A 61,577-nucleotide genomic window follows, 5' to 3' on the forward strand; every position below is an offset into this window, starting at 1 on the left:
AACAGGAGTGTTGTGTGATTTTTTGTGATTTTTCGGGGTTCGTTTGGACATTTTTATGCATTAACTGAGTTTTCAATGCATTTTATGTGCATAATTCAAATTTGAACTACATGCACATGCTCCAGTGCATATAAATTGGTTGAAAAATCAAATCTGTGTCCTTGGGTGCATGCTTAGGTCCCATGCAAGAAATGGGAATGAATTTCAAACACCGGGGCACCGTTGATTGCCGGCAAAACATTGAGATGCCTGGTTTTTAAATTCTAGTAAATCCAAAACTCGTCTGAAATTCATGAAACTTGGCATGCTATCATGGAGCGGCATCAACATGCCGTGGTACAAATTTTGTCCCATTTGGGGCAGGTTTGGGTATATGCTTCTCACAAACCGGAGCTTCTCACAACAAGCATGATGGTTTTCGGTAGGGAACGTCCCACCTTTGTGGACGAAACGATATCCATTGCCTCTTATTGCTTTCAAATTTTTTCTCGTGTCAACATAGAACAACAGGAGTGTTGTGTGATTTTTTGTGATTTTTCGGGGTTCGTTTGGACATTTTTATGCATTAACTGAGTTTTCAATGCATTTTATGTGCATAATTCAAATTTGAACTACATGCACATGCTCCAGTGCATATAAATTGGTTGAAAAATCAAATCTGTGTCCTTGGGTGCATGCTTAGGTCCCATGCAAGAAATGGGAATGAATTTCAAACACCGGGGCACCGTTGATTGCCGGCAAAACATTGAGATGCCTGGTTTTTAAATTCTAGTAAATCCAAAACTCGTCTGAAATTCATGAAACTTGGCATGCTATCATGGAGCGGCATCAACATGCCGTGGTACAAATTTTGTCCCATTTGGGGCAGGTTTGGGTATATGCTTCTCACAAACCGGAGCTTCTCACAACAAGCATGATGGTTTTCGGTAGGGAACGTCCCACCTTTGTGGACGAAACGATATCCATTGCCTCTTATTGCTTTCAAATTTTTTCTCGTGTCAACATAGAACAACAGGAGTGTTGTGTGATTTTTGTGATTTTTCGGGGTTCGTTTGGACATTTTTATGCATTAACTGAGTTTTCAATGCATTTTATGTGCATAATTCAAATTTGAACTACATGCACATGCTCCAGTGCATATAAATTGGTTGAAAAATCAAATCTGTGTCCTTGGGTGCATGCTTAGGTCCCATGCAAGAAATGGGAATGAATTTCAAACACCGGGGCACCGTTGATTGCCGGCAAAACATTGAGATGCCTGGTTTTTAAATTCTAGTAAATCCAAAACTCGTCTGAAATTCATGAAACTTGGCATGCTATCATGGAGCGGCATCAACATGCCGTGGTACAAATTTTGTCCCATTTGGGGCAGGTTTGGGTATATGCTTCTCACAAACCGGAGCTTCTCACAACAAGCATGATGGTTTTCGGTAGGGAACGTCCCACCTTTGTGGACGAAACGATATCCATTGCCTCTTATTGCTTTCAATTTTTTTCTCGTGTCAACATAGAACAACAGGAGTGTTGTGTGATTTTTGTGATTTTTCGGGGTTCGTTTGGACATTTTTATGCATTAACTGAGTTTTCAATGCATTTTATGTGCATAATTCAAATTTGAACTACATGCACATGCTCCAGTGCATATAAATTGGTTGAAAAATCAAATCTGTGTCCTTGGGTGCATGCTTAGGTCCCATGCAAGAAATGGGAATGAATTTCAAACACCGGGGCACCGTTGATTGCCGGCAAAACATTGAGATGCCTGGTTTTTAAATTCTAGTAAATCCAAAACTCGTCTGAAATTCATGAAACTTGGCATGCTATCATGGAGCGGCATCAACATGCCGTGGTACAAATTTTGTCCCATTTGGGGCAGGTTTGGGTATATGCTTCTCACAAACCGGAGCTTCTCACAACAAGCATGATGGTTTTCGGTAGGGAACGTCCCACCTTTGTGGACGAAACGATATCCATTGCCTCTTATTGCTTTCAATTTTTTTCTCGTGTCAACATAGAACAACAGGAGTGTTGTGTGATTTTTGTGATTTTTCGGGGTTCGTTTGGACATTTTTATGCATTAACTGAGTTTTCAATGCATTTTATGTGCATAATTCAAATTTGAACTACATGCACATGCTCCAGTGCATATAAATTGGTTGAAAAATCAAATCTGTGTCCTTGGGTGCATGCTTAGGTCCCATGCAAGAAATGGGAATGAATTTCAAACACCGGGGCACCGTTGATTGCCGGCAAAACATTGAGATGCCTGGTTTTTAAATTCTAGTAAATCCAAAACTCGTCTGAAATTCATGAAACTTGGCATGCTATCATGGAGCGGCATCAACATGCCGTGGTACAAATTTTGTCCCATTTGGGGCAGGTTTGGGTATATGCTTCTCACAAACCGGAGCTTCTCACAACAAGCATGATGGTTTTCGGTAGGGAACGTCCCACCTTTGGGACGAAACGATATCCATTGCCTCTTATTGCTTTCAAATTTTTTTCTCGTGTCAACATAGAACAACAGGAGTGTTGTGTGATTTTTGTGATTTTTCGGGGTTCGTTTGGACATTTTTATGCATTAACTGAGTTTTCAATGCATTTTATGTGCATAATTCAAATTTGAACTACATGCACATGCTCCAGTGCATATAAATTGGTTGAAAAATCAAATCTGTGTCCTTGGGTGCATGCTTAGGTCCCATGCAAGAAATGGGAATGAATTTCAAACACCGGGGCACCGTTGATTGCCGGCAAAACATTGAGATGCCTGGTTTTTAAATTCTAGTAAATCCAAAACTCGTCTGAAATTCATGAAACTTGGCATGCTATCATGGAGCGGCATCAACATGCCGTGGTACAAATTTTGTCCCATTTGGGGCAGGTTTGGGTATATGCTTCTCACAAACCGGAGCTTCTCACAACAAGCATGATGGTTTTCGGTAGGGAACGTCCCACCTTTGTGGACGAAACGATATCCATTGCCTCTTATTGCTTTCAATTTTTTTCTCGTGTCAACATAGAACAACAGGAGTGTTGTGTGATTTTTTGTGATTTTTCGGGGTTCGTTTGGACATTTTTATGCATTAACTGAGTTTTCAATGCATTTTATGTGCATAATTCAAATTTGAACTACATGCACATGCTCCAGTGCATATAAATTGGTTGAAAAATCAAATCTGTGTCCTTGGGTGCATGCTTAGGTCCCATGCAAGAAATGGGAATGAATTTCAAACACCGGGGCACCGTTGATTGCCGGCAAAACATTGAGATGCCTGGTTTTTAAATTCTAGTAAATCCAAAACTCGTCTGAAATTCATGAAACTTGGCATGCTATCATGGAGCGGCATCAACATGCCGTGGTACAAATTTTGTCCCATTTGGGGCAGGTTTGGGTATATGCTTCTCACAAACCGGAGCTTCTCACAACAAGCATGATGGTTTTCGGTAGGGAACGTCCCACCTTTGTGGACGAAACGATATCCATTGCCTCTTATTGCTTTCAAATTTTTTCTCGTGTCAACATAGAACAACAGGAGTGTTGTGTGATTTTTGTGATTTTTCGGGGTTCGTTTGGACATTTTTATGCATTAACTGAGTTTTCAATGCATTTTATGTGCATAATTCAAATTTGAACTACATGCACATGCTCCAGTGCATATAAATTGGTTGAAAAATCAAATCTGTGTCCTTGGGTGCATGCTTAGGTCCCATGCAAGAAATGGGAATGAATTTCAAACACCGGGGCACCGTTGATTGCCGGCAAAACATTGAGATGCCTGGTTTTTAAATTCTAGTAAATCCAAAACTCGTCTGAAATTCATGAAACTTGGCATGCTATCATGGAGCGGCATCAACATGCCGTGGTACAAATTTTGTCCCATTTGGGGCAGGTTTGGGTATATGCTTCTCACAAACCGGAGCTTCTCACAACAAGCATGATGGTTTTCGGTAGGGAACGTCCCACCTTTGGGACGAAACGATATCCATTGCCTCTTATTGCTTTCAAATTTTTTTCTCGTGTCAACATAGAACAACAGGAGTGTTGTGTGATTTTTGTGATTTTTCGGGGTTCGTTTGGACATTTTTATGCATTAACTGAGTTTTCAATGCATTTTATGTGCATAATTCAAATTTGAACTACATGCACATGCTCCAGTGCATATAAATTGGTTGAAAAATCAAATCTGTGTCCTTGGGTGCATGCTTAGGTCCCATGCAAGAAATGGGAATGAATTTCAAACACCGGGGCACCGTTGATTGCCGGCAAAACATTGAGATGCCTGGTTTTTAAATTCTAGTAAATCCAAAACTCGTCTGAAATTCATGAAACTTGGCATGCTATCATGGAGCGGCATCAACATGCCGTGGTACAAATTTTGTCCCATTTGGGGCAGGTTTGGGTATATGCTTCTCACAAACCGGAGCTTCTCACAACAAGCATGATGGTTTTCGGTAGGGAACGTCCCACCTTTGGGGACGAAACGATATCCATTGCCTCTTATTGCTTTCAAATTTTTTTCTCGTGTCAACATAGAACAACAGGAGTGTTGTGTGATTTTTGTGATTTTCGGGGTTCGTTTGGACATTTTTATGCATTAACTGAGTTTTCAATGCATTTTATGTGCATAATTCAAATTTGAACTACATGCACATGCTCCAGTGCATATAAATTGGTTGAAAAATCAAATATGTGTCCTTGGGTGCATGCTTAGGTCCCATGCAAGAAATGGGAATGAATTTCAAACACCGGGGCACCGTTGATTGCCGGCAAAACATTGAGATGCCTGGTTTTTAAATTCTAGTAAATCCAAAACTCGTCTGAAATTCATGAAACTTGGCATGCTATCATGGAGCGGCATCAACATGCCGTGGTACAAATTTTGTCCCATTTGGGGCAGGTTTGGGTATATGCTTCTCACAAACCGGAGCTTCTCACAACAAGCATGATGGTTTTCGGTAGGGAACGTCCCACCTTTGTGGACGAAACGATATCCATTGCCTCTTATTGCTTTCAAATTTTTTCTCGTGTCAACATAGAACAACAGGAGTGTTGTGTGATTTTTGTGATTTTTCGGGGTTCGTTTGGACATTTTTATGCATTAACTGAGTTTTCAATGCATTTTATGTGCATAATTCAAATTTGAACTACATGCACATGCTCCAGTGCATATAAATTGGTTGAAAAATCAAATCTGTGTCCTTGGGTGCATGCTTAGGTCCCATGCAAGAAATGGGAATGAATTTCAAACACCGGGGCACCGTTGATTGCCGGCAAAACATTGAGATGCCTGGTTTTTAAATTCTAGTAAATCCAAAACTCGTCTGAAATTCATGAAACTTGGCATGCTATCATGGAGCGGCATCAACATGCCGTGGTACAAATTTTGTCCCATTTGGGGCAGGTTTGGGTATATGCTTCTCACAAACCGGAGCTTCTCACAACAAGCATGATGGTTTTCGGTAGGGAACGTCCCACCTTTGTGGACGAAACGATATCCATTGCCTCTTATTGCTTTCAAATTTTTTTCTCGTGTCAACATAGAACAACAGGAGTGTTGTGTGATTTTTGTGATTTTTCGGGGTTCGTTTGGACATTTTTATGCATTAACTGAGTTTTCAATGCATTTTATGTGCATAATTCAAATTTGAACTACATGCACATGCTCCAGTGCATATAAATTGGTTGAAAAATCAAATATGTGTCCTTGGGTGCATGCTTAGGTCCCATGCAAGAAATGGGAATGAATTTCAAACACCGGGGCACCGTTGATTGCCGGCAAAACATTGAGATGCCTGGTTTTTAAATTCTAGTAAATCCAAAACTCGTCTGAAATTCATGAAACTTGGCATGCTATCATGGAGCGGCATCAACATGCCGTGGTACAAATTTTGTCCCATTTGGGGCAGGTTTGGGTATATGCTTCTCACAAACCGGAGCTTCTCACAACAAGCATGATGGTTTTCGGTAGGGAACGTCCCACCTTTGTGGACGAAACGATATCCATTGCCTCTTATTGCTTTCAATTTTTTTCTCGTGTCAACATAGAACAACAGGAGTGTTGTGTGATTTTTTGTGATTTTTCGGGGTTCGTTTGGACATTTTTATGCATTAACTGAGTTTTCAATGCATTTTATGTGCATAATTCAAATTTGAACTACATGCACATGCTCCAGTGCATATAAATTGGTTGAAAAATCAAATCTGTGTCCTTGGGTGCATGCTTAGGTCCCATGCAAGAAATGGGAATGAATTTCAAACACCGGGGCACCGTTGATTGCCGGCAAAACATTGAGATGCCTGGTTTTTAAATTCTAGTAAATCCAAAACTCGTCTGAAATTCATGAAACTTGGCATGCTATCATGGAGCGGCATCAACATGCCGTGGTACAAATTTTGTCCCATTTGGGGCAGGTTTGGGTATATGCTTCTCACAAACCGGAGCTTCTCACAACAAGCATGATGGTTTTCGGTAGGGAACGTCCCACCTTTGTGGACGAAACGATATCCATTGCCTCTTATTGCTTTCAATTTTTTTCTCGTGTCAACATAGAACAACAGGGGTATTATGTGATTTTTTGTGATTTTTCGGGGTCCGTTTGGACATTTTTATGCATTAACTGAGTTTTCAATGCATTTTATGTGCATAATTCAAATTTGAACTACATGCACATGCTCCAGTGCATATAAATTGGTTGAAAAATCAAATCTATGTCCTTGGGTGCATGCTTTGGTCCCATGCAAGAAATGGGAATGAATTTCAAACACCGGGGCACCGTTGATGGCCAGCAAAACATTGAGATGCCTGGTTTTTAAATTCTAGTAAATCCAAAACTCGTCTGTAATTCATGAAACTTGGCATGCTATCATGGAGCGGCATCAACATGCCATGGTACAAATTTTGTCCCATTTGGGGCAGGTTTGGGTATATGCTTCTCACAAACCGGAGCTTCTCACAACAAGCATGATGGTTTTCGGTAGGGAACGCGCCACCTTTGGGGACGAAACGATATCCATTGCCTCTTATTGCTTTCAATTTTTTTTCTCGTGTCAACATTGAACAACTGGACCGTTGTGTGATTTTTCGGGGGTTGTTTGGACATTTTTATGCATTAACTGAGTTTTCAATGCATTTTATGTGCATAATTCAAATTTGAACTACATGCACATGCTCCAGTGCATATAAATTGGTTGAAAAATCAAATATGTGTCCTTGGGTGCATGCTTAGGTCCCATGCAACAAATGGGAATGAATTTCAAACACCAGGGCATTGTTGATTGCCGGCAAAACATTGAGATGCCTGGTTTTTAAATTCTAGTAAATCCAAAACTCTGTTAACCATTCACGTGACGCCACGTGTCTTGGTTTTATTGGCTATTGGAGGTGCTGTGCGGATAGCTGCTTGACCTTGACTGAACGGGAGGCGTGCGAGCGCCGTCCGGTGCGCAGGCTGACCGAGAGGCGTGCAAGTTGTCCTTGAGTGCACAGGCTCACCGGGAAGCGTGCGAGCTGTATGCTGCGCAGGCTCACTGGGAAGCAAGCCCTTTGACTTCCATGGCCGCCCGTCTTGCTCGCATCCTCTCCATTAATGGCGCCCAAGCCGCAGTTTAATTTGCTTTTTAAATATAAAACACTCATCGCAAACGTTTTAGTTAGAACAACCGTATGCAAACCGACAGCTTCCCCAGGAAGCCGAGAGAAAATGTGCTGAGCAGGATTTCTGCAGCTCTTGATTGCAAACGTTTTAGATAGAACACCCGTATGCAAAGTGAGAGCAGCGCAGGATTTGTGCATCCCTTCAACCCAAACGGTTGTTTTAGATGACCCGTGTGGAACCACGTACAAACAATTTGGTAAGATTTGTCTATCCTTGTAACACTGCGATTTGTCAAAATATGAAGCTAAAAATCACTAGCAGTATCTAATTTTTGCAACTAAAATTCAGTAATTAAGCATAGATTTCATTCATAGATTAAGCAGCCGTTCTTAATTTAAACAAGCAGTTCAACTCGACAGCTGAACCGACCAAACTTTTTCCCAATTGTTGCCAACCACGTACTGAAATAGCTAGTTCAACTATATATACTAGCTAATTTTAAGTATGTTGTACAGTTCCACCACATCTATAGTCAGATGAACTTAACAAAATAGCCCCTAAATACTACTACTACTGCGGAGGGGCTTTGTACTACTTCGGTTGCCTCTCCTCTGCCGAGCGCGCTCAGTAAGAGGCGGAGGAGGAGGAGCCTACCGACGAGCTGGGCAACCGCAATGCAGTGCCTGCCACTAATGCAGCTTCAGCGACGCTTGCCTCGAACGCCCTTTGCCGCTCCAGACGACCCCTCTCGAAGTGGTGGTTCTCCTCGTAGATCTCCTGATTCCTCGCCTCTGAGGCGGCGTGTGCCACTGCCACTGCGGCGGTAAGGCTCTTTGCGTGCTCGACGAGGCGCTACTCCTCCTCCCGCAGGAACTCGGTGTAGCGCACAAGGTCGCTGTCGCACGTGCGGGCATCCACCTCCGCCTCCCACCTTCGGGCGGCGGTGGCGGAGCGGGTGATGACCCCGGCGGTTGACGGTGGGCTGGCGGCCACGGCGGCCGACGACGGGGTGGCGGCCACGACAAACACCTCCCGCCTTCGGGCCACGGTGGTGGCGTGGGTGATGGCCACAGTGGCCGGCAGTGGCCGGCAGTGGGGTGGCGGCCACGACGGCCATCTCCCGCCTTCAGGCCGCGACGGCGGAGCGGGCGATGGCCCTGGCTTTCGACGTTGGTGTGGCGGCAACGGCGGCCGGCAACAGCTGCCGACGGGCACCGGCGGCGGAGCGTGTGATGGGTGTTCCACGCACACCCAATAGGGACGCCACACGCACTACATTACGCCAGGGACTGCGCCGCCGCCGCGGTGTAGCCTCCCAGTTGGAGTTGTCCTCTGATGACGGCGGAGTGGCTGAGCGACGACGACAGACCGGTGCCATTGGCGAATGCGGGAGAAGCAGACGAGATAAGGTACAGGGATGGAGGGGAAAATGCGACGTGATACGTCCATTTTGCATCATGCTTTTATGTCAATATTTATTGCATTATGGGATGTTATTACACATTATGTCACAATACTTATGCCTATTCTCTCTTATTTTACAAGGTTTACATAAGGAGGGAGAATGCCGGCAGCTGGAATTCTGGGCTAGAAAAGGAGCAAATATTAGAGACCTAAAACTCCACGAAAGTTATTTTTGGAAATAATTAAAAATAATGAGCGGAAGAAATACGTCAGGGGGGCCTCCACCTGTCCACGAGGGTGGGGGCGCGCCCCCCTGCCTTGTGAGCCCCCTGTTGGCCCTCCGGTGCCCATCTTCTGCTATATGAAGTCTTTCGTCCTAAGAAAAATCATAAGCAAGCTTTCGGGACGAGACTCCACCGCCACGAGGCGGAACCTTGGCAGAACCAATCTAGGGCTCCGACAGAGTTGTTCTGTCGGGGACACTTCCCTTCGGGAGGGGGAAATCATCGCCATCGTCATCACCAACGCTCCTTTCACCGGGAGAGGGCAATCTCCATCAACATCTTCACCAGCACCATCTCCTCTCAAACCCTAGTTCATCTCTTGTATCCAATTCTTGTCTCATAGTCTGGGATTGGTACCTGTAGGTTGCTATTAGTGTTGATTACTCCTTGTAGTTGATGCTAGTTGGTTTATTTGGTGGAAGATCATATGTTCAGATCCTATATGCATATTAATACTCCTCTGATTATGAACATGAATATGCTTCGTGAGTAGTTACGCTTGTTCCTGAGGACATGGGAGAAGTCTTGCTATTAGTAGTCATGTGAATTTGCTATTCGTTCGATATTTTGATGAGATGTATGTTGTCTATCCTCTAGTGGTGTTATGTGAACGTCGACTACATAACACTTCACCATTATTTGGGCCTAGGGGAAGGCATTGGGAAGTAATAAGTAGATGATGGGTTGCTAGAGTGACAAAAGCTTAAACCCTAGTTTGTGCGTTGCTTCGTAAGGGGCTGATTTGGATCCATATGTTTCATGCTATGGTTAGGTTTACCTTAATACTTTTGTTGTAGTTGCGGATGCTTGCAATAGAGGTTAATCATAAGTGAGATGCTTGTCCAAGTAAGGGCAGCACCCAAGCACCGGTCCACCCACATAACAAATTATCAAAGTACCGAACGCGAATCATATGAACGTGATGAAAACTAGCTTGACGATAATTCCCATGTGTCCTCGGGAGCGCTTTTCTCTATATAAGAGTTTGTCCAGGCTTGTCCTTTGCTACAAAAAGGATTGGGCCACCTTGCTGCACTTTATTTACTTTTGTTACTTGTTGCTCGTTACAAATTATCCTATCACAAAACTATCTGTTACCTATAATTTCAGTGCTTGCAGAGAATACCTTGCTGAAAACCGCTTATCATTTCCTTCTGCTTCTCGTTGGGTTCGACACTCTTACTTATTGAAAGGACTACGATAGATCCCCTATACTTGTGGGTCATCACGACGCAGGACTCGTCGGCCGTGAGGGTTTTTATAGCAGGCCGGTAAGCATTAGGATTTTGGGGGATTTCACCGAGTCGGGCGGGAAGCTTGCGCGGGAATGGGCTCACCGATGATTCATTGGCGCCACCGTTTGGCAAAAAGAACGCCCCCGCGCGCTGCGCAAGCTTGCGCTGTAAGCCATCTGCGGCAGCGGGGTGACAAGACGTGCGAGAGGAGGACGAAAGGCCACGTACACATACGGTTAATAAAAAAATGTTTGTGATTTAATTACCTACTATACCACCGTCCTGGTTTATACGTATGATTTAACTAATAAAATACGAATGCATGTTGCCAAAGATTATATAGTTGGATTTGTATTTGAACATAGTTTCCAATTATATAATTTTTAAAACATGCATTAACATTTTGTTGGTTAAATTTGAGGGCAAAGTATGGCACGGAATATAAAGGAGACTATAGACTAGACGGAGGTGGTACCACACGACCGCTCTCTACGCAGCGACGCAACTGTCGGCCGGCTTGTAGGCGACCATTTGCTGTGTGTTCAACTGCTCCATGCATGTGGTTGCTTGCGGTTCAGGCGGCCGCGGCGCGCTCTGCTCTCGCGTCCCTCCGGGTGCTCTGCCCGTGTCCCTCCACGCGCGCTACCAGTGTTTTGGGCCGGCGCACGATCACGCACGTTCGTGTGCAAGCGGTTGCGCCAGGCGCGGCGCGACGATGCAGTTACCCGCTGCAAAAACTGCCATGTGGACGCGCCGAGAATCCACGCCGCCCGGCCCCCTTTTATTCCTACGGCCATTTACCTTCATATCTCGTCTCACACGTCACAATAAGCACACCTACGAGGACACATACAGAGAGGACATCCAGCGGTTCCATTGGCGCTCCCCGTGGCTCCAATAGCGCTCCCAGCGACCGACGACGACAACGGCGGGCAGTTCACCACGCATCACGTAGTGGACACCCACGTGAGGGGGAAGGCCCTCTTGGTGGTGTACACGAACGATCCGGTCTCGGTGGAGAGCTCCATCCAAACTATGGAGCAGTTCCTTGCCGAGGACAAGTACCGAGTGGTCGGCTTCGACCTCGAGTACACCATCGGTCGTGCCGGGCACGATCAGAAGGTTGTCGTCGCCCAGTTGTGCGTGCGACATGACGTCCTCGTTTACCACTTCCACCTTGCCACAAGGCCTTGCGAGCGTTTCTCCAGGTTTATCAAGAGCTCCGACTACAGTTTCGCTACGGTGGACACCACCAACGATCTAAAAGCGCTCAAGGTTTCGGACTTGAAATGTCCGAATCTTGTCAACATCCAGCACCAATACAAGGTCTGGGGCACCGACAAAAGCAAACTGAACTCCCTGGTTGACCTCGCCTCGGCCATCATCGACCCCTACTACGCGAAGATGAAGCAAGAGAGCAATAAGGACAAGAACGCCTGGCACAGTGTGTGGCATAAGAGATTGGATGAACAACATGTCAAGTACACGGCCATGGACGCGTACACAAGCTACGAGATGTACAAGCGGATCGTTGACATGAGGAACTGTCTTCTTCCTGACCCAGACGAGGGATCGAGCCACATAGCAGTGGCGGGAGCGTCACAAGAAGTAGATGACTAGACGATCGTTTCTCCTACTTTAGAATGCATGCGATTGTTTATTGAGGTGTGTGCGAATGATCTGTATAGTCACTTATGTAATTGGATGTTTATTTCAGTTATATATATACATGTTATTCTACTGTAGACAGAGCAATTCACACGGCTTATTAGCAGCAATCGTCTGTGTTATTACTAGTCTTCGCACACATTTCAGATTACGGACCTGTTTGCCGCGTATCACACCCATCTTGTTCAGTTGAACCGTTTCCATTGTGTTGCCTAATCACACACAGTTCATCCCAGTGAACCGTATGCTGTATATCGCACACGCCTTCATCTGGCTGCCCGTTTCTTTTGTGCCTCCTCATCACAAATAGTTCATTGAGCTGAACCGTATGCCCTGCATCGCACATGCAACTAAATTCTGAACCGTGTTTGATGCATCTGTCATCGCAAACGTTTTGCACCTTTTTTGACAGTTTTTTTACACCATCGTTTGCGATTATGGCATCGCACACAGTTTCGTCGAAGGGTCTCTGATCGTAGTGTCGCATTTGGACCATCCTGCAGTAGTGATCCATCATGCATCTAGAGTATTAAGTTCATAAGAACGGAGTAACGCATTAAGCAAGATGACATGATGTAGAGGGATAAACTCAAGCAATATGATATAAACCCCATCTTTTTATCCTCGATGGCAACAATACAATACGTGCCTTGCTGCCCCTGCTGTCACTCGGAAAGGACACCACAAGATTGAACCCAAAACTAAGCACTTCTCCCATTGCAAGAAAGATCAATCTAGTAGGCCAAACTAAACTGATGATTCGAAGAGACTTGCAAAGATATCAAATCATGCATATAAGAATTTAGAGAAGAATCAAATATTGTTCATAGATAATCTTGATCATAAACCCACAATTCATCGAATCTCGGCAAACACACTGCAAAAAGTATTACATCGAATAGATCTCCAAGAACATCGAGGAGAACTTTGTATTGAGAACCAAAGAGAGAGAAGAAGCCATCTAGCTAATAACTATGGACCCGAAGGTCTGTGGTAAACTACTCACACATCATTGGAGAGGCTATGGTGTTGATGTAGAAGCCCTCCGTGATCGAATCCCCCTCCGGCAGATCACCGGAAAAGGCCCCAAGATGGGATTTCACGGGTACAGAAGGTTGTCGTGGTGGAAAAGTGGTTTCGTGGCTCTCCTGGATGTTTTCAGGGTATAAGAGTATATATAGGTGAAAGAAATAGGTCAGTGGAGCTACGAGGGGCCCACGAGGGTGGGGGGCGCCCCCTCCTGCCTCGTGGCCTCCTCGTTGCGTCTCTGATTTCCACTCCAAGTCTCCTGGATTGCGTTTGTTCCAGGAAAGATCCTCGCGAATGTTTCATTCCGTTTGGATTCCGTTTGATATTCCTTTTCTGCGACACTGAAATAGGCAAAAAAATAGCAACTGTCACTGGGCCTCCGGTTAATAGGTTAGTCCTAAAAATAATATAAAAGAGCATATTAAAGCCCATTAAACATCCAAAACGGATAATATAATAGCATGGAACACAAAAATTATAGATACGTTGGAGACGTATCAGATCACACCTTAGTGCTCTTTGGGTGTTAATAAAATGGCGATGTGAACTAGAATTTTGACTCTAGTAAACCCTTTGGGTGTTGGCCACATGGCGATGTGAACTATGGGTGTTAATCACATGGTGATGTGAACTATTGGTGTTAAATCACATGGCGATGTGAACTAGATTATTGACTCTAGTGCAAGTGGGAGACTGAAGTAAATATGCCCTAGAGGCAATAATAGAGTTGTTATTTATATTTCCTTATATCATGATAAATGTTTATTATTCATGCTAGAATTGTATTAACCGGAAACTTGATACATGTGTGAATACATAGACAAAACAAAGTGTCCCTAGTATGGCTCTACTTGACTAGCTCGTTAATAAAAGATGGTTAAGTTTCCTGACCATAGACATATGTTGTCATTTGATGAATGGGATTAAATCATTAGGAGAATGATGTGATGGACAAGACCCACCCGTTAGCTTAGCATAATGATCGTTAAGTTTTATTGCTATTGCTTTCCCCGATAATGCACGTCATAATAAGCCTTGCAAGCAATGTGACTAATGAGTTAGTTGCGGGATGATGCATTACGGAACGAATAAAGATACTTGCCGGTAATGAGATTGAACTAGGTATGAAGATACCGACGATTGAATCTTGGGCAAGTAACATACCGATGACAAAGGGAATGACGTATGTTGTCATTACGGTTTGACCGATAAAGATCTTCGTAGAATATGTAGGAACCAATATGAGTATCCAGGTTCCGTTGTTGGTTATTGACCGGAGATGTGTCTCGATCATGTCTACATAGTTCTCGAACCCGTAGGGTCCGCACGCTTAACGTTTGATGACGATTTGTATTATGAGTTATGTGTTTTGGTGACCGAAGATTGTTCAGAGTCCCCGATGAGATCACAGACATGACAAGGAGTCTCGAAATGGTCGAGAGGTAAAGATTGATATATTGGACGATAGTGTTCGAACACCGGAATGGTTTCAGAGTGTTTCAGATATTTATCGGAGTACCGAGGGGTTACCGGAACCCCCCGGGAAAAGTAATGGGCCACAATGGGCCATAGGGGAGAGAGAGGGCAGCCCACAAGGGGTGGCGCGTGCCCCCCATGGGGAGTCCGAATTGGACAAGGGGAGGGGGCACAACCCCCCTTTCCTTCTCCCTCTCCCTCTCCTTCCCCCTTTCCCCCCTCTGAAAGAAGGAAGGGGGAGGCCGAACAGGACTTGGAGTCCTAGTAGGACTCCCCCCTTGGGGGCGCGCCTAGGCCGGCCCTCTCCCTCTCCCTCCTTTATATACGGGGGCAGGGGGGCACCCCAAAGCATATCAATTGTTTCTTAGCCGTGTGCGGTGCCCCCCTCCGCCGTTTACTCCTCTGATCATATTGTCGTAGTGCTTAGGCGAAGCCTTGCGCGGATCACATCACCATCACCGTCACCATGCCGCCGTGTTGACGAAACTCTCCCTCGACACTTTGCTGGATCAAGAGTTCGAGGGACGTCATCGAGCTGAACGTGTGCTGAACTCGGAGGTGTTGTACGTTCGGTACTTGATCGGTTGGATCACGAAGACGTTCGACTACATCAACCGCGTTAAACTAACGCTTCCGCTTTCGGTCTACGAGGGTACGTGGACACACTCTCCCCCTCTCGTTGCTATGCATCTCCTAGATAGATCTTGCGTGATCGTAGGAATTTTTTTGAAATTGCATGCTACGTTCCCCAACAGAGTGACGGCAGGCGGCGAGGTAGTGTCTGACATCTCATCGAGTCTTCCTCCACGTCGGTTGCCTCCTTGGAGGCGTATGCTAGGACGTCGGTTAAATCTTCGACGGTAGCGACTAGGTGGGTTTAAAATTCCAACCTCTCTATATTTCCCCCAGATTCGATCGTAAACCGATGTTTGATTGTTTGAGATTGTGAGGCCCTGAATCTGGTCTAACATCTTGTTCAGAAGTGCCTTGTTGGCCTTGCCCATATCTTGATTGAAAGTTGGGCTTAGCTGCAGTCTGCCCGAGATCCCATCTAGTGTGGCCTCAGGATTTTCGCCGGCCAAACTTGACGTCTGAACCACTGGGGTAATTCTCGGCTCTATGCTTGAAGCTAGATCCAAGGTGTGGTCCGTGCCATGGTCCTGGTCCAAGATTGAATCTGAGATCATATAAAGGCATTAGAGGAGTCATCGGATTGGTCTGACACCCAGTCCAAAAATGCAAGCTCGTCACGGGCACCCGCAGCGTATTCCAGATTTCCAAACTTGATGGTCTGGCCAGGAGCGAACTTTTCTATCTAGCCGAGGTGGCCAGTCGAATTGGCGTTGAGCGTGACGCTGCCGAAGACAAAAAGCTGACCGGGGAAGAAGGTCTTCCCATAGCCAATGTTGTCATCGCTCCGAAGATGAGCCATCAAGCTGCTTTGGCCACACAACGGGAACTGCATGGGCCACCAATATCGGGGTTGAATCCGGCGGATCTCGGGTAGGGGGTTCCGAGCTGTCGATCTTAGCTTGATGGTAACAAGACAGAAGAGGGACATGGTGTTTACCCAGATTCGGGCCCTCTCGAAGAGGTAAAACCCCATGTCATGCTTTGATTGTATTAATGTGATGGGGTACAAAGTACATGATGATCCACCTCGAGATCGTACGTGTAGGTCTCTAACTCTACCCTACGGACTAAACCTCTTGGCTTATATAGGCACCGGGGATGCTTAGGGTTACATGTAGGTCGGTTACATCTAGGGATAAACATGCCGATGAAACACATGCATTGAAGTATGCACCAAGTATTCGGAGAATTCCATCTTAAGTACACAAATGGGTCATGGCAAACATGACCCATTCTTCGGTTGCCTATGGGTCCTCGGGCGGGCCCATTGACTGGCAGGCCGACGTGGTTAGCACCCCTAGTCCAGGACACCGCCACGCCCCCCGTTGTGGCCGCTGTTGCTCCGCTGCTAATGGGCTGTCGCTGTGCGAGATAGCAAGCTCGCGGCCGTCTAGGTCACGGCCGAGGCGACCGGGCGCCGACGAAGGTGGCCCGTGGTGGTCGGCAAATGTGGCAGGGAGGTTAGGACGCATCGTTCCGCCGTTCTCGCGTGTGCACCACCTTTGCTTCATGGAGAGGAGATAGGGGGCTGGCGCCAGGAAGGGATATGAAGAACGGCGTTGGGGTCTTCGACGAGACGGTCACCAGCAGAAAGATCAGTGAGGATGGGTGTGGGCGTCGATGGTATTCAGTGGCCGCACGCGGGATGCAGGGGCGAGGCGGGAGCCCTTTTATAGGTCTATCCGACGATGAAACGGTGGTTGCAGTGGGTGACTCGTGCAAGGGATTGGAGAAAGTTTTCTAGAAAAAGGGGAGAAAGACGAAGCCATGAGGGGTTATCCCTTTTGTCATTGGCAAGATGCACACAGATCCGTACCACGCCATATCCTAAATAAATACAGTGTTCTCTTCTGATTGATCGATTTACGCTGCAAAACAAAACTCAAATAAAAACCTCAAACAAGAAACTTAGTGGGAAATAGGGTTTGGGGGATAGATTGATTTTTGTTCGAAAAAGTTGTTTTGACATCCAAATCATTCGGGTAGTGCCAACCCCCGTATAGAACCCAAGCCAGCAGCCATGCTCCGTCGCCTCCTACTCCGCCGAGCTCGTCGGCGCCATTGCTCCTCCTCATTCTCCTCCGCCTTGCCCCTCTCTTCGCCGACCTTTGCCGTCTTCGGCGCCAACACCGGCGTCGGCAAGACCCTCGTCTCCGCGGGCCTCGCTGCCTCCCTCCTCCGTTCCCACGCCGCCTCCCCCTCCGCCGTCCTCTACCTCAAACCGCTCCAGACCGGCTTCCCCGCCGATTCCGACGCGGGGTTCCTCTACCGCAGGGTCCCCGCGCTTGTCCGCCCCTCCCACGCCGCGCACCTCGTCGCCTCCATCGACACCCTCTCCCCTGCCCCGTCAGTGGAAACCCCATCCTCTTCCCGCGAGGAGGCGGCCTTCTCCTACGATGGGGAGGGTAAGGCGGTGAGGAAGCTTCTGGCTTGCAGGACGCTGTACGCATGGCGGGAGGCGGTGTCGCCGCACCTTGCGGCGGAGAGGGAGGGGATGACGGTAGAAGACGCGCATGTGAGGTCGCTCCTGGCGGCGTGCCTCTCCGAGGGGGAAAATTTGGGGAAGGGGGAGGGGGATGTGTGGAAGCTGGTCGAGACCGCCGGCGGCGTGGCCAGCCCGGGCCCGTCTGGCACGCTGCAGTGCGATCTCTACCGGTGCGTTCTGATGCCTCTTCAGCCGTAAATATGCTGTTTTATTTGTTAATGTTACCAAACGCGTACAAGTACACATGTTCTCCGGGGTGTTCAGTTTGAATTAATTGATTTCTCAAAAAGAAGAAGTTTGAATCAATTGAGGAAATGAAATGGTGCGCAATTTAGTACTCCCGCCGTTCCAAAATAGATGACCCAACTTTGTACTAACTTTGTACTAAAGTTAGTATAAAGTTGAGTCATCTATTTTGGAACAGAGGGAGTATGATGCAATTGACGTTTCTGCTATATATACCCGTTTCCCGTGTTTAGTCCAGTGATATAGTCTGATTTTCGTTCTGTCTATTCACAAGGGATCTCAATACCTAAAAAAAATCGTTAGCCTATTCCATCGAAATCACTATCACATTGGTGTAGTTTGTAAGAAGATATCATGCAAGCTGGAGATAACAATGATGGTTAGTGAGCATGATAATTGCGGTGAACGATCTGCTGCTTTGAAGTTTTCTTGAGGTTGTATGTTGGATATCCTGTTGATTTGTTGTGTTCTCAACTTTTCATTTACTGGAGCAGTTTATGTTTTTGATTCTACAAGTGCTGAAAGTAATCACATATTTGGTGACCATTTGTGAAATATTTCCGATGTATGTCTGCACACTATTTTTCTAACATGTTTTATTTCTTGGGAAATTATGGTGATCTTACCAGACATAGAGCATACTTCAAAATCCTTTAAACCACGTTCGAATTGGTTACATGATTGCATCTATTTTTAAAGAACCCTGTGGCCTATTTAATTGTTCACACAAACTTCATTACTGCTCGGCGTATTAGATTGATTTACATCAACACACTTCTTGGTTCTGTGACTATTGACAGGCACTTTAGGTTGCCTACTATTCTTGTTGGAGATGGCCGTCTTGGTGGTATTTCAGGCACTTTATCGGCATATGAAACTCTGTTGCTCAGGGGGTATGATGTTAGCGCAGTAATTTTGGAAGATTGTGGTTTGTCAAACGACAAGTTCTTGCTTTCTTACTTGAGAAATAGGTAACATGCTTCAGTCTTATTGTTATTTTTATAAATGTTTTAGCAGCTCGATTTCATTGATACGACAGCTTCACAATGTTTGTATTATTTAGGGTACCAGTGCTTGTTTTGCCACCTATTCCAGAAGATCCATCAGATGACCTAACTGATTGGTTTTCCGAATCATCTTCAGTTTTTGGTTTGCTTGAAGATGCCCTGCGATCTTTTCATTTGAAAAGAATTCAGAGGTTAAACAGTATGCAAAGAAAATCAAAGGATTTACTGTGGTGGCCCTTCACTCAGCACAATCTTGTACCTGTAGATTGTGTTACAGTAATTGATTCGCGTTGTGGTGAGAGTTTTTCAGCATACAAGGTTTGTCCAATGTATATTCCAAGCTTTTGAAAAGAAATTTAAAATGAAGCTTTGAAACATCAGCGGCGTTGTTATGGAATCTTTTGATGTAGGTGAAAGACAGCAAGATGATGATGATCCCTCAGTTTGATGCATGTGCAAGTTGGTGGACTCAAGGACCTGATTCTAAGTTGCAGGTTATTCTTGCACTTCCTGTATTTTCAAAATCTCCTTTACCTTGGTTTGCTAAGGGAACTCTTATTGCAGGTGTTCTATGGCTAAAGTTCTGTATGTTGAACTAATGACATGCAATTTTTGTGGCCTAAATTTCTCTTTCATCATCAGATTGAACTTGCAAGAGATATGGGCTACGCTGCTGCTAGGTATGGCCATGTGATGTTTCCAGAGAATGCTCATGAGCCTGCTCTTCGTTGTGCTGAACTTTTGCTTGGGGGAATTGGTAAAGGTTGGTACTTTTACTTGTTTTTCATCTATAATAATGTATGTGCAGCAGAACCAAACTGTACGAGTATAAGTCACCCCTTAACGAATAAAATGGTGTATTAGTATGAAAAATGACTTGTTTAAAGCACCCTTTAGCTACCAAATTCTGCAGCTTAGAGCTTATTGTTCGCACCTGAACACGTCATTGTGTGCCTCCGACATCGAGCGTGATATGCTAGACACGTCGTCAGAGGAGCCTCACCGGGAGCGTGATAGGCAAGACACGCCGACGGATCCCTTGAGACCCGAAACCCCACACGCCCGGGAGGGACCCCTTCAAGGTGCGTGGCGGCAATGGGCTGCCCTAGTTCGGCTTGGTCGCCCCTAGAGCGTTGAGGTTCGCTGACATTGAACACGAAGAACAAGAAGCAAAAAACCAGGGCAAAGGAGACGTAGATAGGACATAAAAGTGACAGCAAGATAGACAAGACTCCCAACAAGATGACGATAACGCGTCGGATCAGACAAGAGCTCGCCATCAGAAGCGCGAAGGTTAACATTGAGCTCCATAGGAGTCTCGATAGTGCGCTCATCACTAAGAGCCGCACGAGCAAGAAGATCCTGGATATACTTTTCTTGGGAAATAGAAAAGCCATCAGAGGTGGAGGAAACCTCAATCCCAAGAAAGTAACGAAGAGGACCAAGATTAGACATAAGAAACTGCTCATTGAGACGGGCCTTGACAAAGGCAATGTACTCAGAATCATCACCAGTGATGATCATGTCATCAACATATAGAAGAAGACGAGTGCGACCACGAGTAGAAAGGTGGACAAACAACGCCGAATCATGAGCTGCAGTTACCATAGAGGCAAAACGCTCAAACCAAGCACGGGGGACTTGCTTAAGGCCATATAGAGAGCGACGAAGACGACAAGCCATGCCGTCAGGAACTGAATACCGAGGTGGTGGCTGCATATAAACTTCCTCACGCAACTCACCATTAAGAAAGGCATTCTTAACATCAAGTTGAGACACAGACCAGTGGCGAACAGAGGCCACGACAAGAAGTGTGCGGACAGTGGTCATATGGGCCATAGGAGCACTCATCATAATCACGACCATGCTCCTGCTGAAAGCCACGAGCCACAAGACGAGCTTTATAACGCTCAAGAGAACCATCAGAGCGAGTCTTAATCTTATAGGCCCACTTACAAGTGATTGGACGAACATAGGGAGGAAGAGAAACCAGGTCCCATGTGCCATTGCGCTCAAGGGCAGCAATCTCCTCTGCCATCGCAAACTGCCATTCAGGATGAACAATAGCATCTCGATAAGTAGTCAGCTCAAGAACAGTCGAAAGACCATAGTGAGAAGGAGAATATCGGTCAGGGGCGGACAAGGCCGAGGACGAAGACCATAAGTCGGGTGAGAGGAGGAAGACGACACACCAGAAGTAGAAGGCACATCTGTAGACTTATCCACAACACGTGAACGACGAGTATAATGGAAAGGAAAGGAGGGAAGAGGTGGAATCACTGGAGGTGGAGACGGGGAATGTATCGGTGATGAAGGTGGAGAAGTGGAAGGTATCGGTGATGAAGGTGGGAAGTTATGCGATGAGGGAGGAGAAGAAACCGTAGGAGAGGACGGGGTCGGTTCTGTAACAGCGGGACGAGGAGTAAGAATACCGGGCACAAAGGGTGGTGTATCCGGAAATGTAAGGAATGAGATGTCCTCCGTAGAAAAAGCCGAGGAGGACAGACGCGAGTAGAAGGGACGAGATTCATCAAAGGTCACATCCCGGGAAATACGCATCCGGCGATCGACAGGATCCCAACACCGATAGCCCTTATGCTCATCACTGTATCCAAGGAAGACACACTCAACAGACTGAGCGGTCAGTTTGGTGCGTTCACGAGAGGCAAGCAAAACATAGCAAACGCAACCAAACAAACGGAGCGCCGAATAATCAGGAGAACGACTAGAAAGACGCTCGAGAGGAATACCACCCTGTAGAGCAGCAGAAGGCTGAATGTTGATGAGGTAGGTGGAAGTGGTAACAGCCTCAGCCCAAAAGTGAGGCGGAAGAGAGGCGGCAATCATCATTGCATGCGTCGTCTCAAGAAGGTGACGATGCTTGCGCTCAGCCACACCATTCTGAGCATGAGCACCAGGGCAAGAGAACCGAGTAAGAGTACCCTGCTCAGCAAGAAATCCTCGCAGTGCATGGGAGATATACTCACCAGCTGAATCTGCGCGGAAAACATGAATAGGAGTGGAATACTGGGTATGAACCATGGGAGCAAACTTTTTGTATATAGGTAAGACCTCACTACGAGAAGACATGAAATAGATCCAAGTGTATCGAGAAAAAACGTCTATAAAGATAATATAGTTGCGATGACCCCCTTTCGAAGCGAAGGGAGCCGGACCCCAAACATCAGAGTGAACGAGATCAAAAGGACGCTCGGACACTGACTCACTGTGAGGGTAGGGTAGCTGAATCTGCTTACCAAGTCTACAACCCAGACAATCCAACGAAGCGTTACCGGAGACAGACCCCAGAACACCGCGATGAACCAAAGACGAGAGACGAGAACCACATAAATGGCCAAGACGATGATGCCACTGCTGAAAAGAGCTAGTAGATGCAGCTATAGGGGCCGCGAGACTGGCGGTGGTGGCAGCGGAGTGAAGACAAAGCCAGTCAAGCTCCCAAAGACCATCAAAGCGTCGAGGGCCAGCACCAAGCAAAGTGCCCGTGTGACGATCCTGAACAGAACATGAATCGAAGTCGAGAATGACCCTACAACTAGAGTCGACAATCTGACCACCAGATATGAGCTGCATGGTAAGTCGAGGAACATGAGCGACAGAGGGGAATGAAGAAGTGCTAAGAGTGCCTTGACTAGCTACAGGGAGGGGAGTGCCATCAGCCGTAAGAACACGTACATGAGACTCGACAGGTTGAATGGAGGTCAAAGTGGAAGAATCATAAGTCATGTGAGAAGACGCTCCAGTATCAAGAATCCATGGGGATGTACCTGAATAAGTAGAAGGTGGTTTCTCAGTGCCAGAAGAGTCAGCCACAGAACCTGCAGAAACCGTCGGTGAAGAATCCCAAGCATCAAGCAGGCATTTCAACTGTGCAATCTCATGCGCAGACAAGGACACGGTCGAAGAGGTCGAGGTAGAAACACCTGCTGACGATGAGCAGTCGCCTCCACCCATGGAAGCCGCGTGCAGAGTCGACCGAGAGTAGCGAGTCGACGTAGAGCCGCATGTGAAAGCCACTGGGGGATTCGAGGTAGAGCGGTCACCGCCGAATGTGGAAGCCTCGTCATGAGTCGACGTAGGGCGACAATCACCAGGTGCGGAAGCCGTGGGAAGAGTCGCTGAAGAACGACCAACACCATCAAGTGAAGCGGCTAGACGAGGCGGTGCAGCTGCCGAAGGAGTCGATGTAGAACGGTCAGCAACACCCGTGGATGTCACATAAGATCGAAGTAGGGCGACAACCACCACCTCCAAGCGAGCGAGCACGAAGCACCGAGGAAAAGCGCATGTGCGAGACGGGGTCTGTACGGAATACCGTCGAGAAACACTGGCAACGCGGGAGAGGCGTACCCGGCGAAAGCATTGCACCTTTTTTTTACTCTTTTTTCTCTCTCTCTTTTTTTGGAGTGTCAGTCAACATAGCAGAGTCCGAAACAAGGCCCAAGGCAGCAGCGAGGCCCAAAACGAAGCAGCCAAAAGGGCTGAAGGTGCCAATGATCTGCAACTGGATCGACTCATTCCGAGTCAATCCACAGACGACTTGATCTAGAATTCGAGCGGGCGAGCAGCAGCCGACCGGAGGGCGCCGGCGGGAGGTGGGAATCGAAGTCGGCGGCGGCGGAGAAATCACGGGACCGCGGCAGGGAGGCGGCGGCGGCCGGCGGAAGTCGCGGGGAGCGGCCTGGAGGCGGCGGCCGGTAGAGAAGTCGTGGGGCGCGGCCGGGAGGCGGCGGCGACTAGCGGAGAAGTCGCAGGGCCGCGGCCTACGAGCGAGCGCACGCTGCTCCGTGCAATCAGAATGAGGCATAAGGGCTCGATCCTGATCTGCGACGAGGCGTACAGAGAGGGAGCAACGTGGTGGTGGCGATTTGGTGGCGATAGACTTCGGCAGGACCTGATCGGCTGGCGAACTAGGCGGAGACCGGTAGCAGCGGCGACCTACGGAACTGGATCGGAAGAGCACGAGTTGCGGCGTGCGAAAAAAAACCCTACAGCTCTAATACCATGTTAGAATAGCAACTTAATCTTATTAGGAGGCCAAAGGCAGCATATATACAAGTACATGAGGATGCCAAAAGGCTAGAATGCAAAAGACCAAAAGTCATCACTAATATAACTCTAACAACACAAATGTCTTCATGTACCTCTCTCATAGCAATTCTTGAAAAATATACGACCAAATTTGCAAATAGGTAAATTACTTGTCAGATGTACCTGTTCAAATATGTTGGGGAAGCACGATGATTGCGTGATTTGAATGATATCTTGCTCCGCTTTCTGATGGCTCTCCAACACCTTGTCATCTTCTTCTGGATCCTGTGCCTCATCACTCTAATGCTTCATGTCAACCGAACTTTGTTCGGCTACATATGTTTGTTGTTGATGCTCGTCAATTTCTTTGGCACGAAACTCATGGTGCAGAATGAAAGCTCCCTTAACTCCAGAGAAATCAAGCACGATCGTCTTGCCATGTCCTTGCTCAACCAAGCTTGCCTCTTTTGATTTGATAGATCCGAAACATGTACAACTTGATTTGGCCCTCCAATAACCGAACTACCCTTATCATTTGAATGACTCCTCATCAACTCTTATCAATTGGCATAGCTTTTTTTTCTTGCTTAATTCTACCCGTATTGCAACATAATCTGAATCTGCCCCCTTTTTATTTGTTCAAGGCAAAGAGCATTATTATACCTTGGTGCAGCGGTAAAGCTGTTCACCCATAGTTAGGCAATGAGATATGTGTGATGCCGAGACTTTGCAATTGTGTAGGGGACGTATAATATGCTATGGTACTAGGTGAAGGCATATGCACTCCTGCAGAACTTTTATTCATTCGGTTATGATCATTGTGAAGGTGTGGTGCCGAATTATGGATATTAACATTTGCATATGGTGCTGAAACTTAGTAACATGAGGGGTATCACATGACAGTTGAAGGTAATTAGCAGAATAACTAGCAGTAGCATGGCCTGTTCTCCCATCCGTTGATGTGTTTAATGGTAGACTTGCATATTGTGAGTTAATTGCTGATGGATAAAACAGTGAAATATCCACTTGCATCTGCAATCCCACAAATCCATATGCAAGTGGATATTTCACTGTATGGACTACATACGGAGCAAAATGAGTGAATCTACACTCTAAAATATGTCTATATACATTCGTATGTAGTCTATATTGAAATCTCTGAAAAGACATATTTAGGAACGGAGGGAGTAGATTGGTAGATAATTGTGCTTACCTGAAGAAAGGAGACAGCAAAACGGGCACATTTGTGAACAAATGATATGTGCTTATCTGATTCATATTGATCTTATAAATTTTCCACACAAAAACATTATTTCTGGTTTGCTGAGATAATGATGTTTCAGTTGTTCTTGTTTCATTATTAGTGTCCTGTTATTCAAGTCACATTGCTCAAGAACATTTTATTCATTGCACATAGCTTCCTTGTAATTTGTTGGTCAGATTGGGCTTCCAGAGTTTATTATTCGGACAATGGATCAACGGCAATTGAAATAGCTCTAAAGATGGCATTTCGCAAGTTTTCACTTGATCGTGGAATTCTACTCGATAGTGACAAGAGTATCACCAACGAAAGAAATATTCAGTTAAAGGTTTGCTGCTCTTATACTAGACATACTTATCCTCATTGTTTTTAGGTTTTCTGGAGCAGCATAAGGTTGTGGAGGAGTAACTCCACCTTGCTGCTACAATGTGTACAACACAAGTGTTGAAGGAACAACTTCAACGTGCTGCGCTAGATATCGCTCTAGAGGCGGAGACAGGGCCGAAATGGCAGCAGGAGTTCAATCCAAAACTCCTAGAACGCAAGATCCAAGATCTTAGATAACAACACCAAGTTCTATTATAGGTAGTGGGGGTACATAGTCTGGGTACAAACTAGAGGTGAGGACCTCTATTTATAGGGCTTTGGGAAGCCTTCACATACTTCTACTTATGGCTTGAACACTCTAGAAAACATTACTTAAGATTCACCATTCTACTCATAGCTACTCACAACTAGAGGACTCTAGAAATCAGTAGGTAGGGTAGAAAAGAAAAGGAAACACTACACTATTGTGGAAGCATCTAGAAGTAGCCAAACAAATTTGACATGTGATTTTGTTTTATTTTCTTTTTCCTCATCATTCTTCCCTGGTTGTTTGGAACTCGCCTCGAGTTATCTTCATAGAGCGCTTCTTTTGGATGGTAGATAGTCAAGTCCGCAACATTGAAAGTGTTGGATATACCCATGTCACTTGGAAGATCTATCACATAAGCATTATCATTTATCTTCCTCACAATAGAGAAGGGCCCATACCTTTGCTGCCTAAGCTTCCCTTTAACACCTAAAGGCAGCCTCTCTTTTCGAAGGTAGACCATCACCTTATCACCAATTTGGAATGATTTCGGCCTCCTTTTGCAGTCAGCAAGTTGTTTATATTTCTGATTTTGTGCTTCCAAAACACCACGAATTTCTTCAAATAACTCAGTGTAATTATCAGCAACGGACAATGCTGATTTTGAGTTTCCCCTTGATGGTAGCTTCACCAGGTCCACCACATGTGTTGGAACTTTAGTGTAGACAACGGAAAAAGGACTCGTTCCTGTGGATCTATGCTTGGAGTTATTGTAGGAGAACTCTGCAAGAGATAAAGTCAAATCCCATTGTCCCTTTCTTTCTCCACAAATGCACCGGACCAGATTACCCAAAAATTTGTTCACCACTTCAGTTTGTCCATCTATTTGTGGATGGGCAGTGCTAGAAAATTTCAATTCAGTGTTGAATTGCTTCCAAAAAGTGAGCCAAAATGCAACAAGAAATTGCTATCATGGTCTGAGACGATGGACCTTGGAACTCCATGAAGTCTGACCACTTCCCAAAGAATAGGTTTGCCACATGATGAGCATCCGTTGTCTTGTGGCACGGGATGAAATGAGCCATCTGAGAGAATCTATCCACGACCACAAACACGACATCACTCCCTCGTCTTGTTCTTGGCAAACCCAAGACGAAGTCCATAGAGATGTCCTCCCATGGAGCAACAGGAACAGGCAAAGGCATGTATAACCCTGTGTTTTGGACTTGGCCTTTGCAAGTTTGACATATCGGGCATCGCTGAACAAACTTTCCACCATCTCTCTTTAGTTGTGGCCAAAAGTAACGAGCTTCCAGGTTAGCGGTAGTCTTGTCACGTCCAACATGGCCACTAAGATCACTTGAATGGAGTTACCGAAAAGGGCTTTCGCCTCGCTTTATATATAAAGCAACAACCAACCGACATCCGAAACCGATACAAACACAACACCCCACACCACACTCACACACACCCAAGGCCAGATACATAGGTGCCAAAGGGCTACAACAACAACATGCCGCACGACTCGAAGTAGACTGCAGGAGAAGACATTAAGCATCACTACAGAGCCGCCGGCGCCCTTCTGATGAAGATATCGCGAAGAGGTGAAGTTGAGGCTCGACGAAACCGAGCGCTCTGAGACGGTGCCTTCGGGAAGGACAATGACACAACAGCGCCGCCACCGCCCGATCAAAAGATCAGATTTTCATCTGAAGCGCGACGAAGGGAGGGAGCAATCAGAACGGAGGCTTCAGAAGATGGCGACACCCACAGGCGTCGTCTCCGGTATGGCCAAACCATACATGGTTTCCACCCTGGCTCGCAAACTCCACCTCCGACGAGAACATCGAGATGGCAGCCACCACATCGCCGACGCAGCCATGGCCACTAGCCGCCCGCACTTGAGCTGCGGGCTCAGCCCACAAGCACAGCGGCTCCCACCTCCCGGGCCGCCGCCCGGGAAACAAGATGCCCCAAAGACCCATCATGACTGTGAATGATGACCAACCGGCAAACTCCGACCGCCGACAGAGCCGCCAGCGACCGGAACGACCGGATCTACCGGGGAGCCACCGGGTCGGAGAAGAGGTCGGGTGGGAGCGGACTACGTCGACGTCCGGCACCCCTGCCGGCGACGGGTGGCCCGACCGCATCGGCGCCACCCATCTCTCCCACCCCCTCTCCAAACATCACCCTTGATGCCCAACCGGAGCTCCCTGCCTGGATCCGCACCTAGCCCAAACCTGTCACCCGCTCAACGACGCGAGAAGCCGAACCAACCACCACCAACAACCATGGGAGAGATCTAGAAGCATCCACAAGGATCGCCCACAGACGAGCGGACGCCGGAGCACGTCCAGCCGCCGCTGCACACGGCCCGCGCATCGAGCCGCCACCACGTCGTCGTGGTCCACTCCATGCTTCAGCCCGAAGACCTCTGCCAACACCCCGCGACCACCACCGCCGGCAAGAGGGACCGAAACCGGCAGCACGCACCTCTAGAGCCTCCCGCAGCCGACCATCACCAGCCTAGGCGCCGCTGCAAGCGCCCAGACCCTGCCGACGAGGCCCCACCCGCAGCCAGACCCAGCCGACATCTGGATCTGGGGCGCATGGGGGAAGCCGCCGCCGCCGGCACGACGCGCACCACCGCCGCCCACAGCCTTCCACGCCACCGCCAGGAGGACGCGACCCCGCCGCCAGCTCCTGGGTGAATGCTGCCGCGCCCTGTGCCGCCGCCCGACGGCCACGGCCCGCGCCGAGCCACCACGAACGGGGGAAGAGGGGCCCGCTGGCAGCGTGCCGAGGCGGCGGCGAGGAGGAGAGAGGGTGGGGAGGGAGGGGAGGGCGCGGTGGCAAGGGTTGCCCCTTCGGTCGCCCGCGGGTGCGACGCGGAGGGGAGTAGGGGCTCTCTGTACTTCTTGGAATGCACAAACGATCATTTTTGAAGAGATAGCCATCTTGCATCAAATAGTCATCACCTAATGGCTAGCCCTGATTTGTTTTACCCAAACATGGCCAAAGTCTTCGTCATCCTCATACAACTCCTTTATTTGATCCATGCCTGAAAGTTCAGCCTCAAAAGAAGTCAAGAGCCATGCACAACGACTCGGCATCAGCCACTCGGTTAGTCGTTCCAGATTTATGCACAATGAGATAGTTAAACCTCTCCAGGTATACTGCCCATCTTGCTAGCATGCGATCAACATGCTTTTGATTTCTAAAATGCATCAAGAATTGATGGTCAATGTAAACGACAAACTCTTTAGGCAGCAAATAGACTTCCCAAGTTTTCAAAGCTCTGAAAATGGCATACAATTCTTGCTGATAAGTATTCCATTTCTTTCTAGCCTCGTTTAACTTCTTACTAAAGAAAGCAATGGGCTTCCTTTCTTGAGATAGAACAGCTCCAATGCCTACTCCACTTGCGTCACACTCCGACTCAAAAACCTTGTTGAAATCAGGTAGCACCAAGACAGGAGCTTGCGAGAGTTTTTGCTTGATCTCATCGAAACTAACTTCAGCCGCTTTTGTCCATTGGAACTTTCCTTTTTTCAGGCACTCGGTAATTGGTGCCATGATAGTGCTGAAATTCTTCACAAACAGCCTATAGAAAGTTGCAAGGCCATGAAAACTTCTTACTTCAGAAATGGTCTTTGGAGTTGGCCATTCTCGAATTGCTTCAACCTTAGCATCATCAACACGAATACCGTCACATGTTATGACGAATCCTAGGAAAAGAAGTTGTGTTTGCAGGAAAACACATTTCTTCAAGTTGACGTAGAGCTCATTTTCCCTTGGTACTTTTAGCACCTTTCGAATGTGATCAAAGTGTTCATCCTCGTCCTTGCTATAGATCAAGATGTCATCGAAATAGACCACAACAAAGTGGGATAAGAAGGGTCGAAGGACTTGATTCATCAGGTGGATAAAGGTACTTGGTGCATTTGAGAGTCCAAATGGCATGACTAGTCATTCAAACAACCCTTCCTTTGTTTTGAAGGCTGTTTTCCATTCATCCCCAGGTCTGATACGAATTTGATAATATCCGCTTCTTAAATCTAGCTTTGTGAACACTCTTGCTCCACTAAGTTGATCCAACATATCATCCAGACGGGGAATAGGGAATCTATACCTTATGGTGATCTTGTTAATGGCTCTACTATCCGTACACATTCGCCAAGATCCATCTTTCTTGGGCATGAGCAGGGCTGGTACAACACATGAGCTAATACCTTCTCGAATGTGCCCCTTTTGCAGCAATTCGTCCACTTTCTCCTTCAATATATCATGCTCTTTTGGGCTCATTCGATAGTGTGAAAGATTAGGGAGACTTCCGCCCGGAATTAAGTCGATTCTATGTTGAATCGCCCTCATCGGTGGTAGGCCTTGTGGCTCCCCAAGTATGTTATGAAATTCTGCTAATAAGCCACATACCTTTGCTGGAATTTAACAACCGGTTGCTCTTCTCCTTTTACAATAAGTGCATCAGACAAATCTGCCTCCTTCAAGTGTTCCATAAACTCATTAGAGGTGTTGGTGATAGTTAACATACTTCTCCCTTCGTCCTTAAAGATATTACCATTAGTTTTGTTTCGGAGAATAATGATCTTTCTCTTGTTCCAAATGAAAGAGTAAGAATTTTCCTTGCCTTTGTGTGTAGTATCCACATCAAATTGCTAAGGTCTCCCAAGAACATGGCTGGCATCCATGTCAACCACATGACACAACACATTTGAGCGATAATGTTTGCCCAAAGAAAGTGGCAGGTTGCATTGTTTGGTGATCCTCATATTCACTCCTTTCTTGATCCACCCAATAGTGTAGGGATTTGGGTGATCATGAGTTCCAAGCTTTAAGTGGTTCACCAAATTCTGGGAGATAAGATTCTTGCAGCTGCAACTATCAATCACTAATTTGCATACCTTGCCATTCACCGTGCATTTGCTTTCAAATATTTTCTTTTGTTGTGTGTCGTCAGGTTGTGGTGTGGAACATAGGAGACGCTAAATCACACATACCACCTCTTCACCTTCTTCTTGAAACCTCTTGTCCCTCTACATCTTTCGATTCGTATTCTTCCTCATCATCTTCACCATCATGGATAGTTGTGCTAACAAATTTTAGTGGCAGCCGCTGGATATGTGTCCCTCTTCACCACATTTATAGCACTTTGGGCCTTCATTTGCCTTACCCTTGCCTCTAGTTTGCTTCGAGATGGGTCGTTTTGCCTTTGGTGGAGCGGTCTTTTCTTCCACTCTATTAGTGTGACTCCTAGACGAGCCTTCAGTATGAGGATATGGAGGCTTAGTTGTCTTTCTTGTCTTCACAAACCTCTCGGCCTTCAAGGCTAGAGTTTGTGCTTGATCAATGGACCAGATTTGTTGCATCATCAATCGATCTTGAATAGCATCATTAAGATCATTGATATACCTTGCAACTTGCTGATCCTCAGTTTCGGTAAGGTTGCACCTCACTTCTAGCCTTAGAAACTCCTCTGTGTAATCTGAAACAGTCCTATTCCCTCAATTTTGAAATTGGATAAATGATCTGGTCATAATCAGCAGGCAAAAATCTCCCTTTCAAAAGGCTCTTCATTTGCCGCCTAGTTCTCACATGAGATTCTCCTCTCAGCCTGCGCTCTTCTTGAATGCGGTGCCACCATGCACCAGCTCCTCCTTTCAGCTTGTACGCGACCAAAGGAACACTACGATCTTCCGGAACCTCCATGACCTCAAAAAAAGTCTCCACTTCATATAACCAATCCAGGCAGCCTTCAATATCAACTTTTCCATTAAAAGTTGGGATCTCAGCTTCCACCTTGTATGTATCCCTTGCATATGTAGGGTTGGGTACTCTCCGATATGCATAGAGATCAGGTTCTTCAAGGGCATCATCTTATTCTTCACCTTCAGAAGCTTCAACATAAATTGGCCTTCTTGAACTACGCTGGACTGCACATTGTTGTGGTGGTCTTGCTCCAAGATTACCTCCCCTTCTTCGTCGTTGAACATCTTATTCATTGGCAGCAGGGGGTACACCCTTTCTTATCATCTCAACCAGCTGATCAAATCTCCGATTAAGATCTTCACGCAGCTCTTTGATTTGTCATTCTGCAGCATCCATTCTCTTCTCCAATTGCTCCATTGCTTGCTGCAGCTCGCTTTCAAAGAGAACAACAAGAACTATATCGCTCTAGAGACGGAGATAGGGCCGATATGGCAGCAGGAGTTCAATCCAAAACTCCTAGAACGCAAGATCTAGTCCAAGATCTTAGATAAGAACACCAAGTTCTATTATAGGTAGTGGGGGGGGGGGTACATAGTCTGGGTACAAACTAGAGATGAGGACCTCTAGAATGCAAGATCTAGTCCAAGATCTTAGATAAGAACACCAAGTTCTATTATAGGTAGTGGGGGGTACATAGTCTGGGTACAAACTAGAGATGAGGACCTCTATTTATAGGGCTTTGGGATGCCTTCACATACTTCTACTTATGGCTAGAATACTCCAGAAAACATTACTTAAGATTCACCATTCTACTCATAGCCACTCACAACTAGAGGACTCTAGAAAACAGTAGGTAGGGTAGAAAAGAAAAGAAATACTACACTAGCGTGGAAGCATATAGAAGTAGCCAAACAAATCTGACATACAATTTTCTCTTTTTTTCTCTTTCCTCGTCTAGTGTTCCTCATCAGTTTCTTTTGGACTCACTCAGTTTACAGTTGACCCAGTTTTTATTAGTTAGGACTCTTGTTTCACCTCTAGCCTACCCCAATTTGTTTGGGACTAAAGGCTTTGTTGTTGTTGTTGTTGTAGGACTCTAGTTTCTTACTCGCTAGATATGGTTGTACTAGTTTCTTCGAACTCTCTCTGCACTTCACCATTATCGTGTTTAATATTACTCTATGGTCGATTGCATTACTCTATGTGAGTGTTGGCTAAGATAGGATGGCTACGCTCGTTTTGAGTGGTCGAACAGCCAAAACAGACTCCGTATGAGAAAATTATGACCGTTTTATTAAATACTGCGCAAAACTGATTCTGACCCGAACTTAGAGACTAGTTCTAGTCTAGTCGGATCCAAAAAAAATCCAATTGGGCGGAGTGAAGATGCAAGCAACCGGAAGCATGATTATGACTGAGGGCGGTGGTGGGGACGTACTGGAATTTGATGGATGTCGGTGGTCGGCAGTGGAGGGGCAGATGGTGCGGTTGCGGCGGCGTGACCAGTGTGAACAGAACTCAAAACTATAAAGGACTAGAACCTAAAACCTACAACTCTACATGACGATGTAGACGTAAACTCAAAGGTGGAATGCACTGAAAAGAAAAATTGTGACGGCTCAGATTGGCTTGGACAGGATGATCTAACCCTAATTTTCTTGACTTTTTCATGGACTATAGGTATAAAGAACAAAAATTAATCTAGAGTACAATTTTTTTTTAAAATCTCAGCGAGCAACCTGGAAATCTGATACCACGTGATAGGTACATGGTGTCCTGATCTTTCAATGAGATAGTATCGATTTTGTTAGAGACTTTGACGACCCGACTACACTGAACACTCAGCGGTGTGCCTTAGCAATCACTAAACCAACTATGCTATGGTTATTGACAGTGTTGGAAACACAGTCCGCACCTGATCATGAGGATCAATCCCTACATGCAACCGAAGAACAAGTGAGAATTGGAGATATGCAATCTAAATTGCAGGTTTAAATCGAAATTCTTGATTAACGCAGTCAGGTTTCGATGACGCGTACAAGTCTGAGGTCTCACTGATTCTCGTGTCTATGGCAAAGAGTAGCAAACGCTAAACACCCTAATTCGGTACCCTAAGGGGGATTTGAACGGTCAAGTTGGTAGATTGTGAAAAGAGTGGTGGCTTAGGAGCAGCAAATGAAGTTCCTTCTCCTTCACCTTGAATCTTCACTTGAGGAATTTCTTTAGAAGGTGGAGTTTCCTCGTCTTCAACGTGGGCACACGATCCGTCTTGAACTTTCGATCTTGCACCACATGATCTATAAGCTTTTGACTATAAGGAGCAAAGGGGCAACTTCTTGATTGATCTTGTGAAGCCTCTCTTATGCACTCACATATGTATTCCATGGGATTGAATGGAGTAACCTTATCAAGGTTGGCCATTAGATTCATTGGGTACCCTCTAATGTTGGTTGTGTCATCTACGTTTGGATCAAGAGTCAATCTTAGCAGGTAGTTCGGAGTGTAAAGTCTGGGAAGAAGACCTGTGGTTTTCCAATAGTTCTTTGCAGGTATTTTCTCCTTGTAGAGACACTTCATATCTTTAGTGGATAACTTTGGCCTCTTATGGATAGACTTGTATCTAGGATTGTTAGATCCTTCCAATCCAAGCGCTTGGGCAAATTCTCCCATATTTGAGATGTACTTGATCCTGTTGTTCACATCCATGAGAAAGATCTTGTGGTCTTATTCTCAAATTGGACAGTGGCGTAAAACTAATCTCATTAGTCCAATATTCCTTTTGAACCATTAGAGCATTAACCTCGCTCATTGCACATATCAACTAGACATTGGGATATCTCTGAGAAATATAGATTTACTAACACCTTAGTGAGCATGGCAGATTTGGAGAGGTGTGGTATGTGATTGGAAACTTATGCTGCAGACCCATAGCCATTTAGGGATTCCAGCCAATTTCTGGAATCAGCCGCTTGCGAGGACCCCACGTATGCTATCAACACTGGCAAACATACCCCTCGAACTCTTTTACTTGGCTTACTGACCCCCATTTCCTTCTTAAGTCATTGTCAAATGTCACATCTATACTTCTGTCCTCACCATCTTCCAAAACTTCTGTCACATCTAGGAACCTTCAGTTCTGCTGATGGCACTGGTGAATGATGTAGGGCTTACACACTGCATGGTGGATGCTGTGGTCATCTACAGTTGTTAACATGCGGAATTTGGAAAATTAGGTGAATAGAACTCCAAATTCATGAATAGGGTAATAAAACTCATAACTCTAAAGGTCCTTTTATATACGAGAGGCCTGGGATCTGGATCGTTAAAATTAATTTCAGTTTGGACTAGATTCAAACACTCCATAAAAACAACTCCAATATTCATAGTATTACGAAGAATCAATGATGTTTTTGCCTTGTTTCATTATTTACCACTGTATAATTTAGTTCCTCACAATGTCCAATTTGTTTGTTCTCATTGGTCAGTAATTCATAACTATATCTAGAGGCAAACAAGGTAGTCTGGACCAGAAATATCTAAATCCTCATTTTCGTCCCTTCTTATCTGTTGACATATTAATTGAATTCTTTGATCTCTAGGTCCTTGCTCTAAAAGGTTCATATCATGGTGATACCCTGGGTGCTATGGAAGCTCAAGCTCCATCAGCCTATACATCGTTCCTTCAGCAGCCATGGTATGCATCAAGTTCAGTTTCACTCATATGCTGCATGCTTAGAAATATTCACACCTTTTTCTGATGACTGTCTTTCCCAACTATTGCCATTTTTTTGCACTACTGTAGCCCAGTACATATTTCTATCAAGACATAGAACTGCTGTTCCTCTAAGCCCCTTTCTTGCTATCAGTTTCAAAATAAGTAATTGTGGAATCTCTCATTTAAGGGTTTTTCTGCAGGTATTCTGGGCGGGGACTTTTTCTAGATCCTCCAACAGTGTTCATAAGAAATGGGACATGCGCACTTTCTTTGCCCCAGTCGATACAGAACTGTCATCTGAGTCCTGGTGATAAATGTCGGTAACTCGTTTTGATATGTCAGATTATATATCTGTAATTTTAACTTAACTTATATATTTGGACTGACAACTGAAATTGCAGGTTTTCCTTCATTAGCTGATGTCTTTTGCAAGAGTAGGGACTCATCAGCTGCAGCTGATTTATACTCAACCTACATATCCCAACAACTATCAGAATATTCCGTGTCAAGTAACATAGAGCATATTGCAGCACTTATTATAGAACCAGGCAAGTACATTGTTCTCCATCAGCCGAGTGAACTGCTTGGATATTAACTGTTTGACATATGCCTTGATTTATATTGAGTTGAATTGGAGGTTCCATGGTAAGATCACACATCATATAATCGATTTAGAATCTAGGGTCACAAATCGTAGAAACAATGCAGAACTGTTAGGGTCGCTGTGCCAATCTAGGGTTGCAGAAACGCAGAATCATATGCCACAATTGAGATTCTGAAAACCTTGCGTCACACAGTCGGCTAGAGGTTGTTAGGAATAAGCAACTTATATTCCCATGAGGCCATAGGCCGATATATATACATGTACAGGTGTGGTACATATGCAGGAAACCCCTTATACTACGGGATAAATACAAAGGGGTATACATGACTTATATTATAACTCTAACACCCCCCCTCAAACTCATGGTGGAGGAACAACACTGAGTTTGGAGAGATAAAAGCCATGTTGTGCTCTAGTCTGGGCCTTCGTCAGGAAATCCGCCAACTGTAACTCGGAAGGCACATACTGAAGAGCAACGACCTGATCCTGCACAGCAGCGCGCACATAGAAAGCATCAACACCAATATGCTTGGTGAGCTCATGCTTCACAGGATCACGCGCAATGCTAATAGCACCTGTACTGTCAGATAAGAGCATAGTCGGTGTAGTGACAGAAACACCAAAGTCCTGAAGTAACCACCGTAACCAAGTCACCTCTGCCGTCAAAAGAGCCATAGCTCGCAACTCAGCCTCAGCACTCGAACGGGAAACTGCAATCTGTTTCTTCGTCTTCCAGGCAATGAGAGAACCGCCAAGAAAAACACAGTAAGCAGAAAGCGAACGGCGATCAGAAGGATCACTAGCCCACGTAGCATCCGCATAGGCCTGAAGCTGTAAAGAACTGGAGCTAGGAAAGAAGAGACGGTGAGAGATCGTGCCCCGAAGATATCGGAGAACACGAAGGAGATGACTATAATGAACCGATGTGGGAGCAGAAACAAACTGACTCAGAATATGAACCGGATAAGAGATGTCCGGACGAGTGACAGCTAGATAGACAAGACTGCCAACGAGATGACGATAACGCGTCGGGTCAGGGAGAGGATCACCATCAGTAGCACGAAGGTGAACATTGAGCTCCATAGGAGTCTCAACAGTGCGCTCGTCAGAAAGAGCAGCACGAGCAAGAAGATCCTGGATATACTTTTCCTGGGATATAAAAAAGCCATCAGAGGTAGAAGAGACTTCAATCCCAAGAAAATAGCGAAGAGGTCCAAGATCAGACATAAGAAACTGCTCACTAAGACGGGCCTTTACAAAGGCAATATACTCGGGGTCATCCCCAGTGATGACCATATCATCAACATAGAGAAGAAGAAGAGTCCGGCCACGAGGAGAAAGGTGAATAAACAATGCGGGATCATGAGCACTTGCTGAAAAACCAGCAGTAGTGACCACAGAAGCAAAACGCTCAAACCAGGCGCGAGGGGCTTGCTTAAGGCCATAGAGAGAGCGACGAAGACGACACACCATGCCATCAGGAACAGAATACCCAGGTGGTGGCTGCATGTACACCTCCTCACGCAGCTCACCATTAAGAAAGGCATTCTTAACATCAAGCTGAGATATAGACCAGTGGCGTGCAGAGGCAACGGCAAGAAGTGTACGAATAGTGGTCATATGGGCCACAGGAGCAAAAGTCTCGTCATAATCACGACCATGCTCCTGCTGAAAACCACGAGCCACGAGACGAGCTTTGTGACGCTCAAGAGAACCATCGGAGCGAGTCTTAACCTTGTAGACCCACTTACAAGTGATGGGACGGACTCCGGGAGGAAGAGAAACAAGATCCCAGGTACCAGTGCGTTCAAGAGCAGCAATCTCCTCCGCCATCGCAAACTGCCATTCAGGATGAACAACAGCCTGACGGTAAGAAGTCGGCTCAAGAACAGCAGCACCAGCGGTGGGAAATCCAAAGCGATCAATAGGCGGACGAGGACGAGAACGCAAGCCATAAGTAGGCTGAGAGGAAGAGGACGACTCATCCAAGGAAGCATCCACAGGTCGTGAACGACGAGTGTAATGCTGAGGAAGAGATGGAACAAGAGAAGGAGGAATCGCCAAGGTAGAATCAGGGGGTGGCGACGAAGAAGTCACCGGAGATGAAGGTGTAGAATCCGGTGACATGCTAGGTGAGGAGACCGGGGAAGATGGTGGCGGTGAATCGACGAGGGGTGGAGAAGCAGAGGGAGTGGGACGAATAGGCACAGGCGCGACGGGAGTGATAGGGGAGTCAGGAAAAGTGAGAAAAGAGATATCCTCCACTGAAAAGACCGAGGAAGATGGGCGTGGGTAAAAAGGACGAGACTCATCAAAAGTCACATCTCGAGAGATACGCATCCGACGACCGACAGGATCCCAACAACGATAGCCCTTATGCTCATCACTGTAGCCTAAGAAGACACACTCAACAGACTGAGCGGTCAGTTTGGTGCGTTCGCGAGGGGCAAGAAGAACATAGCAAACACAACCAAACAAGCGAAGCATCGAATAATCGGGAGAGCGATCAAACAGACGCTCAAAAGGAACACCACCCTGCAAAGCAGCAGATGGCTGAAGGTTGATGAGATAGACAGAAGTGGAGATAGCCTCGGCCCAAAAATGAGGCGGAAGAGAGGCGGCGATCATCATAGCACGAGCCGTCTCAAGAAGGTGACGATGCTTGCGCTCAGACACACCATTCTGAGCATGAGCACCAGGACAAGAGAACTGGGCAAGAGTACCCTGCTCAGCAAGGACACCACGCAACATCTTAGAGATATACTCACCAGCGGAGTCAGCACGAAAAACACGAATGGGTGAAGAGAACTGAGTATGAACCATGGCAGCAAAACGCTTATAAATAGACAACACCTCACTACGTGAAGTCATGAAATAAAGCCATGTGTAACGAGAAAAATCATCGATGAAAATAATATAGTATTTATGACCACCTTTCGAAGTGAAAGGAGCCGGACCCCATACATCAGAATGGACTAAATCGAAAGGACGCTGAGACACTGACTCACTATGAGAATATGGTAGCTGAATCTGCTTGCCAAGACGACAACCCTGACACTCTAAAGAGACATCTCCTGAGACAGACCCCAGAAGACCTCGACGAACTAAAGACGATAATCGAGAACCACACAGATGACCAAGTCGATGATGCCACTGCTTGAAGGAACCAGTAACAGAAGCGACAGCAGCGGAGGAACTGGCGATGGTGGTGGCAGCGGAAGGAACATGAAGCCAGTCCAACTCCCAAAGACCCTGAGAATCACGGCGGCGAGGGCCAGCCCCAACCAGAGTGTGCGTGCGACGATCCTGGACAGAACAAGAGTCAACATCAAGGATGACACGACAACCAGAATCAGTAAGTTGACCGGCAGAAAACAGATTCATGGTAAGTCGAGGAACATGAGCAACATCAGGAACAGAATAAGAAGGAGTAGAAAGATGGCCTCTACTAGCAACAGAAAGTGGAGTACCATCAGCAGTGAAGACATGAACAGGAGAATCCAGCGAGCGAAGAGAAGACAAAGCGGAAGAATGAGAAGACATATGAAAAGAAGCTCCAGAATCCAGAACCCATGGGGATGTACCTGACTGTGTAGAGGGCGGGTGCTCAGTGCGGGAAGCATCAGTCACAGAACCAGCAGTACCCGTCGAGGAAGAACCTGAAGCCGCGAGCAGACGCTTAAGTCTCAGAATATCCTGCTCGGTCAAAGCAATGGCTGAAGCTGGCGAGGGAGATGACGAAGTCCCTGAGGAGGATGATCGCGCCTTGCGCAGGTGTTTCCGCTTTGTGTAGCACTGGGACTCAATATGACCATCATTGTTGCAGTAGTCACAATGTGAACGGGGCCGACCTGAGCCTCCAGAAGGAGTGGGCAAGAGCGGCGGAGCACTCGAGCGAGAATGGGGCGGTGCAGCAGGTGGAGTGGAAGAAACCCGAGTAGCGAGCACAGAGGGAACCTCCAGCAAACCAGCACCACGTAGGCGAGTCTCCTCAGCACGAATCTCTGAAAGCGCCTCCATGAGAGAAATACGGCCACGAGCAAACAACTGAGCACGCCGGGGCTCAAACTCCTTACGGAGCCGAGACAGGAACTCATAGACGCGATGAAACTCCAAATCGGCCTGGACAGCCTGGCAGCAGGGGCAAGTACGACAACCAGCACTGCGGAGAGAATCAAGCTGGCGCCAGATAGCAGAACTCTGTGCATAAAAGTCATCAACAGTAGAGTCACCCTGCTGAAGAGCATGCTCCTGACGAACCACAGAAAGATATAAGGCATCACCAGAGGGCTCATAGCGCTGACGAAGACAGGTCCACATCTGGAAGACAGTAGGAAGACCCAGAAACTCAGAAGCAAACTGAGGCAGAACACTAGCAGTGAGAACAGCTGCAGCACGAGCATCATCATCAAGCCACTGAGTGTAAACAGACAAAGCACCATGATACGTCTGAAGAGCCTCCTCATAAGCCAAAGCCCTCTCATCATAGGCACGATCAGCAGCCTCATCAGCAATCTTAGCCGCATCCTTGGCGGCCTGATTAGCATCCGTAGGAAGAACCAGTGGAGTCGGCGGAGTAGGGGCCACCGGAGGAACCGGACGTGGCGGACAGCAGACCTCGCCAGAAAGAACACCCCAGAGACGGATGCCACGCATGTGAATGCGCATGAAGCCAGCGAACTCGGTGTAGTTAGTACCATCGAAGATCACCGGACAGCGAGGGACCGAAACATAGCCTGATGCAGCAGACATTTTTTTTTTAGGAGAGACCCGTAATCAGGGGAAGACGACGGGAGACCACGCACGAACGGCGGCCGCAGAAGGGGATGCGTGACCACGAGTCCGGGCGGGAGGGGCGGACGACCACGGGCGGGTCGCGGTGGCCGAGCACGGGGAGCGCAGTACGGGGGCGCGCGAGGGAGTCCCGCGGGTCGCGGTGGCCGAGCATGGGAAGAGCTTCGGCGGGAATCGGGCGGCGGCCGACTTCGAGCGGGAGGGAGCGTCGGCGGGAGAGAGCTTCGACGGCATCAGCAGCTGCGGGAGCGGGAGGGAGCTTCGGTGACGGCTGACTGCGAGCGGGAGCAGCCGCGGCGACGGCGGCTTCGAGCGGGAGGAGGATGAGCCGAACTCGATATGGACAGATCAATAGCACGAGTTGCAGCGTGCAAAAAATTGACCTAGCTCTAATACCATGTTAGGAATAAGCAACTTATATTCCCATGAGGCCATAGGCCGATATATATACATGTACAGGTGTGGTACATATGCAGGAAACCCCTTATACTACGGGATAAATACAAAGGGGTATACATGACTTATATTATAACTCTAACAGAGGTGAGAGTATGTGCTCACTCCACACAAGTTTTTGTTCTCCCGTTTGTTGGTATGTACATGTAAGAACTGTATAATTGCTTGTTTTTGTTATTTCTGTTTCGTATGTTGCTGTAATGTTTGATCCTCTTTAACTCCTATTCATGCAGTGATACAAGGTGCTGGGGGAATGCACATGATAGATCCACTTTTCCAGCGAGTACTTGTCCATGAGTGTAGAGACCGAAAAATACCTGTCATATTCGATGAGGTCTTTACAGGGTTCTGGCGTCTTGGTGTGGAGGTAACAGATCGCAACAATCTTCGCGGATAATACATGATAAAAGTTAGCTCACACCTTTCAGAAATCATGACAACTTCTTTCTTTCTCAGTCTGCTTCAGAGTTGCTCGGCTGCTTACCTGATGTTGCATGCTATGCTAAATTGATGACTGGTGGGATAGTACCATTAGCTGCAACGGTAACAACAGAAGCAGTTTTTGAGGCCTTCAAAAGTGACTCTAAGGTATATTTTGAATGTGTTTCTGTGTGCTCAGGCTTCAATAAACTAAGAACATCATTTTTTATGTTATGTGAAAAAGGATTACAGTAAATACGGGGCTGGAGGCACTGATAAGTTTTTATAATGGTCCAGCTTACAGCGCTTTTACATGGCCATTCCTACACTGCTCATGCCATGGGCTGTTCTGCGGCAGTAAAAGCTATCCAATGGTTTAGAGATCCGTCCACAAATTCAAATCTCGATTTTGATCGTATGAAGCTCAAGGAGGTAATGAATTTTAATTGGTTGAACTTGTATAGATTGATGGAGGAAATGGTCAGCAATGTGTCTGTGTGTCTTAGAAGCGTCAGTACTCTCTCCATTATTAGCATGTTGGTGATAGGAACTAGGGTCCTACCAGGCCTAGACCGTAGGTTGTAGGGGTGGAAGGGGGCTTGGCGTGGAGGAAGGCAAGTTCGCCGACGCTGGGGCGCCGTTGCGCGTGAGAGAGGGCAGGAGGCGGCGGCTAGGGTTAGGTCCCCCGGCTCCTTTCAGGAAGCCGAGCAAATATGATTGCTTCTGCTTAACTTCAAACGAGTCCTTACATGAGTTTATATAATCTCCAAATACGATAACTGGGCTAAGCTCCTAATAACGATAAGATAACTGGGCCAGGCCCCTAACTGCCTGGCTGTAGTATATGCCGGTCATAACATCTCTCCCCGCCTGCACAAACAGCTCGTCCTCGAGCTGGAAGGCGGGGAAGCGCTTGCGGAATTCCTCGAGGTGATCAACGAGCGCCAAACACCTCCGCATCAGCTGGGGCAGGCAGGTCGCCGAGCCCAGCGGCGACGGTGTCCTCAATGTAGTCCGCAGCCTCCAGGTAGAAGAGTCGTGAGCAGACGTGGCCGGGCACGTAGGGCTCGTCGCAGTTGAAGCACAACCCTTGGCAGCGACGCTCGAGTTGCTCGGCCGGGGTGAGCCGGCGGAACGGGCGCGCCGCGGTCGCGGCGAGGGGCGCCGCGGAAGCCTGAGTAGGCCGACCCTGCACGGGAACTTCCGGCCAGGGTGGCGGCTCAGCGGCCCGGGGCGGTGACGCCTGCTGGATGGCCACCTCACAACGCTCGAACACGCGGGCGTAGTACATGGCCGTCTGGAGGTCCTATGGCCCGCGCATCTCCACATCCACGCGGATGTGGTCCGGTAGGCCGCCGACGAAGAGCTCAGCCCGCTGACGAGCCGAAACGCCGGGGGCGTGGCAAGCCAGTGCCTGGAAGCGGTCGGCGAAGTCTTGCACTATGGTGAGGAACGGAAGGCGCCCAAGCTCCGCCAGACGGCTCCCACTTATAGGCGGACCGAAGCGCAAGAGGCACAGATCACGGAAACGCTCCCATGGTGGCATGCCGCCCTCGTCCTGCTCGAGGGCGTAATACCACGTCTGGGCGGCGCCTCGTAGATGATAGGAGGCGAACAAGGTGCGGTCGGACGCGAGCGTGCACTGCCCCCTGAAAAATTGGTCGCATTGGTTGAGCCAATTCAGGGGGTCGACGGTGCCGTCGTAGGTCGCGAACTCCAGCTTGGAGAATCGCGGCGGTGGCTGGGCGTGGACGACGGGTGGGTATGTGTCATCCGCGCGCAACAGCGAGGGCGACAGCGCCGAGTGTGCGGGCTGCAGAGTACCGCCATGGAAAAGGGGCCCGTCCACACCATTGTAGGGACCCGCGGCACCCGAGGACCCGCCGAACTGCATGGGCGGGGGTGGCGCCGGCGGTGACAGCACGTGCGGCTGTCTTGAGGCCAACGTGTAGACCGGCTCGATGGACCCGGCGAGCTAGGCCGGTAGTGGAGATGGCGACGGGGGAAAACGGACCTGGTGGATGGGCACCCCGTGCGCCGTCGACGGAAGGCCCGGCCCCGAGATCGCCGGTGGCGGCAGCAGCGGCATGATGGATGAGACGAAGGTCGCCGGTGGTGGCGGCTGCCTCGGGAGCTGCTGCGGCCCCGTGATGGTGGTGACGGGGGCGGGCGGCTGCAGCCCATAGTGCCCCGTGAGGAAGGTGCGGATGCCCTGGACCGCCTGAGTCAGGTCCCGGAGCGCCGCCATCATCTCCTCCGGGGTGAGCATGGCGAGGGTGGGCGTGGGTGGTGTCCAGGCGGCGGAGGAGACCGGCCCGGTCAGGGACGGCGTGCTGACCGTGGTGGTCATCGGCGACGAAGAGGCGATGGGCAGCGGAAGGGAGGGGGTGGGCGGTGGCGCGGACATGATCGCGCCTAAGACACCTGATACCAGATTGATAGGAACTATGGTCCTACCAGGCCTAGACCGTAGGTTGTAGGGGTGGAAGGGGGCTTGGCGTGGAGGAAGGCAAGGTCGTCGGCGCTGGGGCGCGGTCGCGAGAGAGAGAGGGCTGGAGGCGGCGGCTAGGGTTATGTCTCCCGGCTCCCTTCAGGAAGCCGAGCAAATATGATTGCTTCTGCTTAACTTCAAATGGGTCCTTACATGAGTTTATATAATCTCCAAATACGATAACTGGGCTAAGCCCCTAATAACGATAAGATAACTGGGCCAGGTCCCTAACTGCCTGGGCTGTAGTATATGCCGGTCATAACAGTTGGCCATTCAACTAAATGTGCATCACAGTAATATGAAGTTACCTTAAGTCGGAGATGAATGATTTATCCCAAGTTCACACTTTGGGGGAGTGCTAATCTTCGCTGGAGAGGCGTTGGAATACCAAGTATCCTTCTAGGAGTCCCCACAATTCCAAGAGTAACAAGATCCACAAGGGATTCAGTGGGAATTGTTGCAGTGCATATGTGGATTGCCTAGCCCTTTCCATAAGTTCGGACTTTTGGTTGCGTTGGCTAGTGCATGAAGCTTAGCAAGGAATCAACTTTCTCAAATTGGTTTGTTAGAACTAAAAGGCGACACGTTCAACAGTTAGGTGTGACGGCGATGCGCATGTTGAGATGGATGTGTGGTCACACGAGGAAAGACCGAGTTCGGAATGATGATATACGAGATAGAGTTGGGGTAGCACTGATTGAAGAGAAGCTTGTCCAACATTGTCTGAGATGGTTTGGGCATATTCCGTGCAGGCCTCCAGAAGCTCCGGTGCATAGTGGACGGCTAAAGCGTGCTGATAATGTCAAGAGAGGTCGGGGTAGGCTGAACTTGACATGTGAGGAGTCCGTAGAGAGAGATCCGAAGGATGGAGTATCACCAATGAACTAGCCATGGACAGGGGTGCGTGGAAGCTTGCTATCCATGTGCCAGAACCATGAGTTGGTAGCGAGATCTTATGGGTTTCACCTCTAGCCTACCCCAGCTTGTTTGGGACTAAAGGCGATGCTGTTGTTGTAGAACTGTAGATCGAGATCTCATCTATCTTCCCCTAAATTTGTGGCAAGGGTGGAGCGCCATGGAAGGAGATCTCAAGCTTTTGGAAGGTCACAACAATGGTGGAGAGGTAGTGGAGTCGTTCCCTTCCTTGTGGGGAAGGGTTTTTAAACAGGGTCCCTCTAATACCTACTCATTGGGCCACGTACAGAACTGCCCAGGGGCTCTAGGCCAGGCTCTGGGTGACTTTCGGGTGAGCCCAGAAGGTACTGGACCTGTCCGGACCCTCTGAGTGCTCGGAGTTCCAGTCCGGTCCCAGGCAATTTCTGGGCGAGTCCAGACTCCGGGCCACTCCAGTGGCTCAACCAGCAGCCTTTTAAAGGCGCTCTCCGAAGTTTCTTAATGGGATTGTGGCTGTATATTGTTTATTTAAATATAGTTGATTCCAACACGTCAGCCAAAGTGTACCCCATCTTAATAGTGTGGCTTTTCCTATGACTCAAAATAAAGAAATCATAGCCAGAAATAGACGACCATCTTATTTTAACCTTTTTGAGTGGGGGGTCTGCAGCTATGTGTGCTTCTGTCCGAATGGACTAAATCATTTAGTATATACTCAAGAAGATGATTAGTCCTATAATCACCTTGTCACTAACACAAAAACTCCTTAACGGGCGTATATGTCCTTCAATCTATTCCACCATAACATGTGATATTATTATCTTACTCCTTTTTGTTATAAAATTAATTGTGGGTTCACAGGTTCATGTGCTTTGGGCATATATCTCTAACGTAATAATATGCATTAACAATATATTTATATGAAGTATCTTTGTTAATGTAAGAAGTTTCTTTGCTAATGCTATGTTCTGTCAATTCGTACATGTAGTTTTACAGTTCTAATGTCTACCAAAATTTGCAGCTATGGGATGGCACACTTGTGAACCAGTTATCGTCACTACCAAATGTAAAGAGAGTAGTCTCCTTGGGAACTCTGTGTGCAATTGAGCTGCAGGCCGAGGGATCTGATGCCGGGTATGATACTCTTGATAGTCATTAATTTGTTTCATTGATGGTATCTTGGAAAATTTTACCTTAAACTTCTTCAGTGAAGAGGAAAAAACACTTTTCTTAAAGACTCTTGCATGCACGCCCATAGACACACGCACAAAACAAAATATGGCATTTTTCATTAACAAGAACATGGACTTGTTTGCGAAGCACTCCCAAAATGATATGCACATAGCTTGGATCTGTTTGACAAAAAGAAGACACTCACTGGGCCACCCCATCCTCACGATCCTACTCACAAACATATGGTTGCCATGCATGACATGTCACTCGCCCTCCTGTTCTGCCCCTGGTGCCGCCTTTCATATTAGGACCTGCTTAGTTGCTATGGAATCCAATTTTCTCTAGAGCATCCCGTTTTTGCTCTTTGCTGTAGAGTATCTATAATAAGGTGCTGTATGACTCAAAGTGCAGTATAATAAGAGCGTTTACATGTAACTGAAATGTCAAACACTCTAGTATGTGTAGATGTATTGATGTCCTGATTTTTTTCATTGACCGAATTGTATTGATATGTGAACGCTGTGTGTCCTGGATCCTCAGCTAACTTTAGTTGAATGATAGCCAGTGTTGTAAAGATTAGTGAATTTAAGCAAATCATATTGCATGGACATGCCTAGGCCCAGGGCTAGGAGGGCTCTAGCCCTGGCCCAGCCCAAGTATACAAGGGATATGTATGCTTTTTTTGTGTAGGAATGCCTCATCCTTGCCCACGTCGCCAGCTCCACCCAATCGATCAAGTCCTGCGCCCAGCACCTGGTCACCACGCATGGCGCCCTATATAGATAGGAGTTTCTGTTGTACCTACCTGATCCAGCCGTTGTGCCACGGCGTATATAATACACCATTCTTCTTTTTGGCCCAAAATACTGAAACCTGGACAGTGGACAGTCCTGCTCAGCCCCTTCCTTCGTCCAATCTTGGGCATTGCATAGTTGTACTTGTAGCACAAGAGAACAACTGCGATCATTCAGTTCCCAGTCCATTAAATGCTTCATATCTATATTACTTACTTTTTTCTAGCAATTTGTACCCCCAGTTGAACGAGGATATGAGACAACAATGATGTCATAAGCACGCATCATTCTCTCCACTCATTGGATGAAAACTTGATTGTTTTTTGATTCGCCATGATACCTTGTCCTCTATTCTGGTGAAGCCATGTCTGGATTTCTTACAAATTCGGTTTCAAATTATAAGAACCCAAAGAACTAGCTGGAACTCTATCAGTTAAAGCCAAAAATATCAAAATTGTACAAGGGAACAAGAGAAGAAAAAAACTACAGTAAATACCTAGTGAAGTACAAGATGCTAAACAATTCAGTTAGGGACGAATTCACTACTTTATTTAACTATGAAACACTAAGTGTACTATGACTGCACTGCTCTTGCTCTTATGTAATATTCCCTTAATCATCATTTCTGGCAGGTATGCGTCGTTGTATGCGAGATCCCTGATCCAGCAACTTCGAGAAGAGGATGATATCTATGTGAGGCCCCTGGGCAACGTGATATACCTAATGTGTGGTCCTTGCACGACCAGAGATGTCTGCACGGAACAACTCTCCAAAGTGTACCGTAGAATCAGCCACTTCAATCCAATTCACTGAGGATAGTTATGAGCAGAAAGTCAGAAAATCTATGCTAGCTTTAGTTTCCGGCCAGCAGACAATGTGCCCCGCCTCTAAGGTGAAAGCTTATGGAGCTTTTTGAATATGTAGTTCAGGCTGGATGTAAGTTCAGTTACAATGTTCTCCTATGATTACGTGGAAGTGGGATGACATTACAAAGAGAAATAGGTCTACTCTGCATTTCCCACTTCCACGTAATCATAGTAATATTACCCAGTATAGGCCTATTTCTCTTTGTAGTGTCATATATAAGATTTGTTCCAAAGTTTTGGCTAATCATCTCCGCGAGATTTTAGATGAAATATTTGCAGAAGAGCAAAGTGCCTTCGTGCCGGGGAGGCTCATAACTGATAATTTTTTGACGGCTTACAAATGCATCGATGCCATGAAAAGAAAGAAGGGGAAGCAAGGTTGGTGTGCAATCAAGATTGATATGATGAAAGAATACGACCGCGTTGAGTGGGAGTATTTGCAGGCAATGATGCGCTGCCTGGGCTTCTCTGAAGATTGGTTATCTCTTGTGATGAAGTGTGTCAGCTCAGTTAGCTACCAAGTGAAGGTTAATGGTGAATTGTTGCCCTCTTTTCGTCCTTCAAGAGGGACCAGGCAAGGGGATCCCATATCTCCCTACTTGTTTCTACTCTTATGGAGAAGGATTATCATGTATGCTTAAGAATTATGGAGGCTAGGTGGACAGAGGAATTAAAGCGGGGCTTTGATCTCCATGGGTGTCACATCTTTTGTTTGCAGATGACTGTCTGGTGTTCATGAAGGCAGATGGGTGAAGTGCAAACCGCTTGAATGATATTCTCAATGCCTATAGCATTGGCTCAGGTCAGAGTGCAACAAACAAACAAAAAACTCGATTTTCTTCATCCCGAATTGTTGAGCATCTATTAGAAGGTTGTTCGAAACTGTTTGCAAATTTAGAGAGGCCCTAGCAGAGAAATATCTTGGTCTACCGACTGCAACAGGGAGGATCACAAAACAGAACTTTGAACATATTGTTGAGTCTGCAAGATCAAGAGTCCAGGGATGGAGTCACAGGAATGCGTCTTGTGCAGGAAGGGAGGTTCACCTCAAAGCAGTGGTCCAAGCACTACTGGCCTACTCTATGAGTTGTCTTACGTTCACAAAAGGTTTATGCCGCAAAGTCATGACAGCCATGTCCAAGTATTGGTGGGCTGGGTCACTTGACAAGAGGGGTATGCATTGGCAATCTTGTCAAAGATGTCTATTCCGAAATCTAAAGGTGGTCCAGGCTTTCGATACCTAGAGATCTTGAATTATGCAATGGTTGCTAAGAGCATCTCCAGCCGCGCCCCCAACAGGCCCCGCTCGGGCGATTTTTTCGTACCGGCGCTCAAAAATCGGCCCAGTCATGCCCCAGGAGCCTGTTTTTTCGCCGGTTTGGATCGAAACTGGCGCCGGCAGACCCAGGCCGAACCCGGCGCGCTGGGGGTGCCCGGGGGCGCCGGGGCAAGCGATTTTGGCGCGAACAAACTGCGGGCCCGCCGAGTCAGCGACACTCGCCTCGTCGTCCTCACAATGCCTCGGTTTCCTGCGGGGATCAATGCCAAGGCTGCCGCCGGTCAGCCTTTCATTGATTCCTCACGGGCGGTGCGGCGACGCCCCCCTTCCCGCCACGCATACACACGGCGCCGGCTATAAAAAGCGACGCCTCCCCCTCGCCTCTGGCCACACTCGCCCACAGCTGCCGTCGAGCTCTGCCTCTCTCCCCGTGTGCAGCCGCCGCCGACGTTCCTCCCCTCTCCCCCAAGCCTGCTCCCTCTTCCCCACCGCGACGATGGGCGAGCGATTCCCCGGCGATGGGGCGGCGGCCAACGGCTTCGGCCGCCGCTCGCTGCACGAGTGGGAGGCATACCTGCTCTTCGAGGCCAACATCCCGGCGCCTCCCGACATGCGCGCAAGGCCGGGAGGGTGGAGGCTCAGCGCCGGTGGCGTCCCCATTCCCCCGGTGCCTGACGTTGACATGCGCCCCGACCTCTTCGCCGCCGAGGTCGACCGCGTGCGGGCGTCGCTGATGGACGAGCAACGGGCCCTCCCACAGTACGCCGCCGACAGACACGAGGCGTGGGCGGTGTACTTCCAGCACCGCCAGGCGCGGCGGCTCGCCTCCACCAACGCAGCGCCGGTGGTGCGGGGCACCAAAAACAGCGAGGGGCACCCTCCCCGGCCGCTCGCTTCACAAAGTTCTCCGGCACCTCGAGGGTGGCAACGACCCGCCCTTGATGTACCCTGCCGCCCCGACTCGGATCGGCGGCCAGTGGATGCCGAGGAGGACGGCGTCCTCTTCTTCCTCCTCCTCCCGCTGCTCCTCCTCCGGGTCGCCGGCGCTGCTCAGCGTCAAGGCCGAGCCCGCCGAGATGCCGCTCGACCGGCGCGCCTCCTCCCCGCTTCGTCAGGCCGAAGACGGAGTCGGGGCTCGCTGCCGTCAAGACGGAGCCAGGACTCGCCGCGGTGAAGACGGAGCCGGGGCTCTCCGACGAGGCGGCCTTGAAGTGGGCGCGCGAAGACTGGGAGCGGACTGAGCTAGAGCGCCAGTGCCGCACCCTAGAGCAGTTCACCGCTCGTCGCCGCGGCAGCAACGAGGGAGGCGTTGTCGTTCTCGACGACGACAGCGACGACGACGCGCCGCCACCGGTCCGTCAGGGCGACCCCGAGCAGGGGTCCAGCAGGGGCGGCCGCGTCAAGGAGGAGAAGGACGACGACGAGGACAATGGCGACGGCGACGACTTCGCCGCGCTCAGCGCGTTCTTCCTGTAGACTAGGGGCCGTTCTTCCTTTATTTTTTAAGTTTGCTACGTAAAAAACTCTTTAATCGCCGAAGTTTATGCCCGTTTGCCGAAATTTAGCCGAATGTCTTTTAAAAAAAATAAAAAAGCCTTCTGGGGCGACCCTGGGGCCGGCGGCTGGGAACCAGATCGGCCCCAAGCCGATTTTTTCACCGTGTCGCTCCCAGGCGGTGATTTTTCGAGCTCCTTGAGGGCCAACGGCTGGAGATGCTCTAAGCAAGCTTGGAAGTTGTTAGTCAATCCAGACAGCTTGTGCGCACGTGTTAAAAGGTACTCCCTCCGTCCTATAATATAAGAACGGTTTTCAAGCTTGAAAAATGTTCTTATATTATAGAGTGAATTGCAGAAAACCACCACATTGAAGCGAAGGGTTGCAGAAAACACTGTTCTATAAATTTGTGGCAGAAAACACTGATTTTGGGCTTAATCATTTGCAGAAAGCACTGATCGGTGATTATGATATGTGGGGCCTGCATTTGATGACGTCATAGACAATGTCAAACCGGTCTTTTTCAAAAAGAACCCTCCCTCCGAGAAATGCATGAAACCACCACATTATCACATAGTTTGGCAGAAAACACTGGTTTACGAATTTGGGTCAAAAACCACCGATTCTTCGCTTAATCTTTTACAAAAAGACTGATCGGTCCATTTGGGCATTTTAACCGCGATTATGACAAGTGGGCCCCACAAGAGCTGATATGGCATAACTGTTAGTCCCTGGTATTCTTGTAGATGCACCCTTCAATCAGAAAACAAAAATGCAATTAGGCCCTTGCCATACCCAGCTCGGCTGTACTCTGCCGCCGGCCATCCCGCGCTCATGCGCTGCTGCCCACGTCGGTGCCCTGATGGCGACGGAGCTCACCGGCAAGGTTTGCTGCTTGGCTGCATCTGTGTTGCGCGTCGCCGCTGCTGCAACAGCATCTGCGCCCACAAGATGATTTTCTCCTGGCCGAGTGCCCGACGAGTTCATCTACAATGTGGCGTGCGATAATTCATGGGAGAAAAGCTCTTCAGCAAGGGCTGGTTCGTTGAGTGAGTGATCGAGGGACCACTGAGATATGGCATGATCAATGGATCGGGGGCACCACTACTATGAAACCGAGAGGGCAGCATTTTTGTCTGATTGAGAAGTAGCCAGGTTCGTAACAGCATCTGCGCCCTCCCCGCGGCGCCGGCCGCCGACCGCCGGCGCGATGGGTTCCGTTGGAACTAATCTTGTTATTAGTGTTAAGTGTCGATGATTAATTAGATCATGTTTTAGTTGAGTCGGCCATAGAAGAAAATGGATGCATGCACGTAACAGCAATGGAACTGGAAGACTAGCTTATTAAGAGTATGCCAATGGTCTTTTGCTTGCTTCACTTGTCTTGTCCTATTTTTTGGAGTGGTGCTGTTGTACACGTTAGTGACATCTCCCCAATACTGATCACTCTTCTTGTTGTTGCCATTAATTGGGTCAGTCGAGCAACGTAACCAGGCGCTCATCTACAATGTGAACAAAATACATGAGTGTTCTTGCTGACATAATAATTTAGATTATCAAATATGTGTACACAGAAACCTTACCAATCTTACATCCTCCTGTGATGTCCAAGCAAGTCGCTTCTCAGTCCTCTTATCTCCATCCTCCTCACCGTCAACATTGATGGTTTGTTGTGAACCAGAAGGTGTAACTGGAGTTCTTGACTTGCGAAGTGAGGGTGATGGTTGTGGTGCTGGACATGGAACATAGTGTGAAGGACCACCAGAGTAATGGAGATGCTGCAACATGGCCTGCTGATTAGGCGGCTGTTGTGGAAGCGGGTAACTTGATGGATTTCCCAAATAGCTTACGAAACCACCCGGCGGACGGGGATCCACCCCCCTGAAAAATAACAAGGTATGTTATAGCAACACTGAAAAGGTTGACACCATACAAAGCTATCATGAGGTTGTGTAGTCAGTTAGAAAACATTATCAGAAAGCACACAATCTGAAATTATATGTACATAGTTCTCAGATCATTAAAAAAATCAACTTTCATAGATCTACTTCCTACGCAATCTGACCAGAAAGAAGTAGAGACAAGCTCACACCTTTCAACACAAGGACAAACTATACGAGTTGAAATACCACTAAACCTAAGTTAGTACATCTTTCAACATCTTAGTTTAATTAACCACGGCCGCGCTCGCTCCTTGCAGAGCACGAGAGATTTGATGGTATATATGATGACTGTGAAAAGGCAGAGAGTTAGAAACAGGGATGACACCCACAGGTTTCCCACAAGATCTTGTTGATGTCTAAACTGGGAACTTAAGAACAGAATGAATCGTACCAATGTAATGTTGGGGAGAAGAACTCGGAGGCAGCGGCCGCAGCGTTCCATGCCTGCTTGTCCATCGGCGGAGCTTGCGTTGATGAAGAGGCCGCTCTGAAGTGGGGAACAGCGGCTGCTTGCTCGGTGGTGGTGACCTGGTGAGGCTCCCGTGCCGGCGGCGGCGGTGGCGGCGTAGGGACCCTCGTGGATTGGCGCCCCATCCTCTCAACAGCAGAAAAAAGGCTACACCAGGAGAGAGATTGAACACATCCTGGTTCGATTGAGAGGGCGTCGTGGAGAAGGAGAAGTGGAGGATGAACAAATCGTGGAGAAGAAGGCGCGCTCGATCTGATTTCGTTCGCGCGCGAGAACAGAGTTCGCGGGAGAAGGGAAAGCTGGTTCGCGGGAAAGGGGAAAATCTGTTTTCCTGGAAACGAGATCACGATGCGGCCCACGATAGGCGACGCCCTCCTACAACGGGGAAAACGTCGTCGGCATTACAGCAACTTCAATGCCAAACGGACGGCGTATTTGTCCGCTTTTTGTTCATTTGGGTCGGCCGCCCGCCTGCCGTCCGCCCAGTTTTGCATTTGGGTCGGCAATGCACCCAACGCGCCGACCCATTTCATGTCCGCATTCAACTTTTAAATAAAAAAGGCTCGCGGCCGATTATGCCAATGGCCATGTCTCATGCCGGCATCATGCCAGCACCGGCATACAATGCTGGCTTCAGAAAACACCACAGTTCATGCTGGCGCACTCGCTAGCCGGCCTGCACACATGCCAGCATACAAAAATGGTGGGACTTGAGTTCGACCACGCCATCGCGGCTCCCATGGTCATGCCGGCATAAAAAAAGATGGCCCCTCGACGCCATAGATCACTCGTCGTCGAACTTGAGCATGTCGGCCTGCATCTTCTCAAACCACGGCCTCTTCCTTGGCGACAAGGCGTTGAGATCCATCTTCATGATCTCCACCTCGGTCATCATGCTTGCAAGAGCCACTTCTTTCGCCTTTGTCTTGGCGTTGGTGGCCTCGATCTCTAGCATCTTGGCTTGCTTTTCCGCCTCGAGCTCGAACATCTTGGCTTGCTTCTCGGCGTCAAGATCAAACCTCCTTCTTTGGATCTCCATGAAAGCATCCATTTGCTCCACCTTGAAACGCCGGCGCTCCTCCTCCCTTGAGTCCTTCTTATTCATCATGCCGTCCACGCTTGCGATCAAGGCGTTGGTGGCCGCATCTCGCTTGTCCTCCTTCTTGGAGTTGGTCTTCCCCCGCGGCCGTGCCGGCTCGCCCTCCCCAACATCCTCCACGGCGCCCTTCCCCCCACGTGCCTTGAGCGCGGCATATTGTGCCTTGAACTTCTCTTCGTCCTTGATGACCCGATAGCAATGGGAGAGGTTGAAGCACTTGTCATTGTGTTGAACCTTGAATGCCTTCAAAGCATGAAATGCCTACAAAATGTTTCCATGCAAGCATATGAGCAAGTGATCTTGATGGCACAAAAGAGGGCGGCTTGCTAGCATACCATGTCTTGCACGCCGATGCCGCTCACGGGGCGGGCCTTGACGCTTTCAAGGGTGGCACAAAACTTGTTGCACTCTTGTTCGATCACCCTCCACCGCTTGGAAATGAAGACCCACCCGCGCGTGCTCACAAATTGGTAAGGTGAAAACTTCTTGCGCTCATGAAACTCGCGGTGCACACGAGTCCAAAAGGTCGAATGCTTTTGCTCGGCGCCCGTCTTTGGGTCTTATCCAATGTCTCGCCAACACTCGCAAAGAAGCTTGTCCTCGGCAGCTGTGTACGCCTTCGTGCGCTTGCTCTTGCGCTTCGGCTTAGGACCGGCGGTTTGGTCGGCGAGCTCGTCCTTGAACAAAGGCTCCACTTCGATGTCGCACTCGTCCTCTTCCTCTAGCCTACAGTCCTCCGGGAACTCGTGTTCGAGGGGGAAGCCGTCCAGGTCGATGCCGACCTGATCATGCATGAAGGCCGCCTGATCGGGATCATAGCCAGCGGCCGGCGTGAACGCCCCGCGGCCGTCCTAGCTTTGCGTTTCCTCGGGATCATAGCCAGCGCCCGGCGCACCACCCTCGAAGATGAGGTGTTGCATGTAGTCCTCGTCGACGGCGGACGTCATTTCCTCGAACAGGTTACGGGCGTCCGGGAGACCGCCGGCCGGCGTCTGTCGCGCGCGTTTCCTCGTGCCGCCGGACGACGAGCCACCGACCACCGGGGTGGCATTGAGGTCGATGGGCGCGGGCGCGGGCGTGGAAGGCGCGACCACGCTCACGTCGGGTGAGCACTCCCCGGAGAGGCGGGAGGCCTGCGGGTAGACGTGGAAGCCGGGGACCGGGTTGCAAGCCGATGCGCGGGGTGAGTCGGGCATCACCATCCGAGGAAACGCCGACGAGCCGGTGCTGGCCGCGGCGACGGCGGCTTGGACGAGGCTGTGCTGGCTAGGGTTTACCCCAAGCATGTAGAGCGCCTCCCTCGTTGCCGCGGCGACGCGGGCGTTGGTGAACTCCTGCTGCGAGGCGGCGACGGCGGCGGCCTGCGCAGCGGCCTCATCCCTCGCGTCCTCGGCGTGCCTCCGGGCCTTCCTCTTGGCCGACTCCCTTGCCCGATGTTCGGGCGTCAGCGCCTTCTTCGGCTTGGTCGCCGCGGTGGTCTTGCGCGGGGCACGAGGCTTGCCTTTCCCGGAGGGGGCGACGGCACCGAACGAGGCGAGGGAGGCGAGGCCGGCGGCGGCGTCGAGGTCGAGGTCGATGGCGTCCTCCATGGCTAGTTGGGCTGGCCCGGGGAGAGGAGTAGGCGCGCGCGCGTCCGTCTCGTGTCTGCGCCGACGCAAATCCGGCTCAAAATTGGGCCTGGAATGGGCCGCCCGCGGACGAAAAACGGACGCGCGTCCGTTTGGGTCGGCGCGTTGGGCCGCCACTTTCCCGCGCCGACCCAAACGGACGCGAGCGGACGAAATGGGTCGCCCCATTGGAGTTGCTCTTACCCCTTTCCATTACTGCGAGATAACGGAAATACATCAAATGTCCAAAAAGGGGGTGGGAAAGGGGAAAGCGAGTTCAGGCATCGTCGGGAAACCCACTGTAAGCACTCGCCATCGAGATTACTTACTGTGGGGCGAAAACCCGACGACACCATTACATCACAATATCAGCCAAAACCAACAGACAGTCGAGTTAACTAGCCAAGGGACAAAAGGCCTAAGCACCCAACCCACACACAACCAGCAGAACAACATCCCTTCCTGCATAGCAGCAAACTTCACCCTTTAGCTTTCTTATTTTTTGTTCTGGCCTGGTTGATCTTCAGTAAGTCCCATCCTCCTGGTGCGCCACGGCACAGATCTGCATCAGTCTTGAGGCATTGCTCTTCAGCATGTTCGCTCCAGTCCTCAGGTCCTCCGCATCCTTTTGTTGTTTCATCAGCCCTGCCCAGTAACAAAGAAGAGCACAAGTAGAGAAAGTGCATTCAAATGGGTTTCTGAGAGGAATAAACTCAAAAGTAGCTCTGTTGCGACACGTCCAGATCGCCCAGCATATGGCAGCAATGCCCATTGTGTAGAACACTTCCCCTTTTGGGAAGAACGAATAGCACCACGAATATGCTTGATATGTTATTTGGACATAAATCAGTCCCAAACATACACGCCACCGCTCTCCAAGTTACCCTGGCCACTGGGCAAGTAAAAAAGAGATGTTGAGATGTTTCATTTGTAGCACAAAAGGAGCATTTAGGATCTTTTTCCCACCCCCTGTGCTTCATCACATCTCTGGTTAAGATTGCATTTTGTGACAATTGCCACATAAAGATTTGGATCTTCAAAGGTATACTAGCTCTCCAAATCCAATTATAGTTACATCCCGCAATTTGCCTCTCCAGAAATGCATAAACCGAGCGAGTGGTGAAGTAGGTTTTAGGACCCAGCCCCCATTTGATTTTGTCACCCTCACTAGAAGTGCAAGTCTTACTAACTGTATCTACCATCTGATGCCACTGCTCCCCCATTCCGTGATTTAGTCTTCTTCGGAAGAAAGACAAAGGGTCAGCCGCTAGGCAGGCATTGACAGTACAGTCAGGATAGTTACATATAGAGAACAATCTGGGGAATTGTTCACAAAATGGTAATTGATCCCCAACAGGATCCCTCCAAAGCCTGGCAATTGATACGTCTCCAACGTATCTATAATTTTTGATTGTTCCATGCTATTATATATCCATCTTGGATGTTTATTGGGCTTTACTATGCACTTTTATATTACTTTTGGGACTAACCTATTAACCCAGAGCCCAGTGCCAGTTTCTGTTTTTTCCCTTGTTTCAGTGTTTTGAAGAAAAGGAATATCAAACGGAGTCGAAACGGAATGAAACCTTCTAGAGAAGTTATTTTTGGAAGGAAAGCAACCCGGGAGACTTGGAGTCCACGTCAAGAAAGAAACGAGGAAGCCACGAGGCAGGGGCGCGCGCCCACCCCCCCAGGGCGCGCCCTCCACCCTCGTGGGCCCCTCGTGGCTCCCCTGACATATTTCTTCCTCCTATATATATCCATATACCCTAAAACGATCAGGGAACAGAATAGATCTGGAGTTCCGCCGTCGCAAGCCTCTGTAGCCACCAAAAACCTCTCGCGAGCCCGTTCCGACACCCTGCCGGTGGGGGGATCCCTCACCGGTGGCCATCTTCATCATCCCGACGCTCTCCATGACGAGGAGGTAGTAGTTCACCCTCGGGGCTGAGGGTATGTACCAGTAGCTATGTGTTTGATCTCTCTCTCTCTCTCGTGTTCTTGATTTGGCATGATCTTGATGTATCGCGAGCTTTGCTATTATAGTTGGATCTTATGTTGCTTCTCCCCCTCTACTCTCTTGTAATGGATTGAGTTTTCCCTTTGAAGTAATCTTATCGGATTGAGTCTTTAATGATTTGAGAACACTTGATGTATGTCTTGCGTGGGATACCCGTGGTGACAATGGGGTATTCTATTGATCCACTTGATGTATGTTTTGGTGATCAACTTGCGGGTTCCGCCCATGAACCTATGCATAGGGGTTGGCACATGTTTTCGTCATGATTCTCCGGTAGAAACTTTGGGGCACTCTTTGAGGTTCTATGTGTTGAGATTGTGTGATGCATATCGTATAATCATACCCACGAATACTTGAGGTGACATTGGAGTATCTAGGTGACATTAGGGTTTTGGTTGATTTGTGTCTTAAGGTGTTATTCTAGTACGAACTCTAGGGCTGTTTGTGACACTTATAGGAATAGCCCAACGGATTGATTGGAAAGAATAACTTTGAGGTGGTTTCGTACCCTACCATAATCTCTTTGTTTGTTCTCCGCTATTAGTGACTTTGGAGTGACTCTTTGTTGCATGTTGAGGGATAGTTATATGATCCAATTATGTTATTATTGTTGAGAGAACTTGCACTAGTGAAAGTATGAACCCTAGGCCTTGTTTCCTAGCATTGCAATACCGTTTACGCTCACTTTTATCATTAGTTACCTTGCTGTTTTTATATTTTCAGATTACAAAAACCTATATCTACCATCCATATTGAACTTGTATCACCATCTCTTCGCCGAACTAGTGCACCTATACAATTTACCATTGTATTGGGTGTGTTGGGGACACAAGAGACTCTTTGTTATTTGGTTGCAGGGTTGCTTGAGAGAGACCATCTTCATCCTACGCCTCCCACGGATTGATAAACCTTAGGTCATCCACTTGAGGGAAATTTGCTACTGTCCTACAAACCTCTGCACTTGGAGGCCCAACAACGTCTACAAGAAGAAGGTTGCATAGTAGACATCAAGCAGTTTCTGGCGCCGTTGCCGGGGAGGTGAGTGCTTGAAGGTATATCTTTAGATCTTGCAATCGAATCTTTTTGTTTCTTGTTTTAGCACTAGTTTAGTTTGTAAAAGAAAACTACCAAAAATGGAATTGAGTTTGCCTCATACGCTTCATCTTTTTAATATCTTTCAATAGAATGATGGAAACGAAAATTGTGCTCAAGTGCTAGAAGAAGAAGTCTATAAAATGTTTGGCACTAAATCTTTGAATAATGAGCATGATTGCAATGTTGTTAGTATGAATTCCTTGAATATCCATGATGCTAATGATATGCAAAGCCACAAGCTTGGGGAAGCTATGTTTGATGAAGATGATATTTTTTGTCCCCTAAGTTTTGATGAGCAAATTTATTATGATGAAAGCATGCCTCCTATCTATGATGATTATTGTGATGACACGTATGCTATAAAGAATAATGATAACCATGAAACTTGTCATCTTGATCTTAATTTGCAATCACATGATAGTTATTTTGTTGAGTTTGCTCCCACTACTATTGATGAGAACAAATTTGCTTACGTGGAGAGTAGTAAAATTTCTATGCAAGTAGATCATGAAAATAATACTTTAGGTGGTGGTTATATTGTTAAATTTATTCATGATGCTACTGAAAATTATTATGAGGGAGGAATATATGCTTGTAGGAATGGCAATAATATCAAGTTTCCTCTCTATGTGCTTAAAGTTTTGAAGTTATGCTTGTTTTGCCTTCCTATGCTAGTTGATTATTGTTCTCATAAGTTGTTTTCTCACAAAATCCCTATGCATAGGAAGTGGGTTAGACTTAAATGTGCTAGTCATATTCTTCATGATGCTCTCTTTATGTTTCAATTCTTATCTTTTATGTGAGCATCATTGAAATCATCATGCCTAGCTAGGGGCGTTAAACGATAGCGCTTGTTGGGAGGCAACCCAATTTTATTTTAGTTTCTTGCTTTTTGGTTCTGTTTAGTAATAAATATTCCATCTAGCTTCTGGTTAGATATGATTTTATGTTTTAATTAGTGTTTGTGCCAAGTAGAACCTTTGGGAAGACTTGGGTGAAGTCTTTATGATCATGCTGTAAAAAACAGAAACTTTAGCGCTCACGAGATTAGCTTCAAATTTTTACTGTAAAAAATAGAAACTTTAGCGCTCATGAGATTAGCTTCAAATTTTTACTGGAGAGTGATATTTAGTTGATTATTTTTGCAGATGATTACTAGACATATTCCTCATGTCCACCATTTTATTTGTGCCAACTAGACAGTATACGTTTGATACAAATTACTACAGACTGTTCTGTTTTTGACATATTCTGTTTTCATTGTGTTGCTCGCTTATTTTGATGAATCTATGGCTAGTAAAATAGTTTATAAACCATAGAGAAGTTGGAATACAGTAGGTTTAACACCAATATAAATAAAGAATGAGTTCATTACAGTACCATGAAGTGGTGTTTTGTTTTCTTTCGCTAACGGAGCTCACGAGATTTTCTGTTAAGTTTTGTGTTGTGAAGTTTTCAAGTTTTGGGTAAAGATTCGATGGACTATGGAATAAGGAGTGGCAAGAGCCTAAGCTTGGGGATGCCCAAGGCACCCCAAGTTAATATTCAAGGACAACCAAGAGCCTAAGCTTGGGATGCCCCGGAAGGCATCCCCTCTTTCGTCTTCATTCATCGGTAACTTTACTTGGAGCTATATTTTTATTCACCACATGATATGTGTTTTGCTTGGAGCGTCGTTTTATTTTCTTTAGCTTTGCTTGTTGTTTGAATAAAGTACCAAGATCTGAAATCCTTAAATGTTAGAGAGTCTTCACATAGTTGCATAATTATTCGACTACTCATTGATCTTCACTTATATCTTTCAGAGTAGTTTGTTGTTTGCTCTAATGCTTCAGTTATATCTTTTAGAGCACAATGGTGGTTTTATTTTGAAGAAAGTATTGATCTCTCATGCTTCACTTAGATTATTTTGAGAGTCTTAAACAGCATGGTAATTTGCTTAATCCTAATATGCTAGGTATTCAAGATTAGTAAAAAAAATCTTATGAGTGTGTTGAATACTAAGAGAAGTTTGATGCTTGATAATTGTTTTGAGATATGGAGGTAGTGATATTAAAGTTGTGCTAGTTGAGTAGTTGTGAATTTGAGAAATACTTGTGTTAAAGTTTGCAAGTCCCGTAGCATGCACGTATGGTAAGCGTTATGTAACAAATTTGAAACATGAGGTGTTCTTTGATTGTCCTCCTTATGAGTGGCGGTCGGGGACGAGCGATGGTATTTTCCTACCAATCTATCCCCCTAGGAGCATGCGCGTAGTGCTTGGTTTTTGATGACTTGTAGATTTTTGCAATAAGTATGTGAGTTCTTTATGACTAATGTTGAGTCCATGGATTATACGGACTCTCATCTTTCCACCATTGCTAGCCTCTTAGGTACCGTGCATTGCCCTTTCTCACATTGAGAATTGGTGCAAACTTCGCCGGTGCATCCAAACCCCGTGATATGATACGCTCTTTCACACATAAACCTCCTTATATCTTCCTCAAAACAGCCACCATACCTACCTATTATGGCATTTCCATAGCCATTCCGAGATATATTGCCATGCAACTTTCCACCATTCCATTTTTCATGACACGTTCATCATTGTAATATTGCTTAGCATGATCATGTAGTTGACATAGTATTTGTGGCAAAGCCACCGTTCATAATTCTTTCATACATGTCACTCTTGGTTCATT

The 61,577-nt window shown here is 47.6% G+C and overlaps 2 protein-coding genes across 2 annotated transcripts; one reads left to right on the forward strand and one right to left on the reverse strand.

The window, feature by feature from the left end:
* The first annotated feature begins 17,217 nt into the window (after positions 1–17,217).
* On the forward strand, positions 17,218–49,036 carry LOC123144196 (bifunctional dethiobiotin synthetase/7,8-diamino-pelargonic acid aminotransferase, mitochondrial). Its single transcript, XM_044563247.1, has 14 exons — positions 17,218–17,983; positions 18,860–19,030; positions 19,123–19,384; positions 19,477–19,560; positions 19,709–19,829; positions 25,559–25,707; positions 35,283–35,377; positions 35,599–35,714; positions 35,800–35,946; positions 41,486–41,619; positions 41,709–41,840; positions 41,970–42,104; positions 46,079–46,191; positions 47,657–49,036. The coding sequence occupies exons 1-14, from the start codon at positions 17,349–17,351 to the stop codon at positions 47,835–47,837; spliced, it is 2,475 nt and encodes an 824-aa protein (XP_044419182.1). The 5' UTR covers positions 17,218–17,348; the 3' UTR covers positions 47,838–49,036.
* A 2,060-nt stretch (positions 49,037–51,096) lies between these two features.
* Positions 51,097–53,436, reverse strand: LOC123141365 (protein rad9). Its single transcript, XM_044560535.1, has 3 exons — positions 52,998–53,436; positions 52,247–52,544; positions 51,097–52,165 (listed from the first exon to the last, which is right to left on the reverse strand). The coding sequence occupies exons 1-3, from the start codon at positions 53,198–53,200 to the stop codon at positions 51,938–51,940; spliced, it is 729 nt and encodes a 242-aa protein (XP_044416470.1). The 5' UTR covers positions 53,201–53,436; the 3' UTR covers positions 51,097–51,937.
* Between the last annotated feature and the right edge of the window lie 8,141 nt (positions 53,437–61,577).

The sequence above is a fragment of the Triticum aestivum genome, chromosome 6D (genome assembly GCF_018294505.1).
Source record: "Triticum aestivum cultivar Chinese Spring chromosome 6D, IWGSC CS RefSeq v2.1, whole genome shotgun sequence".
Lineage (NCBI taxonomy): Eukaryota > Viridiplantae > Streptophyta > Magnoliopsida > Poales > Poaceae > Triticum > Triticum aestivum.

Coding starts and splice junctions, on each gene's coding strand:
- LOC123144196 (XM_044563247.1), top strand. CDS start 17,349: ATGCTCCGTCGCCTCCTACTCCGCCGAGCTCGTCGGCGCCATTGCTCC. Junction 19,830..25,558: donor GCTTGGGGGAATTGGTAAAG/GTTGGTACTTTT, acceptor TTTGTTGGTCAG/ATTGGGCTTCCAGAGTTTAT. Junction 35,947..41,485: donor AGCACTTATTATAGAACCAG/GCAAGTACATTG, acceptor CTATTCATGCAG/TGATACAAGGTGCTGGGGGA.
- LOC123141365 (XM_044560535.1), bottom strand. CDS start 53,200: ATGGGGCGCCAATCCACGAGGGTCCCTACGCCGCCACCGCCGCCGCCG. Junction 52,545..52,997: donor TTCTCCCCAACATTACATTG/GTACGATTCATT, acceptor GTTATTTTTCAG/GGGGGTGGATCCCCGTCCGC. Junction 52,166..52,246: donor CACAGGAGGATGTAAGATTG/GTAAGGTTTCTG, acceptor TTCACATTGTAG/ATGAGCGCCTGGTTACGTTG.